Below are 67,263 nucleotides of genomic sequence, written 5' to 3'. Positions count from 1 at the left end.
GACATATGCAACATGATCAAAACGACATGTAACATGACCAAGACGACATGCAACATGATCAAAACGACGTGCAACATGATCAAAACGACATGCAACATGACCAAGACGACATGCACCATGACCAAAGCGACATGCACCATGACCAAAGCGACATGCACCATGACCAAAGCGACATGCACCATGACCAAAACGACATGCACCAAGACCAAAGCGACATGCACCATGACCAAAATGACATATACACTGATCAAAACGACACGCAACATGACCAAAACGACATGCACACTGATCAAATCGGCACGCAACGTGACCAAAACGACACGCAACGTGACCAAGACGACACGCAACGTGACCAAAACGACACGCAACGTGACCAAGACGACACGCAACGTGACCAAGACGACACGCAACGTGACCAAGACGACACGCAACGTGACCAAAGCGACATATACACTGATCAAAACGACATATGTAACATGACCAAAACGACATGTACAATGACCAAGACGACACGCAACGTGACCAAGACGACACGCAACGTGACCAAGACGACACGCAACGTGACCAAGACGACACGCAACGTGACCAAGACGACACGCAACATGACCAAAGCGATACGCAACATGACCAGAATGACACACATGACCAGAACGACACGCACAATGACTAAAATGACATTTTACACGTCTAACACACAAGATCTGTCATCGGGAATTTCATCAAAGGACAACAAAGTGCGAAAAGTGAATTTACTTAAGAGAAAAACAAACTCACTAGAAAGCCACTATAATTACGCGAGAAAGAGGCGTGTGTTTTCACCGGCTAAGAGACAGAAAAAACAACATTTTGATTTCATTTTTCCATCTAAACTCCGGGAGCAAAGCCTCCCCCGTCGGCCTCACCCGTCTCCCCCTTCAGATTCCCCCGTCATTCCCATGGAGGGGGCTGAGGATCGGCAGAGATGGCGTTAAAAGGAAGAAAAAAAATGACAGCGCGACAAATAACCTTCCTCGCTTTCTGCCCACAAATTCGACCAAAGACATAGAGAAAGCCTCTAAACTATGTCCCGCGGCCAAATGAGACACCTGTCCAAACCTCTAAAGACCTTTTGTGTCTTTCACAGATTCTTTGCACTGCGTTCTAATTGGCTGGCCGGCCTGTGTGTTAGCGTGCACGGCATGCCCGGCTGCCGAGAAGGTAAAATAGGCAGGCGGGGGAGCTGAATAGAAATGTGATTGTGTTGCTGTCAAGCGCTCCCACATGAACTCCCCTTTTCTTTCTCCGCCCGGACAGAGAGGAGAAGTGTGAAGGGGGAGGAGGGGGGGAGGAGAAGAAGAAGAAGAAGAAGAGGAAGGGTGAGAGAGAGGAGAGAGAGTGAAAGAGACACACTTCATTTGTCATCCAGCGGCCTGATTGGAGTGGCAAAGCCAATTCACATCTCGAGTGGAGTTCCCATCACACAAACCCCCTATACCAAACCTCCTCCATCACCCGCCTCCCCCCTCCTCACCCCCTGCATCCTGCCAATCAAGCGCAGCCTGTACAAGCTGCCGGTGTTTCGAGCTGAGAGCTTCATCATCATGGATGGGAGCGGTAATGACTCTCTCTCAGGGCTGTAATAGCTGCAGCTAATGGGAAAGGGAGGGAGGGGGAGGCTGGGGAGGAGGTGAGGGTCATGGGGGAGGCTGGATGGATCGGTGGGGGGGGGGGGCTGCAGAAGAGCTGCTGCCGTCACAGAACTTTTTTGGGTGATTTTGGGCGAAGGCTTCACATCACTCAGCGGCTGAAAGCGTCTCGCAGCAGCGTCTGATTGTCCATAAATACGGACGCACATTTTCCTAAAAATCCCCAAACCGGAGCTCGTATTTGTCGAGCAGCGAACAATCATTCTTTGAAAAGGGCACCGAAAGTTAAACTACGGTTCGACTAAAAACAGTCCTACAACAGAGACTGACACCAGCTCCCAACCATGAACAGACTCACCGGGTACCGCCGATTCTGACAAGATTTCTGGTTGGAAAGTTAATCAAAGGACAAAAACAAGGTCTGAGAAGTGAATCAACTGAAGAGAAAAACAAACTCACTACAAACAACTGGTCTGCTTTAGTTTGGTCTGCTTTAGTTTGGTCTGGTCTGGTTTAGTGTGGTCTGGTTTAGTGTGGTCTGGTCTGGTTTAGTTTGGTCTGGTCTGGTTTAGTCTGGTCTGGTTTAGTGTGGTCTGGTTTAGTTTGGTCTGGTTTAGTGTGGTCTGGTTTAGTGTGGTCTGGTCTGGTTTAGTGTGGTCTGGTTTAGTTTGGTGTGGTTTAGTTTGGTCTGGTCTGGTTTAGTTTGGTCTGGTTTAGTGTGGTCTGGTCTGGTTTAGTTTGGTCTGGTCTGGTTTAGTTTGGTCTGGTTTAGTTTGGTCTGGTCTGGTTTAGTGTGGTCTGGTTTAGTTTGGTCTGGTTTAGTGTGGTCTGGTTTAGTGTGGTCTGGTTTAGTTTGGTGTGGTTTAGTGTGGTCTGGTTTAGTTTGATGTGGTTTAGTGTGGTCTGGTCTGGTTTAGTTTGGTCTGGTTTAGTTTGGTCTGGTCTGGTTTAGTTTGGTCTGGTCTGGTTTAGTGTGGTCTGGTTTAGTGTGGTCTGGTTTAGTTTGGTGTGGTTTAGTGTGGTCTGGTTAGTTTGGTCTGGTTTAGTTTGGTCTGGTTTAGTGTGGTCTGGTTTAGTTTGGTCTGGTTTAGTGTGGTCTGGTTTAGTGTGGTCTGGTTTAGTTTGGTCTGGTTTAGTTTGGTCTGGTTTAGTTTGGTCTGGTTTAGTTTGGTCTGGTTTAGTGTGGTCTGGTTTAGTTTGGTGTGGTTTAGTGTGGTCTGGTTTAGTTTGGTCTGGTTTAGTGTGGTCTGGTTTAGTGTGGTCTGGTTTAGTTTGGTCTGGTTTAGTGTGGTCTGGTTTAGTTTGGTGTGGTTTAGTTTGGTGTGGTTTAGTGTGGTCTGGTTTAGTTTGGTGTGGTTTAGTGTGGTCTGGTTTAGTGTGGTCTGGTTTAGTTTGGTCTGGTTTAGTGTGGTCTGGTTTAGTTTGGTCTGGTTTAGTGTGGTCTGGTTTAGTGTGGTCTGGTCTGGTTTAGTTTGGTCTGGTCTGGTTTAGTCTGGTCTGGTTTAGTGTGGTCTGGTTTAGTTTGGTCTGGTTTAGTTTGGTCTGGTTTAGTGTGGTCTGGTCTGGTTTAGTGTGGTCTGGTTTAGTTTGGTGTGGTTTAGTTTAGTCTGGTCTGGTTTAGTTTGGTCTGGTTTGGTCTGGTTTAGTGTGGTCTGGTCTGGTTTAGTTTGGTCTGGTCTGGTTTAGTTTGGTCTGGTCTGGTTTAGTGTGGTCTGGTTTAGTTTGGTGTGGTTTAGTTTGGTCTGATTTAGTGTGGTCTGGTTTCGTTTGGTCTGGTTTAGTGTGGTCTGGTTTAGTGTGGTCTGGTCTGGTTTAGTTTGGTCTGGTCTGGTTTAGTTTGGTGTGGTTTAGTGTGGTCTGGTTTAGTTTGGTCTGGTTTAGTGTGGTCTGGTTTAGTGTGGTCTGGTTTAGTGTGGTCTGGTCTGGTCTGGTTTAGTTTGGTCTGGTCTGGTTTAGTCTGGTCTGGTTTAGTTTGGTCTGGTTTAGTGTGGTCTGGTTTAGTGTGGTCTGGTCTGGTTTAGTTTGGTCTGGTCTAGTCTGGTTTAGTGTGGTCTGGTCTGGTTTAGTGTGGTCTGGTCTGGTTTAGTTTGGTCTGGTCTGGTTTAGTCTGGTCTGGTTTAGTGTGGTCTGGTTTAGTTTGGTGTGGTTTAGTTTGGTGTGGTTTAGTTTGGTCTGGTTTAGTTTGGTCTGGTTTAGTGTGGTCTGGTCTGGTTTAGTGTGGTCTGGTCTGGTTTAGTGTGGTCTGGTCTGGTTTAGTGTGGTCTGGTTTAGTTTGGTGTGGTTTAGTTTAGTCTGGTCTGGTTTAGTTTGGTCTGGTTTGGTCTGATTTAGTGTGGTCTGGTTTCGTTTGGTCTGGTTTAGTGTGGTCTGGTTTAGTGTGGTCTGGTCTGGTTTAGTTTGGTCTGGTCTGGTTTAGTTTGGTGTGGTTTAGTGTGGTCTGGTTTAGTTTGGTCTGGTTTAGTGTGGTCTGGTTTAGTGTGGTCTGGTTTAGTGTGGTCTGGTCTGGTCTGGTTTAGTTTGGTCTGGTCTGGTTTAGTCTGGTCTGGTTTAGTTTGGTCTGGTTTAGTGTGGTCTGGTTTAGTGTGGTCTGGTCTGGTTTAGTTTGGTCTGGTCTAGTCTGGTTTAGTGTGGTCTGGTCTGGTTTAGTGTGGTCTGGTCTGGTTTAGTTTGGTCTGGTCTGGTTTAGTCTGGTCTGGTTTAGTGTGGTCTGGTTTAGTTTGGTGTGGTTTAGTTTGGTGTGGTTTAGTTTGGTCTGGTTTAGTTTGGTCTGGTTTAGTGTGGTCTGGTCTGGTTTAGTGTGGTCTGGTCTGGTTTAGTGTGGTCTGGTCTGGTTTAGTGTGGTCTGGTTTAGTTTGGTGTGGTTTAGTTTAGTCTGGTCTGGTTTAGTTTGGTCTGGTTTGGTCTGGTTTAGTGTGGTCTGGTCTGGTTTAGTTTGGTCTGGTCTGGTTTAGTGTGGTCTGGTTTAGTTTGGTGTGGTTTAGTTTGGTCTGATTTAGTGTGGTCTGGTTTCGTTTGGTCTGGTTTAGTGTGGTCTGGTTTAGTGTGGTCTGGTCTGGTTTAGTTTGGTCTGGTCTGGTTTAGTTTGGTCTGGTTTAGTTTGGTCTGGTTTAGTTTGGTGTGGTTTAGTGTGGTCTGGTTTAGTGTGGTCTGGTTTAGTCTGGTCTGGTTTAGTTTGGTCTGGTCTGGTTTAGTTTGGTCTGGTCTGGTTTAGTTTGGTCTGGTCTGGTTTAGTCTGGTCTGGTTTAGTTTGGTGTGGTTTAGTGTGGTCTGGTTTAGTGTGGTCTGGTTTAGTGTGGTCTGGTCTGGTCTGGTTTAGTTTGGTCTGGTCTGGTCTGGACTGAACCTGAACTCTGTGGTTGAGTTTTCTGTGTAACTTTGGTTTCTGGGCCAGTAGAAGTACTGCGATGTACAAATACTCCACCACAAGTAGAAAAACAACAGAAGAAGTATCAGCTACATGCCACTGCAGTAAAAGTGCTAGTTCTATTTAGTCCACTGGTTCTCAACATGAGGGCCGGGCCCCTACGGAGGTCACTAGGTGTGTAATAGAAAAACTGAGTTTTATCTGCAGTGTAAAGTGCAGTATTTCACCCCCACATGTGAGTAGAACTATGAGGTTAATGTACTGAGTCAGTTATTTAAGGTGAACAGCATGACTAATGTTGATTATTTTCCTCAAACTAAAGTAGAAAATGAAGTTTGAGTGGAACTACTGAGCAGGAGGAGAAATAAAAATAATTCCAGTTGCTTGTTTTTGGCAGTTTTTTCTGCGTCGCTGAACATCAACAGTTCTGTTGGTTTCAGTTCCTGTGAAATGGACCTGAGCTGCCATCGCTGGATTATCCAGAGGTCACGCTTCCTGGAAAACCAACTTCTCTTCTCCTTTTTCTGCTTCTCAGCAACAAATTAACCTGCATCTGCTGCTGTTCTCCGCAGATAGCATCCAAACTGTCTGACAAACCTCCTGGTTGGATTCCCAACCTGGGCACTGGGACCCCTAGAGGATCCGAAGACCGACCAGAGGGTCATCAGACCGACCAGAGGGTCACCAAATGAGTAGTTTAGGATTGAAACAGAGACATAAAGGAGAGCTTCAGGTCTTTCTACAGTTCAGGCTTCTGAAGAGAACCTCCTTGTTGGTTTTGGTCATTTTGCATCTGGTTTTTAAAAATCATTTTCATCTACTTTCAGTCATTGCACGTCTGTCTTTGATGACTTTCTGTCTCCTTGTGTATTATTTACATCTTTTTTCTGCCACTTTACGTCTCCTTTTGATCATTTTCATCTCTTCTTGTTATATTTGTGCCTTTTCATGCGTCTTTGTTGTGATTTTTCATGTCTGTTTAGTCATTTTGAGTGTCTGTTTATTTTGAGTCAGTTTTAATCATTTTGAAATATTCTGTTGTTGGGTTTTGATCATTTTGCATCTGTTTTTAGTCATTTTGCATCTACTTTCAGTCATTTCGCCTCTGTTTTCTCATTTAGAATTTCTCTTTCTGTTTGTTTATATTTTTGGCTGTTTAATGTGTCTTGTCATTGTGAGAGTCTGTGTTCACTTTTCATCTGTTTCTAGTCATTTTTAAACTTTCTGTTGCTGGTATAGCTCATTTTGCATCTGTTTTTATCATTTTCTGTGTTATGTAGGATTTTTTTGCAGCCTTTTCAGTCATTTTGTGTGTCTTTTTGTCACAATTGTGGATATTTCTGGCTTAAAATAATTAAGATATGCTAAGTTGAGACATGAAAACAGTCTTATAGTAACAATAACAGCTTTATTTATATAACACCTTAAAACAGTTTAGAATGTCCTTTATAGACCATAAAAGGAGGAAACTCAGGAAGACAACAGAAACAAAAAAAAGATAAAATACCAGAGAGGTAGTTTACGTGGGGAAATCTTCACAGAATACATCTATATAATAAACACAATAGATACAGATATAATGAAATAATAATATGCAACTATAATACATTTTTATTGATACTGCTTCACTACAAGTCTGTTATAATTTTAGTTATTTTACTCACAATTAATGGACTGATGATGTGAAGATTTATTTTACTTTCATTTTGTTAATATTTTTGCATCATATTTTTTCTATTTTTAAATTTTATTATATTTTTAGTTTTAAAAAAAATGTGTTCTTAATTTGTTTTGTTTTCATAATTTAATGCAAGTCATAGTTTGTGTAAAATGTATTATTTCACTAAGTGCATCTAGTTATTTTTAATTTTGTTACTGTAGATATATTTAATTCCTCATTTGATTTAATTTTTTACATTTATTTTTCCATTGTCAGTGATTTGTTTAATTTAGGTGTTTTTTTAGTTAAATTAGATGCTTTATTTTGCTTTATTTATTTTTTTCTGTTAATATTTATGCATAATTCTTATTTCCTTAGCAATCATTTAATATAAATCGTTTACTAAATTTATTTCATTAAATGCATTTTATTATTTTTAACTTTGTTTTTCTCATTTTATTTATTTTTCTGTTTATTATTAATCATCGTTGGTGATTTGATTAATTTCAGTGTTTTCTAATTAAATTAGATGTTTTAATTGACTTCATTATTTTTTCTTTATTTGTTTTATTTAATTATTGCATGAATTGTTTGTCTCATCTTTATTTTTTAATTCTGTAACTGATGTTTCATAAAGAAGAAAATCATTTGCAGGTGAATTAAAATAAGTTTTGCTCCACACGACTTTTAAAAACTCCTCCACTGGTGACGGACTTCCATGCTGGACTGCAGTAATTTTACGGAGCAGTATTCTGACTTTACAGTACTTTAACTGATGCAGTAGATGGGAGTACTTCTACTTCTGTAACAGATCCTTTAGTGTTTGGTTCTGGTTGTTTTATCAGGTCTGTGAGAGTCTGTTCGGCTGCCCAGAGGGGTGAGGACATGGGTGAGGATGGGGGAGGCGGAGGGGCTCAGTAAAGGTAATGTGAGAAAGCTGGAGGTGACAGCTATTGTGTGAAGGTGTGAACGACAGCGAGAGAAGAGGGACATGAGGAGGACTGAAAAGTGCTCCTTGTCCTGCGAGGAAGAGGAGGAGGACCTTCACCTCCTCCCGCCTGCCTCCCCCTCCTCCTCACCCCTCCTCCTCACCCCAATCCCCCAATTAGACCAACATTAACATCAATTAAGGACCCTCACAGGAACACAGGCTCCATATAATTACCTTAATGGGCGGACGCTTTCTGTCCGTCCCGCTCTCTTTCTGTCTTTCTTTAGACCCTCAATCTCTTAAACAAACTCTGAGGGCCCCGGCAGGGGGGGCCGGGGGCCCCGGCAGGGGGGGTTGAGGGTCCCTGCGCTGCGTGTCGGGCCGGGGGGGTCGCTTCCCGTTGCCTTTTGTGGTGCTGAGTTTATTCTAAAGGCCTCGCATGAATCGGACCTATTGGCCGACAAACAGAGGAGCTGTTCCCACAGAGAGACCAGAGGGGGACAATACAGACCCCCGACTGAGAGGGGGACACCGGGGAAGGAGGACGGGGGAGACAGGGAGGCCCTGAGAGAGGAGGAGGAGGGGAGGAAGAGATAGATAGGAGGGAAGGAAGGAATAGGAGGGAGGAAAGAAGAGAGAGATGAGGACGGGGGAGACAGGGAAGGAGGAAGAGATAGGAGAGAGAGAAAGGAAGGAATTAATAGAAGGAAGGAAAGAAAGAAAGGACGGACAGGAAGAAGGAAGGAAGGAACAAAGGAAAAATGGAAAGAATGAAAGGAAGAAGGAAGGAAGGAGAAAAGGAAAGAAGAACGTAGGAGGGAGGAGAAGGTAGGGACCAGCAGAGAAGGAGCAGGAAGCAGATGATTGAGGAGAAAGATGAAGGTGAAGAGTGAAGGTCAGCGGAGGAAAAGAGATATTGGAAATATCAGAAATATGAGAGGAGGCAAGAGAAGGAAATGAGAGTGAGAGGAAGGAGGAGACAGAGGAGGAAGGGGGTGATAAATGAGAAGAGATACTAAAAATTAAATATGAGGGAAATGGAGAAAATGAAACTAAAGGAGACGAGGAGGAAAAGAAGAGGAGGAAACAGGATTAGAGAAGGAAAGAAGATGAAGAAAGAAAGAACAGACGAAGGCAAGCGAGGAAACAAGAGATGAGGTAAAAGGAGACAAGACAAGGAGAGAAGGAAACGAGGGAAGGACTGATGAAGGAAGAGATGAAACAAGGCAGGAGGAAATAAGAAAAGTCTGTTTTTATCATTTATGGTCATTTTGTCTTCTTGGTAGTTCTGCATCTTTCTGTTTTTCTTCCTCTGTGTTCATCGTTAAAAACTTTGAATCTTCAGCTCACAACTTTATATTTTCAAACTGACTTTTTATTTCTAAACGTTGGTTTCCATCACAGAACTTTGATTTATTCATCTCCAAGTTCATCGTTCACCTCTACCTGGTGGAGTTTTTTTCCACCTCCAGATGGTCGACCCGTCGGCCTCTGGGGGGCGCTATGAGTTCAGGGCCTCTGTGGCCCCTCAGGGCAAACTGGGACCAGTTGGAGGACTGGTTCATCTACTGGTCACACTGGATGTGGAGCTGCTGGTGTTAAAATGGAGCTCCTCTCATGTCTGTCCAGATGTTTACCACCAGCAGCTCCACATCTGCTTGTTTCTGTTTGAACTTTGTAGAAGTAGTTTTTATTTATTCACATCAAAACTCTAAACTCCTCCTGACGCATTTACAAAAGTTGCGACATTTTTAAATTCTACTTTCCTACTAAGAAAGACTCTGGAAGAAGAAATTTCAGACCTCTTTCTGATATTTTACTTTAATTTCATAATATAAAGTTGAGATATGAAGATAAAGTAGATTTATTATCTGAAAGATCTGAGTTTGTCTCACCGTTTTCCATTTTTATCTCAAAAGCTCTACTGTTTTTCTCAAAATGGTGACTTCATCTCAGATTTTTAACGTTTGGTCTTCAAATATTGGCTTTTAATCTCAGTTTTTTACCATTGTCTTTCAAAATTGATTTATCTGAAGTTTGAATTTCTTTCCTAGCATTTTTCATTTATATTTCAAAATTTCTGCTTTTATCAAAAATCGTGGCTTTTTATCTCAGATTTTGGAGAGTTTTGTCTTATGTGAAGTTTTTGCCTTTCTTTTTTAAAAACAGATTTATCTCAAAAGTTTGCATTTCTGAATATTTCATCTTCATCTCAAATTTGTGGTTTTTCTCATCTCAGATTTTTGATGTTTCATCTGACAATTTTAACTTTTATCTGAAAATTTTCCATTTTTCTTTTCCATTTTCAAATTGATTTGTTATAACTTTGTGTTTCTATCTCAGTGTTTTGCATTTTTGTCTTTAAATTAAAATTTTTTACCTCAGAGTTTTTACTTTTCATCTCAGATTTCTGACGTTTCATCTGAGAATTTAGATTTGTACTCTGTTTTTCTGTTGTTTCAAAATCAATCTATTATCTCAAAAGTTGGAGTTTCTGAATGTTTTTATTTTCATCTCAGATTTTTGAAGTTTCATCTGACAGTTTTGTCTTTTTACGTCAAATTTTTGCCTTTTTAAAAAAAATTGATAGGAGACCGTGTCCCTGAGGAAAAGACAGGAGGCAGAGCTGGAGGTAGCAGAACTGAAGATGCTGAGGTTCTCTTTGGGAGTGACCAGGATGGATAGGATCAGGAATGAGTACATCAGAGGGACAGCACATGTTAGAGGCTTTGGAGATAAAGTCAGAGAGGCCAGACTGAGATGGTTCAGACATGTCCAGAGGAGAGAGAGTGAATATATTGGTAGAAGGATGCTGAGTTTCCCACTGCCAGGCAGGAGGCCTAGAGGAAGACCAAAGAGGAGGTTTATGGATGTGGTTAAAGAGGACATGAAGGTAGTTGGTGTGAGAGAAGAGGATGCAGCAGACAGGGTTAGATGGAGGCAATTGAAGGGAAAAGCCGAAAGGAAATGAAGAAGATCTCAGATGTTTGCATTACTATCTCAAAGTATTTCATTTTGTATCTCAAATTTGTGGCTTTTCATCTCAGAGTTTTTGACGCTTCATCTTAGAATTTAGACTTAATTTTACCTTTCTATTTCTAATTGATATTTTTATCTCAAAAGTTTAAATTTGTACCTCTGAATATTTCATTTTTATCTCTAAATTGTTGCTTTTCATCTCAAATTTTTGACTTTTCATTGTAGAGTTTTGATTAATCTCACATTTTTTTACCTTGAAATTTCGAAATCTCAAAATTTTGAATTCCTATCTCAGCGTTCTTCATTTTTACCTCTAAATTTTAAATTTTATCTCAAAATTGTGGCTTTTCATCTCTGATTTTTGACATTTCATCTGAGAATTTTGAGATGAGCTCAAATTTTTTGTCTTTCTGTTTCAAAATTAAGGCTTGTTTTGTTTGTTAAATATGAAATAAAACGGAGATATGAGAAAGGTTTGATATTTCCTCTTCCAGAGTCTTAACATGAGAGAACCTTCAGACCAGACCCTACCTGGACTGTAATAAAAGCTGTATTTGTGTTTATATCGTGTTATTTTCTGTCGGTCTTCTCTTTGTGCTGCGATGTGTGAACGTAAACAGAAAGTCTTTCCTCAGCTGCTCCGGTTCCTGGATCCTCTGGCAGGGAAACGTTAATTAATCAGACTGATTTCATGCAGCAGCGGCTCGGTGATTTGAAAAGATTGTGGTGCGTTCGAGGAGTTTACAAGGAGTTTCTGACGGCGAAAGTGTGGAAATTTTTCCCTCCAAATTGCAAAGTAGAGAGGCGTGCTGCAGCATTGATCGCATTTCCATTTTACACTCCAATCATTGCAGCTGAGATGTTCGGGAGGCGGAGGCGCCGCTGGGACGAGGGGAAGTTTAGAATGAAAGTTCATGTTTCTGAACTCTGACTGCAGCTTCCTCCAACCTCCAACCAGCCTGTCAAAGAGCCTCTATAGAGACCAACACACCCTTAGTTACGCCTGTTAGAACCTCTTTGTTGGCATTTTATAGCCCTCTGTGGCCACAAGGCGCCTTGTGGTGGTATTTTGGAGTGTCTTTGTCATCCTGTTGTACTCCTTCATGGTCATTTTACACATTTGGTGTTGATTCTGTCTCCTGTCATGGTTGTTTTGCATCTTTTGTGGTAATTTTTTGGTGTCTTTCTAGTCGTATAGTTTCCTTTCATGGTCAGTTAGTGTGTCTTTCATGGTCGTTTAGCATCTCTGTGTTGTCATTTTGTCTCCCTTCGTGGTCATTGGACATCTTTTTGGTCATTATTGTTTTTTTGACATCTGTCATTATAGATTGATAGATTTTGAACATTTTGTGTTCTGTCATGGTTGTTTTGCATCATTTTGTGGTGTCTTTGTGTTCATGTCATTCTACGTCTTTTATGGTCCTTATGTGCCACCATAGATAGACTTTACACATTTTGTGTTCTTTCACGGTTGTTTTGCATCTTTTGTGTTAATTTTTTCCCGTCTTTCAGGTTGTATAGTCTCCTTTGATGGTCATTTTTTGTGTCTTTCTGCTCACTTTACGTCCTTGTGTTGTCATTTTGTCTCTTCATGATCGTTCTTCCTTTTATGGTCATATTGTGTTTTACGTCTGTCCAACCCGGTCTCACGGGGATTCGTGAAACTGTCACGTAAGTTTTAGTTTCGGTTTCGTGCGCACCAACACGATTTCGTCATGTTTTTCGTGCCGCTCACCACGAAATGTTTTTCGCTGTGGTAATCACATCTGAAAGTGGTTTATACCGGCGGATTCATGACGATCTAAGCTGTCCATCGGCGTATACTGCTTGTGTGATTGCATTTGCGGCCGCCGGCCGCCGGACATTCTTGAAATTCCTATGCAAATTGGTAAGTGTACCACCGGCTTATGGTTAGGTTATGGTTAGGGTTATGTTTAGGGACGATGTCATGCAAAATATAGCGTTGGATTCGCCGCGGTTTTACATTAAAAATATAATACACACATTCTTTTGAAATACGTTCTGAGTGGCACGAAAAGTCCGCCGTTTAAAATACATTGGTGTGCATTTCGTGGTGAGCGGCACGAAAAACATGACGAAATCGTGTTGGTGCGCACGAAACCGAAACAAAAATTTACGTGACAGTTTCACGAATCCTCGTGAGATCGGGCTGGTCTGTCATAGGTATTTTGAGCACTTTTTGTGGTCATTTCGTGTTCTGTCATGTTGTTTTTCATCTTTTGTGTTCATTTTTTGCCATCTCTCTAGTCATATAGTCTCCTTTCATGGTTGTTTTGTTTTTTTTAAATAATTTTGTGTGTCTTTCTCCTCATTTTGCCTCCCTTCGTGATCATTCTACATCTTGTGGTCATAATGTGTTGGTTTTACGTCTCTATCATCATATATAGGTAGATTTTGAACATTTTATGTCCTGTCATGGTTGTTTTGCATCTTTTATTTTAGTTTTTTGCCATCTCTCCAGTCTTATAGTCTCCTTTCATGGTCATTTTGTATTTTTTTGGTCATATTGTGTGTCTTTCTGCTCATTTTGCCTCCTTATGTCGTCAGTTCTTGTACTGTCCCGTAGCTCTTCTGCGTCTCTTGTGGTCATTCAGTGCCCGTTTGTGTTCATATTTTGTGACCTTTGTGCATTTTGTGAACGTTTACCATCACTTTTATGGTTGTTTTTTGTCTGACTGCAGTCATTTGACTGACTGTCGATCTAGAAATACTTCCAGAGGCTCTAAACCGAGGCTTCATGACACTTTGGGCCTTTGCTTGTCGCCTGTCAGTAATCCGTCCACCTAACTCTGAATATCTGGAAGTTTAAAACAGTTTTTTTTCCCGTTTCACACCGAAGTTTTGCAGAGATTTATGTGGTGAAGTAAAAGGACTCTGCTGGCAGGTTGGAAGGTAGCAGAAAGCTTCGGGAAGCTTCGGATAATGGTGCAAAAAATAAACACCGGCGCGCTCCTTTAAAGAACAAAGCTCGCTATTGCTGCAGTCTGGCAATCCCAAACTGCAAAGTGACAGTGAGAGGCCCCAGCCGAGGAGAAGCATGAGTGTGCAGCTGAAAACAAGGTGACATTTGTTAGTGATTGGCTGATTGACGGCGACGAGTTTATTGTTGAGCCGCCAGCTGGACTCACGGCTCCCTCTGAAAACTTGGCTCACGCCGAGACAGCTGTATTGGAAAAGGCAGGTTGTGCCAACTGCGGTAATATCTGTGTTCTCGGTGGAGTTCCATTGAGGACGTGTTTGTGTGAATTCGTGCCCTACACCCCCGTCTGCAGGCTGCACTCTGAGCCTTTCTGCTCCGAACAGCGGCCAAACTCGCAGGCGGCTCGCTGCTGCTGAGGCGCAACACTGAGCATCTTTGTTAATAAAAAAACAACCGCCACGATCACGGCGACTGTTACCTTTTATTGTGGCCGCTGGGAGTCCTCGTGTTGAAGCGTGTGCTGCTGAAAACACGGAAAACCAGCGAACAGCAGCCTCCCAACACACCCCGGTTCTTCCACATGAATCATTTGTTTGTGACGGCGGCTGGAAGTGAATTAGCCCCCCGGATCGGACAGTTTGTGCTGTTTATTTCATCAGTGTTTTCTCCACTGGATCGTTAGTCATAAACTAAACTCTTAACGACACTGAAAGGAGGTGTATTATGCTCATTTCCAAAAAATTCCAATGCGACTAGAAACGGTCCAAAAAGACTAAGAATTGGACTCAAAATGTTTCCAAAATGACAAAACTTGCCCAAAATTACTTTATAAATGACTCAAAGTTGGTCCAAAATTATTTCAATTTGTCCAAAATGGTCAAAAAAAAATTCAAAACGACTAAAATTGGTCCAAAGTTACTCAAAATTTGGTCCAAAATGACAAAAAATGGTCTAAAACGACTCAGAACTGGTTCAAAGTTATTAAACGTTTTTCCAAAGTGGCAACACCTGTCCAGAATTTAAGAATTATCAAAAATGACTCAAAATTGGTCCAAAATGATTCACATTTGTCCAGAATGCCAAAAACGTCCAAAATGACAAAGAATTAGTTCAAAATTACTCAATATTTGTCCAAAATGACTTTAAAAATGGTTCAGAATTGCTCAAAATTGGTCCAAAATTATTCAAAATTTGTCCGAAATGACTAAAAAATTAATCCAAATCACTAAGAGTTGGTTCATCACCTGTCAAAATTAACTGAGCTGACTTTAAACCTGTCCAGAATTACTGTAAAAATGGTTAAAAAGGACTCGTTTGGTGGTAAAGAAGAGGTTCCATCAGGCTGGACTTAGAACCATCAGGAACCTGAGGACTGATGAAGGAACCAGTCAGAGAGACGACACATTTAGAGGAACTGAACGTATAGTCTGGATCCACGGATTAGTTACAGATTTCTGTATCATTACCAGACAGCAGCATGCTGTCACTGTAACCATGACAACCAGTGAACACTAGGGCTGGCCTGAATACTGGTTTCTGGCCTCCGAATATTCGGGCCCTATTAAAGACGAATATCCGAATATTCGTTCCGCCCCGTAATGTCCGATGGGGGGGGGGCGCCGACAGCTTGTGACACAGACGGCCCGAAAATTCAGATCCTTTTTCATTTTTAGAAAGTTTTGGCCAACATTTCCTGATGACAGATTGAACCCAGTGTAAACCGACCTTCGTTGCCTTCGTTTTGTCTTCAGCATCTTGTCTTGTGTTTATGCAACGAAGTGAAGCACGATGTCAGAGTCAGCAGCCACCCGGCCATTAGGGTGGTGGAAAGAAACACGAATGGAGGAGCCGAAGAACACGGCGGGATGAGCCGAAGTGGACCGAAGGTGCAGGGAAGAGACGAGCTCTGAATATTTTCGTCTGGGGGGAGGAGGGGGTGATCACATAGACATGTGTATATGTTTATGTGATCACATGATGAGATGAGCCGATGTGGGCAGAAGGCGGAGGGAAGACAGTAACGCAGCATATTCTTTCCGCCCGGTAACGTCCGGGGGGGGGGGGTGAATATTCGGATACCAAATTAATATCCGGATAGTGCCGTAGCGAACGAATATCCGGATATTCGGGATATTCGGGTCCAGCCCTAGTGAACACTACATCAGCTGATTGTGATCCTACTACAGATCCACCTCTGAGGACTTATCAGGACTTATCCAGCAGAAATGATCCAAGGACTGAGCGCTGAGGGCTGTTCTTCGGTTTTCTGTAGTTTGTGTTGTTTCGCCTTCTTTTTTGTCCTTTTCTTGCACTTCTTTGCAACATTTTGTTTGTCTTTATGGTCATTTTTTGTCTACACAGCATATATATAAAATATATGTTTTGTCATTTTGTGTGGTGTTCATGTCTGTTAGTGGTCATGTTGTCTCCTCATCCTGTAGATGTTCTTCTATCTCCATGTCTCCAGTCTTTCCCTCTCTCCTCTGCTCATCATCAGTAGAAGATGTTCCTCCATGCTGATGGATCTCCACCAACCTGCTTCTCTGTTCTCTGTTTCTGAGCCATGCTGACTTCATTTATTCATCCAGTAGCTCTGGTTTTCCACTCTGTCTTGTGATTTTGATTATTTTTCCAGCTGGAGCAGCACATCACACGTGATGCGTTTACATGATGTCAGAAATCCAACGTTTCTTTCTGCTTTGACAGTTTGTGGTTCTGATAAATGATGCACTGTTCAGGATAAAAAGCCTTTAGACCCGGCAGCTCGCTCTGGTGTTCAGACGGTTAAATCCCGATGCTTTAATTTCATTTGTCGTCTGACTCTCCTTAACTTTTGTCCAGTTGGTTAACAGTGGAGTAATTTCGTTTAGCATCAGCAGCATCTTGTTTCAGAAGTGAGCTGCATCCCGTTCAAACAGCTGGACGCTTTCAAAATGCATTTTCATGAAGAGAAAGACGTCTTTCCCGCTCACCGTCTGACACTTTAAATGCCTCCATGGTTATTATGTATGAGGCTGGCGTTGGATGTTAAACTGAGCTCTGTGAGGCTAGGTTAGCTCGGGTTATGCAGCCGTGCAACCTGCTGCTGGCGGCGATTCAAAAACCCAAATTACTCGGGTGTTACACTGTAAATCTCGGCAGCACATTTGCACCTTTTATTTTTCCGCCGCTGAAGGTGATGATTTAAGCTGTCATGTTGGCGAGCAGTTTAACAATGGTTTTATAATAATATTTCAGAACACTCAAAAAACATCCTGCACCGGGCCCGTAAAGTGCTTCCAGTGTTTGTGCCTTTTGTGTGCGGCTCAGCGAAGGTAACGATTTAATCTGACATATTTCGGAGCAGCAGAATAATAATATTTCAGCGTGGTCTTTCTTAATCGTGGGGCAGAACAAAAGGCTGCAGGCCATTCATCCGGCTGACGGCTTACTTTGACACCGGCTGCTCCCGGCTCAGCAGGACTCCACCGAAGGAGTCGCCGGGTTTAGACGAGCTGCTGCTCAAGCGCTCTGACAGGAAGGCATTAGCCGGCCCTGCAGCTGGCGGAGGTCACGGGTTCGGTTCCTCCGGTTCTGTTCCAGAGCAGAATCCTGTCAGCTCCTCACCTCTCTGATGAGGAGGTCATGAAGAGGTTCATCCTCCTCAGAGCAGGAATGTTGGTTTGATGGTGTGTGATGCCTGTTACACCGTAGTCCCACTGTCAGACCATTCTGTGGTGGAGAATGGTCTGCTGTACCTCACTGTCATTCTGTTATGGGGGAAGCTGTGGAAAAGGAAAAAAAGGTTGTTTTGAATGATTTGGTATTTGTCCAAAATCGCTCAAAACCTGTTTGAAATTGCTGAAACCTTTCTAAGACGGCTAAAACTTTACCAGAACATCTGTAAACCTAGTCAGGCTTTTGTCTGCTGCACCTCTCCATCATTCTGCTGCATAAAAAGTAAAAAAATTACTCTAAACCTGTTCAGAATGACTAAAACATGACCAGAATAACAAAACTATCTTCAAAATGGCAAACAAAATGTACACCATGGCTCAATCCTCTCTGTGGTGGAGAATGGTCTGCTGCACCTCATTCTGTGAAAAATATGTTTTGCTGTTTAAAAATAAGGCTTTAGTGTTAAAGAACTGTTGAATGTGAGCCTCCTTCACGCTGACATAAATGAAGCTGTAGGTTACTACTCAAAGGAGAGCAGCAGTGTCTACCTGCAGCACATTAATGAGACGTCCAGGTGACTTTAGTTCCTTTCTGTCGTCCTACTGGCTCCAAACAAACCTGTGTTGGTGTTTTCAACATCATTGTGAATTTCAGTGAGCTGACGACACATTACAGCTCCATGTAGAAAGGTCCATAACAGCCCCTTATGGTAGAGGACGTCCTTTAGGATTAGTACGGTTCTGTCTTATGTTATCACTGATCTCATCTCGTCTGGTTTGGTCTCATCTTATCTTGTCTCATTTTATTTTCTCATCTTCATCAGGTCTCGTCTGGTCTCGTCTTATCTCAGTAAACGGTGATAGAAGTATAGGTTTTCTGTTCCTTTACCAGCGTTAAATGTCTAATAAACTAAACTGTAGGTTTATGAAGGAGGTGAAGTAAAGAGATGGGAAGCAGCTTCATGTGTTACAACTCTGAGGTTCAGTTTAAAAATTGAGAAATGGAGCGTTTGTTCAGCAGAGGAGGAGGAAAATGATGTTTTTGTGCAGAGAAGCGTATTTTGGGGCCTTATGTGTGGATCCAGTCTTTGGTGTTTTCTGCCAGAGAAGCTAATGATTTAAACTTGACATGTCGGCGCAGCTTAATAACAGCAGAATAATAATATTTCATCTCGCTCTTTCATAATAGCGCCGGCGACGGGAGAAAAGCAGAGAGAGCGAGAGCCATTCATGCGGCATGATGGGTAGTTTGACACGGCTGCTTTTCTGCTCAGCATGATGTTTTCCACTGGCACACACATCTGTACGACAAAGTCCTGGGAGAGGCTAGCGAATGCTAACGCCCGCTAACACACACTCAGCGCCGGCTGTCAGCTCGGAGCGTTTAGGGTTCGTTCTGCCGACACAAACCCTCCATCTGCTCTGACAGCGGCAGGCTATTATTAACACGCAGCAACACACTCAGGTGTACGTGAGGCTGACAGCCCGGTTATTAACCCGCGGCCCGCCAGAACCTCGCATCCACCCAGCAGGACGCTCCTCCTCAGCTGCAACAACACCACGCTGTACAGCCGCCGGCCCAGCGAGCAGCATCACCGAGGAACACGTCTGTAAACACGCCGCAAAAACACCAAAACAAAAGGAAAAGGATCAACACATCCGCTTACTTAAATATCCCAACGTAAACTCCAGAACCAGAGGTTGGGTTTACTGGGAGTCATGGGAGCTCTGTTGCTAGGCGACAACAACGAAGATTCAAGTTTAGATGTTAAGGAGGGAAACAGGAAGTAGGTAAAACAGAAACAGTAAATGTGGAGCTCAAACTGTTTACTGTGGAAGATGAAGCAGAAAGACTAGAAATTCAAACTGATATAGAGCAACTTTAATGAAGAGCAATTTAAACTGATATAGAGCAACTTTAACTAATGTAGAGCAACTCTAATTAAAATAGAGCAACTTTAACTCGTACACTACCGTTCTACAGTTTCAAGTCACTTAGAATCATTTGGTCCTTGAGTCATTTCTGACCTTCCCTGAAAATTTCGTCCACATCTGTTGGTCTGTTTTAGAGTTAAGTTGCTAACAGACAGACAGATGTTTTAGTTCTAGTTCTGCTTCCTTTGTTCTTAGTTCACCTGATTTTTGTTTTCTAGTCCATAATTTACTTAATTTGTGCCTTTTTAAATCATATTTTTTACAGTTGTACATACATTTATATAATTTTCTGTCTCATTTTCAGCTTTTTGTGTCTCGTTTTCTGACTCATTTGTCTAACTTTTTGTCCCATTTGAATTGTTTTTCTGTTACTTTCTTTGTTCTATCATTTTGTGTCTCGTTTGAGTCTCATTTTAAATAGTTTTTGTGTCATTTTTGTGTAGTTTGTGTCATCCTGTGGCTTGTTTGTGGTGTTTTGTGGTGTTTTTTGTTGCTTTTTTTCCTTGCTTTTGTCAGTTTTGTCTCATTTTGTATAATTTTAAGTCCTGTTTGTGTCGTTTTGTCGTGTTTTTTGTTGCTTTTTTCCTTGCTTTTGTCTTAGTTGTATAATTTTGCGTCCTGTTTGTGTTGTTTTGTTTTTTGAGTCTCATTTTCATTGTTTTGTGTTATTTTTGTGTAATTTGTCATTTTGCAGCTTTTTGTGTTCCAGTTCCTTTAGATTTTTGCTTTCTGGCTCTTCATTAGTTTTTGTCTTTAAGTCTTATCTTGTACATTACATTCTAGATTTCTGTTATATTTCTAAGTGTTTGTTTAATGTCTGCTGATGAATGCAGAGACCGTGGGGGGGTTTAGATCCTCGGTTTGTCAGGTCCATGTAGAAGAACTGACTGACTGTTTGTAGTTCTTCAACCTGACGATGAACACATGAAACATAGCCAGTTTGTCCGTTTGGTCGCATTTAGACGATCTTGGATTCGTTTCTTTCCTTCCGTTTGTGTTGAATTAAACCTCAGAGTGTTTTAAACCCTCTAATCTCTGACAGCCTCAACCCAAATATAAACGGACTTTCTTCTTTCTCCATTGAGGGAGAGCTGGAGCTTAATTAACGTTATTTCTTCCCTCTGCAGTCGTTAGATGTAATTCTCTGTTCTTTATTGTCCTGCGCTGAGGCTGAACTCGTTCTCCAGCCCATAAATCCAGCAGAGGACTGATTAGAGCCGAGTGTCCGCCAGATTAACCAGAACGTGGTTTTAAACTGCTCACAGTTACAGGAGTTCTAACATCTGTCACACAGCTAGAGATGAACCACTGATGCTTTCTTACACTGTTATAGATCATTATTATTGATACGTTCAGCATGTCTACAGCTACGACCTCTGTTCTGTTTGAGCCATTCTGCATTTATTTATTCATACAGTAGCTTTGGTTTTACTCACATTTTCATCTTTTGTGTGTCATTCTTGTCATTTTGTGCCTCGTTTTTGTCATTTTGTGCTTTGTTTTTGTCAGTTCTTGTTGCGATTTTGTCTTGTTCTTGTGATTTTCCCCTCGTGTTGACGTTTCTATGTCTTGTTCTTGTGATTTTCCCCTCATGTTGACGTTTCTGTGTCTTGTTCTTGTGATTTTCCCCTCGTGTTGACGTTTCTATGTCTTGTTCTTGTGATTTTCCCCTCATGTTGACGTTTCTGTGTCTTGTTCTTGTGATTTTCCCCTCGTGTTGACGTTTCTATGTCTTGTTCTTGTGATTTTCCCCTCATGTTGACGTTTCTATGTCTTGTTCTTGTGATTTTCCCCTCATGTTGACGTTTCTGTGTCTTGTTCTTGTGATTTTCCCCTCGTGTTGACGTTTCTATGTCTTGTTCTTGTGATTTTCCCCTCATGTTGACGTTTCTATGTCTTGTTCTTGTGATTTTCCCCTCATGTTGACGTTTCTGTGTCTTGTTCTTGTGATTTTCCCCTCGTGTTGACGTTTCTATGTCTTGTTCTTGTGATTTTCCCCTCATGTTGACGTTTCTGTGTCTTGTTCTTGTGATTTTCCCCTCGTGTTGACGTTTCTATGTCTTGTTCTTGTGATTTTCCCCTCGTGTTGACGTTTCTATGTCTTGTTCTTGTGATTTTCCCCTCATGTTGACGTTTCTGTGTCTTGTTCTTGTGATTTTCCCCTCGTGTTGACGTTTCTATGTCTTGTTCTTGTGATTTTCCCCTCATGTTGACGTTTCTGTGTCTTGTTCTTGTGATTTTCCCCTCGTGTTGACGTTTCTGTGTCTTGTTCTTGTGATTTTCCCCTCGTGTTGACGTTTCTGTGTCTTGTTCTTGTGATTTTCCCCTCGTGTTGACGTTTCTGTGTCTTGTTCTTGTGATTTTCCCCTCGTGTTGACGTTTCTGTGTCTTGTTCTTGTGATTTTCCCCTCGTGTTGACGTTTCTGTGTCTTGTTCTTGTGATTTTCCCCTCGTGTTGACGTTTCTATGTCTTGTTCTTGTGATTTTCCCCTCGTGTTGACGTTTCTATGTCTTGTTCTTGTGATTTTCCCCTCGTGTTGACGTTTCTATGTCTTGTTCTTGTGATTTTCCCCTCGTGTTGACGTTTCTGTGTCTTGTTCTTGTGATTTTCCCCTCGTGTTGACGTTTCTGTGTCTTGTTCTTGTGATTTTCCCCTCGTGTTGACGTTTCTGTGTCTTGTTCTTGTGATTTTCCCCTCGTGTTGACGTTTCTGTGTCTTGTTCTTGTGATTTTCCCCTCGTGTTGACGTTTCTGTGTCTTGTTCTTGTGATTTTCCCCTCGTGTTGACGTTTCTGTGTCTTGTTCTTGTGATTTTCCCCTCGTGTTGACGTTTCTGTGTCTTGTTCTTGTGATTTTCCCCTCGTGTTGACGTTTCTGTGTCTTGTTCTTGTGATTTTCCCCTCGTGTTGACGTTTCTGTGTCTTGTTCTTGTGATTTTCCCCTCGTGTTGACGTTTCTGTGTCTTGTTCTTGTGATTTTCCCCTCGTGTTGACGTTTCTGTGTCTTGTTCTTGTGATTTTCCCCTCGTGTTGACGTTTCTGTGTCTTGTTCTTGTGATTTTCCCCTCGTGTTGACGTTTCTGTGTCTTGTTCTTGTGATTTTCCCCTCGTGTTGACGTTTCTGTGTCTTGTTCTTGTGATTTTCCCCTCGTGTTGACGTTTCTGTGTCTTGTTCTTGTGATTTTCCCCTCGTGTTGACGTTTCTATGTCTTGTTCTTGTGATTTTCCCCTCGTGTTGACGTTTCTGTGTCTTGTTCTTGTGATTTTCCCCTCGTGTTGACGTTTCTGTGTCTTGTTCTTGTGATTTTCCCCTCGTGTTGACGTTTCTATGTCTTGTTCTTGTGATTTTCCCCTCGTGTTGACGTTTCTATGTCTTGTTCTTGTGATTTTCCCCTCGTGTTGACGTTTCTGTGTCTTGTTCTTGTGATTTTCCCCTCGTGTTGACGTTTCTGTGTCTTGTTCTTGTGATTTTCCCCTCGTGTTGACGTTTCTGTGTCTTGTTCTTGTGATTTTCCCCTCGTGTTGACGTTTCTATGTCTTGTTCTTGTGATTTTCCCCTCGTGTTGACGTTTCTGTGTCTTGTTCTTGTGATTTTCCCCTCGTGTTGACGTTTCTGTGTCTTGTTCTTGTGATTTTCCCCTCGTGTTGACGTTTCTATGTCTTGTTCTTGTGATTTTCCCCTCGTGTTGACGTTTCTATGTCTTGTTCTTGTGATTTTCCCCTCGTGTTGACGTTTCTATGTCTTGTTCTTGTGATTTTCCCCTCGTGTTGACGTTTCTGTGTCTTGTTCTTGTGATTTTCCCCTCGTGTTGACGTTTCTGTGTCTTGTTCTTGTGATTTTCCCCTCGTGTTGACGTTTCTGTGTCTTGTTCTTGTGATTTTCCCCTCGTGTTGACGTTTCTGTGTCTTGTTCTTGTGATTTTCCCCTCGTGTTGACGTTTCTATGTCTTGTTCTTGTGATTTTCCCCTCGTGTTGACGTTTCTATGTCTTGTTCTTGTGATTTTCCCCTCGTGTTGACGTTTCTATGTCTTGTTCTTGTGATTTTCCCCTCGTGTTGACGTTTCTATGTCTTGTTCTTGTGATTTTCCCCTCATGTTGACGTTTCTATGTCTTGTTCTTGTTGGTTTGTGTCTCTTTGGTCACGGCCTGCATAAACCTTCACTCTGCTCCTCTGTTTACGGTTTTTGAGCCATGCCACATTTATTTTAAAGCGGTGTTTTGGCTTTTTTGTGTCTCTTTGTGGTCCTGTTGTCTCCTCATGCTGTAGATGTTGTCAGTTATTTGGACGAAGCGGTTCTTCTCTCGGTCCAACCTGTAGCAGTTGAGCTCAGAGTGGAGCAATAATCCGGGTTTTGTTGCCGTTATCTGCTGGCTGGGAGGAAATCCGTGGCGGTGAGAGAGCCTGGATAACAGCTCACATGAAAACAGCTCCCCAGTGACAGATCTTACCTGGATGCTGATAGCAGAGCCGCAGAGCAGCTTAACCACTTAGCAGCAGATTAGTGGAACCATCAGGTAACCCAGGACTGGATCATCCACAAAGGGCTGCAGTGTTCAGGAGGCCTCCTCCATCCTGATCCAGGAAACCCACACCGATGAGGAAATCGCTTTTATCAGTGATCGATTTCACACACAACACAAATAGTTTGCCTCTAAATCCCCGGTTTCACAACCAGCGCCTGCAGGGAGGGTTCAGGTGAGGTTGTTTCAACACTCAGCTCATAAATCTGCACAGATAGATCCTCCACTGAGTCACAGTTTCTGTTTTAACAGCCGAGATAACGACGGACGGTTTGGAGGAGAAGTTCATCATGTGGGGAAATATTCTAGAAGATGGATGTGAGATAAAAAGAACTGAGATTAGAAGCTCCGTGTTCTCATTCAGAGCTCAGAATGCAGCCTTTAAAAAGTCTGATTAACGTAAAACATTTAATATCTCGTCTTTGAAACGTCTAATTAACATTTACAGCATATTTAGTATCTCTAAAACCTCCAGCATTTAACAAGTATAAACCAGGTTAATCAGCTGTTGATCAATAACTGAAACCTTCTTGTCTTTTTTAATCTCAGTTTTTGTTGTTTTGTGTCGTTTTGTCTTGTTTTTTGGTGCTTTTTCCGTTGTTTTTCGGCATTTTCTGTCTTGTTTGTGTCTCATTTTGTTGCTTGTTTGTGTTGTTTTGTCTCATTTCTTGTCGTGTTGTGTCCTGTTTTTGCTGGTTATGGCTTTGTGTGTATCGCTTGTGTCATTTAGTTTAATTTTGTGTTGCTTTTTTTCTTGTTTTTGTCATTTTCTGTCTTGTTTTTGTATTTATGCATTTCATTTTTGTCATAAGGCGTCCCATCGTTGTCATTCTGTGTTTTGTGTTTGTCATGTTGAACACATTCTGAGTAGTTCTCCATGTCTCCAGACTTTTCCTCTCCTCTGCTCATCAGTAGATGTTCCTCCAGGCTGAATGGATCTCCAACAACCTGCTCCTCTGTTCTGTTTCTGCTGCTTTATTTGATTGGTCTCTCTGAGGAAACACTGCCTGCAGTTCAACATGAAACTCTCTGAATGTTTCCCTGTTTTTGTCTAAATCTAAAAACCTTGTTCCGCTCCTATAAACCTGCTTTTTCAAACCTATTTCCTGCTGTACGTTCTCCTGAGAACAATCTGTTTCTGCTGTTTCTCTGCGTCACAGACAGAGTTCAGACGTTCCTCCGTCTCCATCTGTTTACCGGAGATGCTCTTAAAGGGCCGGAGCGTCTGAATGAAGCAGGAATGCTGGAGATATTTCCACCTCCTGGTCTATCAATAAAGGTGTTGTTGGGAGCAGACAGATGAAAAGATGAACACAATCTGTCGCTCTCCATCCCTCCTCCCTACGTCCATACCTCCTTTATGCTCCTTGTGCTTCATTTTCTCTCATAGTTTCACTCTTTTTACGTCTTTTTATGTTCACTTGGACTAAACGACGGTCTTTTTTTCCCCTCTTTTTATGGTTATTTTAGTCAGATTTTGGTTGTTTTTGTCTTTTTAAGTTCTGAGGCTCAGAAATGATGGAAAAGTCCATTAAAAAGTGATAAATCTGGACCCAGAAACAGGAACTGGACAGATTTCAAGAATTCAGATCAATTTAAAATCTTTTTTAGCCAATTTCTGAGTAATTTTGGACAAACTTTGAATAGTTTCAGAACATTTTGAGTCAATTTGGTCAAATTTCAGTCATTCTGCACAAATGCTAGGTCATTTTGGACACTTTTTAAGTTATTGTGGACAAATTTTGAGTCATTTTAGATGATTTTTGAGTAATTGTGGACAGTTGCGAACAATTTTATAAATAACTTCGAGCAAACTGAGTCACTTCAGAACATTTTTGAGTCACTGTGGTCAAATTTCACTCATTCTGAACAGATTTTCAGTGATTTTTTTTCAATTTTTTTTACAGTTTTCATGTCATTTTTGACAAACTGAACTTCACTTGAACCCTTGAATTTCCATCTGGATTCATTGTTTTGATTTTTCATATGTTTTTACGGCAAATTTGAGTCTTTGTGGTCGTTTCTACCCATTTTGTGGTGACTTTCTTTTTGTGAGAACTGTCCTTTTTCTGTTAATTTGAGCCCATTTTATAGTAATTTTGCATCCTGTTGTGTCTTTTTGTGACAATTTCACTTCATTTTGTGAAAATTTTAGTCCATTTTATATTATTTTCTGTCTTTTTGTGGTAATCTTGAGTCCTTTTACATCTTTTTGTGACAATTTCTGCCCATATTTTGGTGATTTTGAATCTTTTTTTGGTAATTTTGCGCCCTTTGGTGTCTTTTTGTGACAATTTCTTCTCATTGTAAGGCAAATTCAGGTTTGTAGTAATTTGGGCCCTTTTTGTGTTGACTTTGTGTCTTTTTGTGACAATTGCCCCTCTTTTTGTGTTAATTTTAGGTCATTTTGGAGTTATTTTGCATATTTTTGTGGTAATTTTTCACCTGTTTGTGGTGATTTTGTACGTTTTTTATGGCAAATTTGAGTCTTTGTGGTCATTTCTGCCATTTTTGTGTTGATTTTGTGTCTTTTTGTGACAATTATCTCTCATTTTGTGGTAGTTTTAGCCCATGTTATAGTAATTTTGTGTCTTTTTTTCTAATTTTAGCACATTTTGCAGTGATTGTGCATCTTTTTGTGGTATTTCTAGCCCATTTTGCGTTGCTTTTCCATCTTTTTGTGGTAATTTTACGTCCTTTTTGTCTTTTTATGGTAATTTTAGCCCATTTTATTGTGAATTTGTGTTTTTTATGGTAATTTAAGCACATTTTGTAGTGATTTTGCATCTTTTTGTGTCATTTTGTTGCAGTTCTAGCCCGTTTTGTGTTGCTTTTCCATCTTTTTGTGGTGATTTTGCATCGTTTTGTCTTTTTGTGTTGATTTTATGTCTTCTTTTGTAATTTTTGCCCATTTTATTGTGATTTTGCGTATTTTTGTGCTAATCTTAGCTAATTTTGTGGTAATTTTACATCCTTTCGTGTCTCTTTGTGTTAATTTTGCATCCTTTCCTGTCTTTTTGTGTTAATTTTGCATCCTTTCCTGTCTTTTTGTGTTAATTTTGCATCCTTTCGTGTCTTTTTGTGGTAATTTTACATCCTATCGTGTCTCTTTGTGTTAATTTTGCATCCTTTCCTGTCTTTTTGTGTTAATTTTGCATCCTTTCCTGTCTTTTTGTGGTAATTTTACATCCTATCATGTCTCTTTGTGGTAATTTTGCATCCTTTCCTGTCTTTTGGTGTTAGCTTTGCATCCTGTTGTGTCTTTTTGTGGTGATTTTGCATCCTTTCCTGTCTCTTTGTGGGAATTTTGCATCCTATCGTGTCTTTTTGTGGGAATTTTGCATCTTTTCCTGTCTGTTTGTGTTAGCTTTGCATCCTGTTGTGTCTTTTTGTGTTAATTTTGCATCCTTTCCTGTCTTTTTGTGGTGATTTTGCATCATTTCGTGTCTTTTTGTGGTAATTTTGCATCATTTCGTGTCTTTTTGTGTTAATTTTGCATCCTTTCCTTTGTTTTTGTGTTAATTTTGCATCCTTTCGTGTCTTTTTGTAGTAATTTTGCATCCTGTCGTGTCCTGATGAAGCTGTGAGGGTCAGAAGGTGTAAATCTGCAGAATAAAGTTGCTGCAGAAGAAGAACCAGCCGACTGTTGGGAGTGATTTATATCCTCTAATAAATCCGTGTCTCTGTGACTCTGCAGTATTTAGTCGGTTACATATGAATAAAAAATACTGTTTTTAAGAAAACAAACTGGAGGAAATATTTGCCATAAACAAACAAACAACAGAAAACAAATTTCCGTCTCTCGGTGTTTCGGGTCGGATAGTTGGATTTTTGCTCTTTTCGCCTCCCCCCTCCTCCCCCCATCCTCTCCCCTCCTCCCCCGTCGCCTCCACCTGAGCCCGGCTGTCAATCAAAGCGAGGGGGGGTGGAGGAGACAGATGGAGGTGAAGATGAAGGCGACACTCAGTCTGCCAGCGTCTATACGGGTCTATATATACCCAGCAGAATATACATCCCTCTAAACATGGAGGACGCCTGCAGATGGAGGCGGAGAGGTCACGTCTGGCCCGCCGCCGCCGCCGGGTACACGGAGAAAGTTTACCGAGAAACAAACAACCAGAGAGGTTCAGTTCATCACCTGGTTCTTCTCAGGTGTTCGTCATTTAATCTGGTTAGCGCACCAGGCTTCATCTGATGGTCCTCCCAGCGTGACATCACACCTTGAACTCGTCCATCCAGTCGGTCTGGTCCACAGTTTATCCCTGAACACAGGTCAGAAGTCACAGCGCTGGTCCTTCCCTTTACAGCTTCAGAAGGTTCAGATGGACTGGTGATGTCTGGATTCACCTGTAGCATCAGTGCAGGTAGACCTCCCAACATGAGCCACTCTCCAGACACGTTCAGGTGTCTGTTTTCACCTTTTTTCTGAATTATCTCTGAAGGTCTCTGCAGACGCCGAGGCCAAACAGTTCTGCCTTAAAGGTTGGGGAGCTGGGTACACGATGGGGTGGAAATCTTTGCATTATAAAACCATTATTGATGCATCTTTAATTAATGTAGAGCGTTGTTATGGGACGGTGTGTCAGGGCTCCGATGTCTGCAGCAGTACACAGATAACGAGGTTCTGGTCCAGTTTATTTAAGCCGGAGTGTTTCCACATGTCTGCTTTTAACCCTCATGTCCTCCTGTGACCCGGTTTAAAGCTTGAAAATGTGGAAGAGAAATATATTTTCACAGTGAAACTTCTGACGTCCACATTTTCAACATTTTTGGGAAATCTTTGAAGATTTTTTGGTGGAAAAAAAAGATGTTAAAAATGTTTCTTCAAGAACATTCACATTAAAATGAACCAAAATCCAGTTAAATTCTCTGGACTTTGGTTGATTTTTATGTGAATGTTCTCAAAGAAAATATTAGACGTTTTACTGATTATGTATGGAATCACTTTAGATATTTTTAGGATTGTTTTGAAAATTTTTACAAATTTTGGAAAATATTTACAAGGATTTTCTAGCCAAATTTGGGGGATTTTTTTGAAGTAAAATTTTTAAGGAATTGTTTAAATTTTCTTCCTGAAGGTTTTGCAAATTTTTAGTATTTTTTCAGACAAGGAAACAATATTTTTTGGTGCCTGTAAATGAAGGCAACAGGAGGGTTGATCCTTATCAGGGTCATAGGGGGTGGAGTCTATCCCAGCTGACAGAAGGTTCACCTGGACAGGTAGCAGTCTATCACAGGCAGCAGTCTGTCGCAGGCAGCAGTCTGTCGCAGGCAGCAGTCTGTCGCAGGCAGCAGTCTGTCGCAGGCAGCAGTCTGTCGCAGGCAGCAGTCTGTCGCAGGCAGCAGTCTGTCGCAGGCAGCAGTCTGTCACAGGCAGCAGTCTGTCACAGGCAGCAGTCTATCACAGGCAGCAGTCTGTCACAGGCAGCAGTCTGTCACAGGCAGCAGTCTGTCACAGGTAGCAGTCTGTCACAGGCAGCAGTCTGTCACAGGTAGCAGTCTGTCACAGGCAGCAGTCTGTCACAGGCAGCAGTCTGTCGCAGGCAGCAGTCTGTCACATGTAGCAGTCTATCCCAGCTGACAGAAGGTTCACCTAGACAGGCAGCAGTCTATCACAGGCAGCAGTCTGTCGCAGGCAGCAGTCTGTCACAGGCAGCAGTCTGTCGCAGGCAGCAGTCTGTCACAGGCAGCAGTCTATCCCAGTTGACAGAAGGTTCACCTAGACAGGCAGCAGTCTATCACAGGCAGCAGTCTGTCACAGGCAGCAGTCTGTCACAGGCAGCAGTCTATCACAGGTAGCAGTCTGTCACAGGTAGCAGTCTGTCACAGGCAGCAGTCTGTCACAGGCAGCAGTCTGTCACAGGCAGCAGTCTGTCACAGGCAGCAGTCTATCCCAGCTGACAGAAGGTTCACCTGGACAGGTAGCAGTCTATCACAGGCAGCAGTCTATCACAGGCAGCAGTCTGTCACAGGCAGCAGTCTGTCACAGGCAGCAGTCTATCACAGGCAGCAGTCTGTCACAGGCAGCAGTCTGTCACAGGTAGCAGTCTATCCCAGCTGACAGAAGGTTCACCTGGACAGGCAGCAGTCTGTCACAGGCAGCAGTCTGTCGCAGGCAGCAGTCTGTCACAGGCAGCTGTCTATCACAGGCAGCAGTCTGTCACAGGCAGCTGTCTATCACAGGCAGCAGTCTGTCACAGGCAGCAGTCTGTCACAGGCAGCAGTCTGTCACAGGCAGCAGTCTATCACAGGCAGCAGTCTGTCACAGGCAGCAGTCTATCACAGGCAGCAGTCTATCACAGGCAGCAGTCTGTCACAGGCAGCAGTCTGTCACAGGTAGCAGTCTGTCACAGGTAGCAGTCTATCCCAGCTGACAGAAGGTTCACCTGGACAGGTAGCAGTCTGTCACAGGCAGCAGTCTATCACAGGCAGCAGTCTATCACAGGCAGCAGTCTGTCACAGGCAGCAGTCTGTCACAGGTAGCAGTCTATCCCAGCTGACAGAAGGTTCACCTGGACAGGTAGCAGTCTATCACAGGCAGCAGTCTGTCACAGGCAGCAGTCTGTCACAGGCAGCAGTCTATCACAGGTAGCAGTCTGTCACAGGTAGCAGTCTATCCCAGCTGACAGAAGGTTCACCTGGACAGGTAGCAGTCTATCACAGGCAGCAGTCTGTCACAGGCAGCAGTCTGTCACAGGCAGCAGTCTGTCACAGGTAGCAGTCTGTCACAGGCAGCAGTCTGTCACAGGCAGCAGTCTGTCACAGGCAGCAGTCTATCCCAGCTGACAGAAGGTTCACCTGGACAGGTAGCAGTCTATCACAGGCAGCAGTCTATCACAGGCAGCAGTCTATCACAGGCAGCAGTCTGTCACAGGCAGCAGTCTGTCACAGGCAGCAGTCTGTCACAGGCAGCAGTCTATCACAGGCAGCAGTCTGTCACAGGTAGCAGTCTGTCACAGGCAGCAGTCTATCCCAGCTGACAGAAGGTTCACCTGGACAGGCAGCAGTCTGTCACAGGCAGCAGTCTATCACAGGCAGCAGTCTATCACAGGCAGCAGTCTATCACAGGCAGCAGTCTGTCACAGGCAGCAGTCTGTCACAGGCAGCAGTCTGTCACAGGTAGCAGTCTATCCCAGCTGACAGAAGGTTCACCTGGACAGGTAGCAGTCTATCACAGGCAGCAGTCTATCACAGGCAGCAGTCTATCACAGGCAGCAGTCTATCACAGGCAGCAGTCTGTCACAGGCAGCAGTCTGTCACAGGCAGCAGTCTGTCACAGGCAGCAGTCTGTCACAGGTAGCAGTCTATCCCAGCTGACAGAAGGTTCACCTGGACAGGTAGCAGTCTATCACAGGCAGCAGTCTATCACAGGCAGCAGTCTGTCACAGGCAGCAGTCTGTCACAGGCAGCAGTCTATCACAGGCAGCAGTCTGTCACAGGCAGCAGTCTGTCACAGGCAGCAGTCTGTCACAGGCAGCAGTCTGTCACAGGCAGCAGTCTGTCACAGGCAGCAGTCTGTCACAGGCAGCAGTCTGTCACAGGCAGAAGTCTATCACAGGCAGAAGTCTATCACAGGCAGAAGTCTGTCACAGGTAGCAGTCTATCCCAGCTGACAGAAGGTTCACCTGGACAGGTAGCAGTCTATCACAGGCAGCAGTCTATCACAGGCAGCAGTCTGTCACAGGCAGCAGTCTGTCACAGGCAGCAGTCTGTCACAGGCAGCAGTCTGTCACAGGCAGCAGTCTATCACAGGCAGCAGTCTGTCACAGGCAGCAGTCTGTCACAGGCAGCAGTCTGTCACAGGCAGCAGTCTGTCACAGGCAGCAGTCTGTCACAGGCAGCAGTCTATCACAGGTAGCAGTCTGTCACAGGCAGCAGTCTGTCACAGGCAGCAGTCTGTCACAGGCAGCAGTCTATCACAGGTAGCAGTCTCTCACAGGCAGCAGTCTCTCACAGGCAGCAGTCTCTCACAGGCAGCAGTCTCTCACAGGCAGCAGTCTGTCACAGGTAGCAGTCTATCACAGGCAGCAGTCTGTCACAGGTAGCAGTCTCTCACAGGCAGCAGTCTGTCACAGGTAGCAGTCTGTCACAGGCGGCAGTCTGTCACAGGCAGCAGTCTATCACAGGCAGCAGTCTGTCACAGGTAGCAGTCTCTCACAGGCAGCAGTCTGTCACAGGTGGCAGTCTCTCACAGGCGGCAGTCTGTCACAGGCGGCAGTCTCTCACAGGCGGCAGTCTGTCACAGGCGGCAGTCTGTCACAGGCGGCAGTCTGTCACAGGCAGCAGTCTGTCACAGGTAGCAGTCTCTCACAGGCAGCAGTCTGTCACAGGTAGCAGTCTCTCACAGGCGGCAGTCTGTCACAGGCGGCAGTCTGTCACAGGCGGCAGTCTGTCACAGGCGGCAGTCTCTCACAGGCGGCAGTCTGTCACAGGCGGCAGTCTGTCACAGGCGGCAGTCTGTCACAGGCGGCAGTCTGTCACAGGGCTGCACATGGAGACCCTGGGATGCAAACCGGGGATCTTCTTGCTGTGAGGCGACAGAGCTAACCACGATCCACTGTGCAGCCCCTAAATTTTACTCTCAGATGTTAATATTAAAAGGCTAATGATTTGACTTAATGTTCATGATTCTTGCATTTTATCTAAAATATTTCACTTTTTCTTTCATTTGTTTTGCTTTTAGTCATGATTCTGCTTAATGTGACTTTAAATGTAAACATTTCGACAGTTAATCTCCAACATTTGACTTCTGCCTCAGAGTTTCTGACTTTTTTCTTTTTGCTCATTGCTGTCATCAATCAGACATTAAAGGAGGATTTTATCTGATCAGTGATCATTAATCATCTAGAAACTGGTCAGTGTGACACCAGCTGTTCTACAGATGTTTCACAACATTTATCCATCACACACACACACACACACTTTCTCTGATATCTCCAGTCTTATCTGTCTCCTCCCTTCTTCTCTCTGAGCTGCTGTAACTTTAAACACACACTACAGATGTCTCAGATAAATAAGAAAACAGATCATAAAGCAGTTCAGTGTTGTAGTTTAGAACTGGTCCTAGATCAACTGGATCTGTCTCTGTCCTCTGTTTATTAAATCCGTCCCTCTCCATCCTGTCCTACAGTTTTATCTCCTGGTGCTCTTCAGTGGTTTGTTTCCATCCAGAGTTAACAGCTGATGCTGACATGAATCTGCTGTTTAATCTGGAGAAACTTTGAGTTGATGTCTTTGTGATTATTATGGGCTGCTTTGGCTGATTGTGTGTCGCTCTGTGGTTGTTTTGTGTCTCTTTATGGTCGTTCTGTGTCTCTTTGTGGTAGTTTTGTGTCTCTTTGTGGTTGTTTTGTGTCTGTTTTTTTGTGTCTCTTTGTGGTTTTGTGTCTTTTTGTTGTTTTGTGTCTCTTTGTGGGTTTTTTATGTCTCTTTGTGGTAGTTTTGTGTCTCTTTGTGGTTGTTTTGTCTCTTTGTGGTAGTTTTGTGTCTCTTTGTGGTTGTTTTGTGTCTCTTTGTGGTTGTTTTGTGTCTTTGTTGTATTTTTGTGTCTCTTTGTGGTTGTTTTGTCTCTTTGTGGTAGTTTTGTGTCTCTTTGTGGTTGTTTTGTGTCTCTTTGTGGTTGTTTTGTCTCTTTGTGGTAGTTTTGTGTCTCTTTGTGGTTGTTTTGTGTCTCTGTGGTTTTTTTATGTCTCTTTGTGGTTGTTTTGTGTCTCTTTGTGGTTGTTTTGTGTCTCTTTGTGGTTGTTTTGTCTCTTTGTGGTAGTTTTGTGTCTCTTTGTGGTTGTTTTGTGTCTCTTTGTGGTTGTTTTGTGTCTTTGTTGTATTTTTGTGTCTCTTTATGGTAGTTTTGTAGTTCCTCGTCAGTTTCTTCTTCTTTGTCTGATACAAACTTTTTGGACATGTTTGGACAGACTCAGCTGAGCTTTTTGTTGTTTCTTTTTTAAGTCTTAGTTGGCCTTGGACCAGCCTTCACCAACTCCACTGATGGTTTTCGTTCCACAGACGGATCTTCAGCAGGTTCCTCCTGACGAGGCTCACCTGCTGGCTGGAACCCGTCCAGGTGAGGCCATCATGAAGCTCCAGATCAAACGTCTGAAACATTCTTCAGTCTGATTCTTACTGTAAAACAAACATGAGAACTGAGCCGGTTCTGAGGAACCCTGAGGTCCAGATGGAGAACACGGAGCAGCTGGTGTGTGTGTACGTTAACCTGAGAGTGTGTGTTTATTCTGCCGGACACATTTCATCACACACACACACACACTCTGAGAAAATAAACTGTGGGAGCGTTTAATGGTCCTGAGCTCCAGCTGGACCTCCACCTCTGTGAGGACCTTCAGGGAGGTTTGGCTTCCTGTCAGCAGGTCCTCACTCAGATAGAAGAATCTCTCTGCTGAACTTGGCCGACCTCAGGCTCCATCCGTCTTCTTTTTTCCTTTATTTTCTCTGCAGCTGCTCCTCAGTTCTCCACCAGAACAAACATCTGGACCTTCAGGAGTTCACCTTCAGACGGTTCCTCTAAAGGTTCTTCTGTTCATCAGGTCCTTTAACCCGTTTCACTGCAGCATCCTTCAGAGACCACCTGACAAACTTGTTTTAGAGAAGTTTACAGGACATCGTAATAATAAGTCTATCAGAACCATCTCCAATAATCAGGAGGTGATCCATTTTAAAGGTGAGTATTTGCTTGTTTTGTCGTCAGATGAAGGTTGTCAACAAACATTTTCCGTCATGTGTGTATATTAGCCTCCTGACGCAAACATACACACACAGCGCAGACACACACAAATGCAGACACACACCACGGAAACACAACTCGGGGCGAAACGGCGCCAAAACCAAAGTTCTCACTTCTGCTGCAGGACAAGCTGGGATCACAGTGTGTGTGTGACGACGTCTGATCTTATCACCTCTGCCTCGTACACACACTGCACCTCAGGGCCACACACACACACACACACACACACACACACACACTGGGAGAGCACAGATGGCCTCACATTGATGTCTGCTGCCAAACAGATGGACCTGGCTGGATTCTCTCAACGACAGACACACAAACAAACACACACGCATTACTACACACTGATGCATCTGCACACACACACTGTTCACACTCGCACACAGACCTCCTCATTAAGGACTCACACACTCTGACGTACACACTCCGCTCACACACACAGTGGCTGCTGTCCAATGCTTGTTGCCCTCAGTCTGTCCTCACACACACATACACACACTCTCACACACACACTCTCACACACACACACACACACACACACACACACACACACACACATACACACACACACACTCTCTCTCTCGGTGGCCGTCGTCCAATCACGGTGCCCTCAGCGTGTCTGTGTGAGGCTTAGATGTGAAGTCTAATTAACAGAACAGCATCAATATTGATGAGGGCCATTTTATCGTCTATTCCCATTCTATCCCAGTCTATTACCAGTCTATTCCCATTCTATCCCAGTCTATTCCCATTCTATCCCAGTCTATTACCAGTCTATTCCCATTCTATCCCAGTCTATTCCCATTCTATCACAGTCTATTCCCATTCTATCCCAGTCTATTCCCAGTCTATCCCAGTCTATTCCCATTCTATCCCAGTCTATTCCCATTCTATCCCAGTCTATTCTCATTCTATCCCAGTCTATTCCCAGTCTATCCCAGTCTAGTCCCATTTTAGTCCCAGTCTTTTCCCAGTCTATTCCCAGCCTAGTCCCAGCCTATTCCCAGCCTATTCCCAGTCTAGTCCCAGTCTAGTCCCAGTCTAGTCCCAGTCTATTCCCATTCTATCCCAGTCTATTCCCATTCTATCCCAGTCTATTCCCAGTCTATCCCAGTCTAGTCCCATTTTAGTCCCAGTCTTTTCCCAGTCTATTCCCAGCCTAGTCCCAGCCTATTCCCAGTCTAGTCCCAGTCTAGTCCTAGTCTAGTCCCAGTCTGTTCCCAATCTAGCCCCAGTCTAGTCCCAATCTATTCCCAGTCTAGTTCCAATCTATTCCTAGTCTAGTCCCATTGTAGTCCCAGTTATTCCATTTTAGCCCCAGTCTAGTCCTAGTCTAGTCCCAGTCTAGCCCCAGTCTATTCCCATTCTGTCCCAGTCTATTCCCATCCTAGTCCAATTCTGTTCCCATCCTAGTCCCATTCTAGTCCCATTCTAGTCCCAGTCTATTCCCATTCTATTCCCATTCTATTCCCAGTCTAGTCCCATTTTAGTCCCAGTCTATTCCCAGTCTAGTCCCAATCTATTCCCAGTCTAGTCCGATTCTAGTCCGTCATTCCCATTTTAGCCCCAGTCTATTCCCAGTCTAGTCCCAGTCTAGTCCTAGTCTATTCCCAGTTATTCCCATTTTAGCCTCAGTCTAGTCCCAGTCTAGTCCTAGTCTAGTCCATTCTAGTCCCAGTCTAGTCCTAGTCTATTCCCAGTTATTCCCATTTTAGCCTCAGTCTAGTCCCAGTCTAGTCCTAGTCTAGTCCATTCTAGTCCCAGTCTAGTCCTAGTCTATTCCCAGTCCATTCCCAGTCTAGCCCTAGTCTAGTCTCTTTATAGGACGGACTTGAGTCATTTTCAAGTCATTTTAGGCAGTTTATTGAGTCATTTCAGACGAGTTTCAGGACACTTTAGAAAGATTTGTTGTGAAGTATTTTAGGACACGGTTCTTTCATGTTGGACAATTTAGTGCTAATTTTGGGTCATTTTGAACAACTCTTTGTTACGCTGAGTAAACAAGGTCATTTCAGACGGGTTTGTAGTTTATAAAAACTGATATTTCTTTATTTTTGTCTTCTAGAAGTTTTGAGGCATTCTGGACGAGTTTTTAGATCATTTCAGGAAATTTCTGAGTCATTTTGAATAAGTTTTTTTTAATATTAGACAGCTTGTCAGTCATTTACAGTCAGTTGTAGCTGATCTTAGGTTTAGAGTCATTTTTAGAGTTTCAGGTCACTTTGGACAAGTTTGTGGTAATTTTGGACCATTTTCAAGTGTTTCTGGACAGGCTTTTGTCACGTTGGGCAATTTGTGAGTCATAATTGAGTGTGTGTGTGTGTGTGTGTGTGTGTGTGTGTGTGTGTTAGCGTCCACCTCCAATCTGTTAAAAAAGCAAACGTTGCTAATTCCTACTCGTTCTCTGTTACTTCGGATCAGCCCCTCGAGACGAGAAACACTGATGGATGGACGGAGAGTGTGTGTGTGTGTGTCTGTGTGTGTCTGTGTGTGTTTTTTCTGAGTGTGTGTGATGTGCTGATGGATTCTGGGAAACCCTCTGGATCTCAGACTCAACAGCAGCTCAACACCTCTTCAGCCCAAACATCTGATCTGGGAGCAGTTGGTTTGTTTTAGTCGGAGGTGTCGCCCAGACGGGTGGAGTTAGATGTCCGGTCGATCTGAGGTTAGACGTGTAAAAAATATATTACAGTAGTAAATATAATAAAATATTAAAGAGATCTAAAAACTAGACAGAAATAATTAAAACAAAAAATAAAATACAATAAATAAAGAAATAAAAATAAAAAGTGAAATAAAAACTAGAAAAAAACTTTTGTAGACAAATAAAAAATCTAAATAAAATAATAAAATGTTAAATTTAATTTAAAACCAGATAAAATTAAATTCGAACAAAACATGAAAATACAATAAAATAAAAATGGCCGAAAAGATAAAGCAAGAAATGAGAAAAAAAAGAAAAAATACAGTTTAAAGACATGCAAAAATACATTAACATAATAAAATATTAAATAATAAAGCAAAATATTAGAGATGCAAAGAAAGATAAAAATAAATTAAAATAAAACACAAAATACAACAAAAAATAAAAATGATTCAAGAGACAAACATAAAAGCAAAATAAAAACTAGAAAAAATGAATTCATAGACATGTAAAAATATTAGAATAATGTAATAAAATATTAAAGAGGCGTAAACACTGAAAAAATATAAATTAAAAGAAAATAGAATACAATGAAAAATAAAATGATAAAGACAAACATGAAAATAAAATAAAAACTAGAAAAAATTAGACAACCACAAAATACTTTAAAATAATAAAAGCAATATTAAATTTAGACCGTTTAAAAGTAATTAACATGAAATTCAAACCAAACACATGAAAATAAAGAAATAAATTTAAATAAAATACTACAAACTAATAATTTTTTTTTAGAAAACAACAAAATATAAAATAATACTTAAAAACAGGGGGGCTCCTTCTGAAGTCACTGTCATCTCCACAGTCTTGAGCGTGTTCAGCTCCAGGTTGTTCCGACCACACCAGAGGACCAGCTGTTCCACTTCTCGTCTGTACGCAGACTCATCACCGTCCTGGATGAGGCCGATGACAGTTGTGTCGTCTGCAAACTTTAAGAGCTTCACGCTTGGGTCACCTGAGGTGCAGTCGTTGGTGTAGAGGGAGAAGAGCAGTGGGGAGAGCACACACCCCTGGGGGGCGCCAGTGCTGATTGTCCGGGTGCTGGATGTGATGCTCCCCAATCTCACCTGCTTTTTGGACACACATTTGTCCTTTTGGGGAATTTACAAGTTGTTTTGTGTAATTTTGGATCATTTTAAGACAGTTATTGCTCATCTTAGACAGGTTTTGAGACCTTGTAGAAAAGTTTCAGGTCACTTTGGACAAATTTGTAGTAATTTTAGAGCATTTTCAAGTATTTTAGGGCACAATTTTGTCATGTTGGGCAATTTGTGAGTCATTTTGAACAATTTTTTTGTTGTAAGTCATTTTTAAACAGTTGCAGCTCATTTGTGACAGATTTTGAGACATTTTAGACAAGTTTGAGGTCACTTTGGACAGATTTGTAGTATTTTGGACCTTTTTCAAGCATTTTTGGACATGCTTTTGTCATGTTGAGCAATTTCTGAGTCATTTCACACAAGTCTTGAGTCATACCGAGTCTGTGTGTGTGTTTTAGTGTAGATGTGTGCGTGTGTGTGGCTAATTGCAGCGTGTTGATTGACGTGTTGTGCCTGGAGAAAGACGAGCTGCAGGATTCGCTTTCAGCCGGTGGAGGTGTGTGTTTGTTTCGTCCTCCAGGTCAGCGTCGGTCGTAAATCCTCAGAAACCTCCAGAGTTTAGTCTGCCGCCGCCTCTGATTACTCTCTGGACGTAATTATTTAAACGGAGAGCAGCAGATGTGTTTGGACTGAACTGGAAACAGCAGAACAGAACAAACAGTTTGGAGTTCAGATTCAGAGCGTCCTCACAGAGACACACATTAATAAAACTGGTCTGGAATCAGAGATAACAGGAATAATCAGCTCCAGATTAAAATCAGATCCGTTCACAGCGTGGACTGTAAATGTTTGTGATGGTGAAGTTACACATTTATGACACAGAGAAGTGGTTTTAATAAACTAAAATCAGTAAATCTAGACTCCATTTTCTGAAGCTACAAGCAGAAAATACAGAAAAACTGGAACACACAACAGAAGAACTGAAAATTAACATGCAGCAGCTAATGTAAAGCTAGCGGCTACATGTTAGCACACAGCTGTGATCAACTGTTAGCTATTTATTACTTTTATCTAACAGTTGATCCTATGTGGCTGTTACTGTTAGCTAACTTTAGTTATTCAGCTAAAGCTATCCGTTTATTTCTTAGTCATTGTAGACTTCTTTTAGCTAACTCCTAAACCAGTAGTTTAGCTATTTTTATAGCTTTTAGATAACCACTCAGTCCATTATGTTTAGCTAACGATTGATTATGCAGACTGCTCACTTTGGATTAATTGATTTCTTTATTTTCCTGTGGTGTGGGTTTACCAGACGCTAATATACCAGCGTAGCAGCAAAACACACTTTATTCGTCCCAGCATGTTTCCTCGTGTCCAGACCTGGCAAAGAAACTCTGCTATGAAACGGATCCCCTTCTAAACCATAACTAAAGTTCTTTATGGTCGTCCAACCAACAGAAATCATCGTAACCAGAGGACATCATACTGTAAAGTTCCTCCTTTATGCCTTCATTTGCAGATTCTGTCCTCTGGAGGAACTTCTGAACCATAAAACTCCCCTAAAGGTTTGAAAGACATGTGATCTTTAAAAAAAAAAAAAAAATCACCCGAATGACGACATTTAACATCCAGAAACTGTCACAACAGGAAGAAAAGTTAGATTTATCTTTGGAAAAACAACAATCACAGGATAAAATGAGAATATTTCTTTACAATCATTTTATTCTACAAGTCTCAGTCAAAAATCTGCCATAAAACAAAGTGTTTGCATTAAATAGATCCTACAAAAAAGGAGAAATGTGACGGGACCAAAAGAAAACCACCCAGAATCATGTATTCTGTATTTTATTTTCTAGTCGTGGACGTTCTCCCTGTAAAGTCAGAAATAAGTGGAATGAAGATTTTAGAGGCCGGAACACGACGTCATGTTTGGATTTATTTTCAGATGGACGGTTTCTGAATCACGATAAAAAGGTTTAAAGGATCGAAGCCAAACGTCTATTTACACCTTCGCTGAGTAAATTTAACTTCCTGCTGAAAAACAACCAGAAACAGTCCAAGGCTGGCGGCCAAATCCTTCTTCTTCCTCATCCCCTCCCCTCAGATCAGAGTATCTTTAGCAGCTTCTTCTGATGGATCCGTGTGAGGAGCTGCTGGAGGTTAAATGCCCAAAAAATATCAAGAAAGGAAGTATGTGGAAAAAATGAAGGAAAGAAGGAATAAATCAGCAAAAACCCAGTCTGTAAATATTTAAAATTATGACACAGCTGGTGTTCAATTAGTAAAGATAATTTTAAAAAATGTAGAGAAAATATTAGAACATATTCAATTAAAGTTTATATATTTATATAAGAATATATATATTCTTTTAATAGGCCCACAGGTCCCAAATCATCAAACAGCATGTAGAAAAAAAAACACTTACATCCTAATTTTAATACATTTAGGGCTTTAAACTGGTGCTGATTTCTGTCTTTCTTCAAACTTCAACTTTCTCTAACAACAAACCAGAAACATAGATTTGAATTCATTTCTTTTTCTTTCATTTTTTGGGCCGAAATTAAATGAGATCAGAGGACAAAAAAAATTATCTAGATTTTGTCCAAAATTACGCGAAATCTGACAACTATTGTCCAAAGTGTCTTTAAAAAACACTCAAAAGTGCCCAAAATGAGTTCAGATGTGTTTCAGATATTAATATCTTTCACAAAACTATTCAAAAAATGTCAAAAATAGCATAAAATGATCCTATATGACTGGAAATCTGTCTAAAAGGACTAAAATTTAGTAAAGATTCAAAATGTGTCCAAAATATTTTCATGATGACAGAAATTCACTCCAAATGTCCTGAAAACAGCAAAAAAGGACTCAGAAGTGTCCAAAATTATTTTAAATCGGTTTCAGTGGTCAAAAGCTTTCCCAAAACGACTCAAAAATGTAAAAAAAAAAGTAAAATTGTCATAAATGAGTGATGATCTAACTAAAATGCCTCAAATTTTATCTGAAATGATTCAAAATGTGTTCAAAATGTGTTCATAATGACTCAAAATGACAGAAAATCACTCAAAATGTCCTGAAAACCATAAATAAGGCTCATAAGTGTCCAAAGTGATTTGAAATTAGTTTAAAATATCAAAATCTTTTCCTTCTGTTTCCCAAATATCTGCCTTTCATGAGATGAGAAAAGTTTTCAGGGTTTTTTTAAGAGGTTGGAGGATTTTTCTCTGAGCTGCTGAAGAGCCTCCTTTGAAGATGAAGATGGAGACGAGGGTCGTGGTGTTGGGATGGAGACGAGGGTCGTGGTGTTGGGATGGAGACGAGGGTCGTGGTGTTGGGATGGAGACGAGGGTCGTGGTGTTGGGATGGAGACGAGGGTCGTGGTGTTGGGATGGAGACGAGGGTCGTGGTGTTGGGATGGAGACGAGGGTCGTGGTGTTTGGATGGAGACGAGGGTCGTGGTGTTGGGATGGAGACGAGGGTCGTGGTGTTTGGATGGAGACGAGGGTCGTGGTGTTCGTGGTGTTCAGATGGAGACGAGGGTCGTGGTGTTGGGATGGAGACGAGGGTCGTGGTGTTGGGATGGAGACGAGGGTCGTGGTGTTGGGATGGAGACGAGGGTCGTGGTGTTGGGATGGAGACGAGGGTCGTGGTGTTGGGATGGAGACGAGGGTCGTGGTGTTGGGATGGAGACGAGGGTCGTGGTGTTCGATGGAGACGAGGGTCGTGGTGTTGGGATGGAGACGAGGGTCGTGGTGTTGGGATGGAGACGAGGGTCGTGGTGTTTGGATGGAGACGAGGGTCGTGGTGTTGGGATGGAGACGAGGGTCGTGGTGTTGGGATGGAGACGAGGGTCGTGGTGTTGGGATGGAGACGAGGGTCGTGGTGTTGGGATGGAGACGAGGGTCGTGGTGTTGGGATGGAGACGAGGGTCGTGGTGTTGGGATGGAGACGAGGGTCGTGGTGTTGGGATGGAGACGAGGGTCGTGGTGTTCGTGGTGTTTGGATGGAGAAGAGGGTCGTGGTGTTGGGATGGAGACGAGGGTCGTGGTGTTGGGATGGAGACGAGGGTCGTGGTGTTGGGATGGAGACGAGGGTCGTGGTGTTGGGATGGAGACGAGGGTCGTGGTGTTCGTGGTGTTGGGATGGAGACGAGGGTCGTGGTGTTCGGATGGAGACGAGGGTCGTGGTGTTCGTGGTGTTCAGATGGAGACGAGGGTCGTGGTGTTGGGATGGAGACGAGGGTCGTGGTGTTGGGATGGAGACGAGGGTCGTGGTGTTTGGATGGAGAAGAGGGTCGTGGTGTTGGGATGGAGACGAGGGTCGTGGTGTTGGGATGGAGACGAGGGTCGTGGTGTTGGGATGGAGACGACGGTCGTGGTGTTGGGATGGAGACGAGGGTCGTGGTGTTTGGATGGAGACGAGGGTCGTGGTGTTCGTGGTGTTGGGATGGAGACGAGGGTCGTGGTGTTCGGATGGAGATGAGGGTCGTGGTGTTCGTGGTGTTCAGATGGAGACGAGGGTCGTGGTGTTGGGATGGAGACGAGGGTCGTGGTGTTGGGATGGAGACGAGGGTCGTGGTGTTGGGATGGAGACGAGGGTCGTGGTGTTCAGATGGAGATGAGGGTCGTGTTCAGATGGAGATGAGGGTCGTGGTGTTCGGATGGAGACGAGGGTCGTGGTGTTCGTGGTGTTCAGATGGAGACGAGGGTCGTGGTGTTCGGATGGAGATGAGGGTCGTGGTGTTTGGATGGAGATGAGGGTCGTGGTGTTTGGATGGAGATGAGGGTCGTGGTGTTCGGATGGAGACAAGGGTCGTGGTGTTTGGATGGAGACGAGGGTCGTGGTGTTCGGATGGAGACGAGGGTCGTGGTGTTTGGATGGAGACGAGGGTCGTGGTGTTGGGATGGAGACGAGGGTCGTGGTGTTGGGATGGAGACGAGGGTCGTGGTGTTGGGATGGAGACGAGGGTCGTGGTGTTGGGATGGAGACGAGGGTCGTGGTGTTGGGATGGAGACGAGGGTCGTGGTGTTTGGATGGAGATGAGGGTCGTGGTGTTTGGATGGAGATGAGGGTCGTGGTGTTCGGATGGAGACAAGGGTCGTGGTGTTTGGATGGAGACGAGGGTCGTGGTGTTCGGATGGAGACGAGGGTCGTGGTGTTTGGATGGAGACGAGGGTCGTGGTGTTGGGATGGAGACGAGGGTCGTGGTGTTGGGATGGAGACGAGGGTCGTGGTGTTGGGATGGAGATGAGGGTCGTGGTGTTCGGATGGAGACAAGGGTCGTGGTGTTGGGATGGAGACGAGGGTCGTGGTGTTTGGATGGAGATGAGGGTCGTGGTGTTCGGATGGAGACGAGGGTCGTGGTGTTTGGATGGAGACGAGGGTCGTGGTGTTGGGATGGAGACGAGGGTCGTGGTGTTGGGATGGAGACGAGGGTCGTGGTGTTGGGATGGAGACGAGGGTCGTGGTGTTGGGATGGAGACGAGGGTCGTGGTGTTCGGATGGAGACGAGGGTCGTGGTGTTGGGATGGAGACGAGGGTCGTGGTGTTCGGATGGAGACGAGGGTCGTGGTGTTGGGATGGAGACGAGGGTCGTGGTGTTGGGATGGAGACGAGGGTCGTGGTGTTGGGATGGAGACGAGGGTCGTGGTGTTGGGATGGAGACGAGGGTCGTGGTGTTGGGATGGAGACGAGGGTCGTGGTGTTGGGATGGAGACGAGGGTCGTGGTGTTGGGATGGAGACGAGGGTCGTGGTGTTGGGATGGAGACGAGGGTCGTGGTGTTGGGATGGAGACGAGGGTCGTGGTGTTGGGATGGAGACGAGGGTCGTGGTGTTGGGATGGAGACGAGGGTCGTGGTGTTGGGATGGAGACGAGGGTCGTGGTGTTCGTGGTGTTTGGATGGAGAAGAGGGTCGTGGTGTTGGGATGGAGACGAGGGTCGTGGTGTTGGGATGGAGACGAGGGTCGTGGTGTTGGGATGGAGACGAGGGTCGTGGTGTTGGGATGGAGACGAGGGTCGTGGTGTTGGGATGGAGACGAGGGTCGTGGTGTTCGTGGTGTTGGGATGGAGACGAGGGTCGTGGTGTTCGGATGGAGACGAGGGTCGTGGTGTTCGTGGTGTTCAGATGGAGACGAGGGTCGTGGTGTTGGGATGGAGACGAGGGTCGTGGTGTTGGGATGGAGACGAGGGTCGTGGTGTTTGGATGGAGAAGAGGGTCGTGGTGTTGGGATGGAGACGAGGGTCGTGGTGTTGGGATGGAGACGAGGGTCGTGGTGTTGGGATGGAGACGAGGGTCGTGGTGTTGGGATGGAGACGACGGTCGTGGTGTTGGGATGGAGACGAGGGTCGTGGTGTTTGGATGGAGACGAGGGTCGTGGTGTTCGTGGTGTTGGGATGGAGACGAGGGTCGTGGTGTTCGGATGGAGATGAGGGTCGTGGTGTTCGTGGTGTTCAGATGGAGACGAGGGTCGTGGTGTTGGGATGGAGACGAGGGTCGTGGTGTTGGGATGGAGACGAGGGTCGTGGTGTTGGGATGGAGACGAGGGTCGTGGTGTTCAGATGGAGATGAGGGTCGTGTTCAGATGGAGATGAGGGTCGTGGTGTTCGGATGGAGACGAGGGTCGTGGTGTTCGTGGTGTTCAGATGGAGACGAGGGTCGTGGTGTTCGGATGGAGATGAGGGTCGTGGTGTTTGGATGGAGATGAGGGTCGTGGTGTTTGGATGGAGATGAGGGTCGTGGTGTTCGGATGGAGACAAGGGTCGTGGTGTTTGGATGGAGACGAGGGTCGTGGTGTTCGGATGGAGACAAGGGTCGTGGTGTTCGGATGGAGACGAGGGTCGTGGTGTTTGGATGGAGATGAGGGTCGTGGTGTTCGGATGGAGACGAGGGTCGTGGTGTTTGGATGGAGACGAGGGTCGTGGTGTTGGGATGGAGACGAGGGTCGTGGTGTTGGGATGGAGACGAGGGTCGTGGTGTTGGGATGGAGACGAGGGTCGTGGTGTTGGGATGGAGACGAGGGTCGTGGTGTTGGGATGGAGACGAGGGTCGTGGTGTTGGGATGGAGACGAGGGTCGTGGTGTTGGGATGGAGACGAGGGTCGTGGTGTTCGGATGGAGACGAGGGTCGTGGTGTTGGGATGGAGACGAGGGTCGTGGTGTTCGGATGGAGACGAGGGTCGTGGTGTTGGGATGGAGACGAGGGTCGTGGTGTTGGGATGGAGACGAGGGTCGTGGTGTTGGGATGGAGACGAGGGTCGTGGTGTTGGGATGGAGACGAGGGTCGTGGTGTTGGGATGGAGACGAGGGTCGTGGTGTTGGGATGGAGACGAGGGTCGTGGTGTTGGGATGGAGACGAGGGTCGTGGTGTTGGGATGGAGACGAGGGTCGTGGTGTTGGGATGGAGACGAGGGTCGTGGTGTTGGGATGGAGACGAGGGTCGTGGTGTTGGGATGGAGACGAGGGTCGTGGTGTTGGGATGGAGACGAGGGTCGTGGTGTTGGGATGGAGACGAGGGTCGTGGTGTTGGGATGGAGACGAGGGTCGTGGTGTTGGGATGGAGACGAGGGTCGTGGTGTTGGGATGGAGACGAGGGTCGTGGTGTTGGGATGGAGACGAGGGTCGTGGTGTTCGGATGGAGACGAGGGTCGTGGTGTTCGGATGGAGACGAGGGTCGTGGCATTTGTGTCACTCGAGTGTTTTTCCTGCGTCTCTGAAAGGAGAGCTCGTCAGACGCTGACAGCTTGGCCTCGGGGTCGCCGCCTCGCTCCGCTGTTTCTCTTTGGGCCGCAGGACGCTGCTTTGTCCGCCACCACAAAAGCCGAGGAGACGCCCGGCGGGTTGTGGATTTAACCCCCGAACACCCGCTCAGCCCAGGTGGAGCTGCACATAATGAGGCAGCGGGTGGCTTTACAGCCAGTCAGGACTCTCAGCTGATCAGTCAGCTGTAGGAGAGCTCAACAGAAAAATAAAGTTTACAGGGACGAGGGGGAACGGGAGGACAACACAGAGCTGGAAACAGGAAAGAAAAGGACCACAAGGTGTAAAACAACCACATGGAGACCTTTAAAAACTGTCAAAATGTTAAAAAACAGACTTAAAGTCACTGCATAGAGACAGAGAGGAGTAAACCAAAACGAGACAAACAATCAAAGATTTATGTAAAGTGACCAAATAGGCATAAGAGACACATAAAATACACAAAATGTGATCTAAAGTGAGCAAATGCAGATTTTAAACAATTACAAAGGGACCTAGCAGAGACATAAAGCTGATGTAAAATAGCTAAATATAGACTTAAAATAACCCAAAGATACTTAAATGACTAGAAATATGCATAAAACTGCCATAAAGTGACATGAAATGGCCAAATATAGACCTAAAATGACCATAAAATGGTGTATAACAACCACAAAGTGATGTAGAATGACCACATGGAGACCTAAAATCAACAGGAAGTGTCGGGTTGGGGTCCAGCTTGTGCTGTTTGTTTCCATCGTGTTCAGAATAATCATTCTGCAGTGATCTGATCCCAGATGGACGTCGTTACTCCACATTAGCAGCTCACCTGCAGACTCAAACCTCCTCCTGAACTCTGATGGACACAAAGACAAACTCATTTCCTCACCTTCCTCCCCCAGACCTTCCTCCTGTCGGCCAATCAGAGGCGGCGGCCGGCTGCCAGCAGAGACGCACAAAGCTGCTAATTAGAGGACGGCGATCAGCGGGTCAGTGGCACAGCAGGACACGCAAACACACCACCAGCAGACACACAAACACCTCCTAACACCAACACACTGTGACCTGCTGAGTCTCTGCTTCCTGTTTGGGGAGAAACGGGAAGAAAAGGTGGAATCTGCCGTTAATCTGAGCTGCAGGTCGGCGGAGGTTAAACTCTCCTCCAACTCTTTTCTTCTTCTGTCACTTCAAACTGTCGCAGCTCCACAGAACGACATTAAGTCGCCTCGTTTCTGCCTGTAGTCAGAACACACTGCAGTCAGAGGTGACGTTAAACAGACATCAAACAACCACTGAGACATGAAACAACCAAAACTAATGTGAAAAATATAGACCTAAAAGAACCACAGAGACTTAAAATGACCAAAAACAGGTATAAAACAACCCAAAAGTGATGTACAATGGAGACCTAAAATGAACAGAAGGTGATTTAAAAATGACCAAATAGACATAAAATTAGTATAAACATACTAAGAATCAATTCAATTCAATTCAATTCAATTTTATTTATATAGCGTCAATTACAGTCAACTCGTCTCAAGACGCTTTACAGAACCCAAATGCCTGACCCCCAGAGCAGCCCAAAGGCGACAGTGGCAGGAAAACACCCTTTTAAAAGGGAAGAAACCTCGAGCAGAACCCGGCTCTATATAGGGGGGACCCATCTGCCTGCTGGCCGGGCGGGTTGAGAAGGACAGAAGAGGGCAAGGGGGAGGGATGGGAGAAGAGGGAGGGGTGGGAAAGCAAGGAAAACACAACACACATTTGGATACATGTATGACAGGATATGTGACACAGACAAAGTATAAGCTAACATTGAAAACTGACTCATAATTTACTCTGATGATGTACGGCTCTGACATTAAACATACTCCATATATAGCTAGCAGTAAAATTCAAACAGTATGTAAGTTAGCATAACAGTATAGTGAAGGCGATGCAGAGTTGACTGGTGGAAAAGGGGAGTTGGAAGCAGAGGGCTGGAGGAAGGTCAGCAGCAGCATCCCACAGTGGACATGGTGGAGACTGGACCAGCTGGTGGAACATCAACCACAGATCTGAAGCATCCAGCTCTGGGACCAGGGACACTCGGAGAAATAGCACAGGGGGAAACAGAGTGAATGTACTGCAATAACGGTATACATATTAAATGTAAAGGTAGATAGAGAAGGGCTCAGTGCGTCAAGAAAAGTCCCCCAGCAGCCTATAGGCCTATAGCAGCATGACTAGAGGCAGAACGAAGGGACGTCCAAGAAGGAGTCAGCTGTGCAAATGAAGACACAAGCCGAACCCCTGTGGGTCACCCAGTCAGCCCCAACTATAAGATTTGTCAAAAAGGAACGTTTTAAGCCTGGTCTTAAAAATAGAGAGGGTATCTGCCTCCAGAACCCAAACTGGGAGCAGGTTCCACAGGAGAGGAGCTGATAACTGAAGGCTCTGCCTCCCATTCTACTTTTAGAAATTCTAGGAACAACAAGTAAGCCTGCAGCTTGAGAGCCAAGAGTTCTACTAGGATAATAAGGTACTATCAGATCTTTAAGATATGATGGAGATTGGTTATTAAGAGCTTTATATGTCAGAAGAAGGATTTTAAATTCTATTCTGGATTTAACAGGAAGCCAGTGAAGAGAAGCAAGTATAGGGGAAATATGATCTCTTTTGCTAACTCCTGTCAGTACTCTCGCAGCAGCGTATCACCATAAAGAGATGTAAAATAGCCAAATATATAGACCTAAAACAACCACAGACATTTCAAATTACTAAAGACATCGAACAACCAGAGAGTGAAGTAAAAAGGCCACAAAGAGACTGAAATGAACAAAAACTCACATAAAGTGAGCAAAGTGATGTAAATTTACAGCATTAGATGAATTTTTATCGTCTTAAATTGAGTCAAATGTGTTTAGTTGGACATTTATGGGACGTTTGTTGGATTTATTCTGTTTCTGCTCCAGTGTAGTTTTTACCTGTCCAACATTATTAAGTCCCTGTTCTTTAGAAATTAAACTGGTTGAAGTAGTTTAGTTAAAGTCACAACTCCTAAGTGACACGCTGAACTATTAAAATCACAAATCAAACATTCAAACGTCAGAATTTTATTTCTGTGTGAAAAAATTACAATCAAATTAAAGTGATTTTTTTTATTTCCTTCAGCTGAGAGACAGAAAATCGAAAACATTCATTTTTTTAGTTCAAGAGTAAAATGGAAGAAAAAAATCACTTTGACAGACTGTGATTTCACACACACACACACACACACTGTAACACACACTGTAACACTCCGTCAGCGAACGGCAGCAATCGGCAAATCTGTCACTTTTCACCGCAGGTAGAGAAATAATACAGACTGATTAATTTAAATGAGACACTTTATGGAGGAGGAGGAGGAGGAGGAGGAAGATCAGAAGCTTTGATTTCTGTCAGTTATTGATAATTAATCAGGCTTTTATTTTGACAGCTACAGTGTCATTTCCTCCCTTTAACGTGAATCTAAATATAAAACTTAAAATCTCATAATAATACATTTGATATTTCTTAAAGCTGGACCCTTGGATTTAAAATGTGACTTTAATATTTTTTCCCTTGAAAGTCGGTATTTTTATTTACTTGGTTTTATTTTTTTAAGAAATTCTTCATTTTTTAAATTCTACTTGCCTGATATTAAAAATCATTTTAAAGTGAATTCTTTTTATATTTTTCAGACCTTTATTTTTTCATTTTTATTTATGATATTTTTATTTCAGTTTATTGGGTTTTATTTTATTTACTCTTTATTTTAATTTTTAAAAATTTCTTCTGGCTTGATATTAAAACATATTTTACAGTTGCCTCTTTTCCTGAAAGCTGAATATTTTTATTTAGTTCATGACTTTTACTTTTATTTTATTAATTGAGAAATTTATTCTTATTTCTTTTATATATTGAATTTTTTTACATTAATATTAGTTTGAATTCCAAAAATATAATTTATTATTATTTACTGAGCACCATTATAGCACTGTTACATTGCAGTGCTATTATATTTAATTTTAGATTTATTTAATTTTTTCATTTTTATCACCATTATTATTATGTCTTCTTTCTCATATTTTTTCTAACTTTTTAAAAAAATTGTTTTTTTGTCAATTTTTTTGCTGATACATTTTTAACTACATTTTTTCACCCCTTTAAGGATAACAAATTCTATTATTATCATAAATATCCTGGTGTGCATCAGTCAGCTTATTTTACGCTTTCCATCGTTTTTATCAGGTTGTGAAACACTTTAAATCCCTCTGACCTCGGCTATAATTAGCACGTTAGCCTGCATGCTAGCACGTGTTGGTTGGTTGTCATGGCGATGTTTAGCATGCTAACATTAGCATTTATAAACTCAACACATCATTCTGAGACAAGGATCTAACAGCAGTAATCTACCGTGGCCCTGAGAGCTCTAAACTTACATGTAGCGGAAACAGCGGCGCTAAAAGACGGAGGAGAAACCGTTAAAGAGACTCCAGCTCGGTCTGCTGGATCTAACAGGAAGTCTGGAGGCTTCATGCAGAGTCTCCACACTCTCTAGGTAAATTAGTGGCGCTGCGAACGGTAATTTACAGCCAGACAAAGACGTGTTAAACTCGCTCTAATTACCAACAGAAACGCTGCAGCAGGAAGCCTCGAAGAACTGATGTTAATCTGTTAAAAAATAAGAGTTTAGTTCCAGAAGACTTTAATCTGTTAGCAGAGAAACTAAGTTTACTGAGGTGGAGATGCACAGAGATGATTTTAGATTGAATCAGGTGGAAGTAGTGGTTAGCACTTTGGCCTTGTAGCAAGAAGATCCCCAGTTCAAATCCCGGCCTGGGATCTTTCTGCATGGAGTTTGCATGTTCTCCCTGTGCATGTGTGGGTTTTCTCCGGGTACTCCGGCTTCCTCCCACAGTCCAAAAACATGCTGAGGTTAATTGGTTACTCTAAATTGTCCGTAGGTGTGATTGTGTGTCTGTATATGTAGCCCTGTGACAGACTGGTGACCTGTCCAGGGTGTCCCCTGCCTTCACCCGAGTCAGCTGGGATAGACTCCAGCACCCCCCATGACCCTAGTGAGGATAAAGCGGTGTATAGAGGATGGATGGATGGAATTATGTTGAATTTAGGCCAAGGTAATTCTAATTAAGTCTGGTTTAGTTGGACGTTTGTGGTGCTGAGATGCAAAAAGTTGAGTTTTATTGGACTTTGAGTTATCATGAGTTGAAGATCAGTGAAATCTAATTTATGTTTGTTTACTTTGATGTTTGTGGAGTTTAGATTAACAGACATTACTCTTGATTTATTGAGTTTAAGCTGAGTTAATAATATTTAAATCTGTTTTAGTTGGACATTTGTTGAGTTCAGATGCACAGAGTTGAATTTTAACCGACTTTAGTTGAGTTACGATGAGTTTAAGTCAATTGGAATAATTTATGTGGAGCTGAGATGCAGAGTTCTAATTTAACCTTATTTTAATTGAGTTTATTTCAGATAAATATTTTGGGTTTGAGTTGACTTCAGTTTATTTTATCTAAGTTGAAAATAATTTGAGCTTGAGTTGACTTTAGTTAAATTACATTAAGTTTAAGCCAAATTAATTCTAATTTAGTCTGGTTTAGTTTGAATTTTGTGGATTTAAGATGCAAAGTTGAGTTTTAATTGGCTTTAGTTGACTTTTTTACAGCTTAGTTCAGTTTAATTTGGACTAAATTGATTATATTTTGAGTTTGGGTTGACTTTATTTGGTAAACTTTGAAGCTGACCAGAGTTTTAGGGACATTATTCCTGACGATGCGTTCAGGAGCATCTGGAAGTTTTAATTTCTTTGAAGTTGGGGAAGCTTCAGTCTCCAGGTCGCTTGCAGGTCAAACCTTTGTTGGCTTTAAGACTTCTGACCGTTCGTCCGACTCATCCATTGATGTGAAGTGTGAGGTCAGCTGACTTACAGGAAGTGATGATGTCACCACAGTGGCGGAGGTTAATCCTCCCGTTGACCCTGAAGGGTCTTCCGACAGTCTGAAGCTGAAACCTGCAGCTTTGACCCTCTTCAGCAGCACTCGAGCTCGAGGTCGAGCCACCGACAGACTCAAGGGTCTCTGAGGGTCTCTGAGGGTCTCTGAGGGTTTCTGAGAGTCTCTGAGAGTCTCTGAGGGTCATGTGACCTCAGCTGGCTGCTGTTTAACACCGACAGGAAACATCTTCACTGACTGGTCAAAGTGAGAAATCAGCACATCTACATACTTTATTTATTTTGTATTGAACAATAAACAAAGTCACCACAGAAAGACACTAAACAACCAAATTAGCCACAAAAAATATATTTATTAAATAAAAATATATAAAATGACAACAGAAGGTCTCAAAATTACCACAAAAATACACAAAAATTATCAGAAGAAAACACAAAAATGACCCAACAAGACACTAAATTTACACAAAAAGATGCTAAAAGACTATAAAAAATGCAGCTTGATCACAGAAAGTTAAAATTGCCATAAAAACACTTAGAGACACACCAATTGACCACAAAAAGACACTACATTACCACAAAAAGACACTAAACTAGCACAAAAGACGCAAAATTATCACAAAAAGACACTAAATTATAAGAACAAAACACAAAAACGACCACAAGACACTAAATTAATAGAAGATGCTAAAAGACCACAGAAGGACACTATGTTAACATAAATGAAGAACCTCCTTAATGCCGTTCTGATGCCTAACATGAGATAGTGAGACCAGAGATCAGTCAGATATTTTATGGTAATCTGTGGTTTTAGAAGTTCAGGGTAACAAAGATGAAGGTTCTCTGTTGAAGGTTCTGTTCTGTTAGAACATGATGAATCTCCTTGAGGTCATCCTTGTGATCTACATGTAAGCTAGTCTGTGGTTCTAGAACATGAAGGTCTATGACCGTCTGTGGTTCTAGAACATGAAGGTCTATGACCGTCTGTGGTTGTAGAACATGAAGGTCTATGACAGTCTGTGGTTGTAGAACATGAAGGTCTATGACCGTCTGTGGTTGTAGAACATGAAGGTCTATGACAGTCTGTGGTTGTAGAACATGAAGGTCTATGACCGTCTGTGGTTGTAGAACATGAAGGTCTATGACAGTCTGTGGTTGTAGAACATGAAGGTCTATGACAGTCTGTGGTTGTAGAACATGAAGGTCTATGACCGTCTGTGGTTGTAGAACATGAAGGTCTATGACAGTCTGTGGTTGTAGAATATGAAGGTCTATGACAGTCTGTGGTTGTAGAACATGAAGGTCTATGACAGTCTGTGGTTGTAGAATATGAAGGTCTATGACAGTCTGTGGTTGTAGAACATGAAGGTCTATGACAGTCTGTGGTTGTAGAACATGAAGGTCTATGACCGTCTGTGGTTGTAGAACATGAAGGTCTATGACCGTCTGTGGTTGTAGAACATGAAGGTCTATGACAGTCTGTGGTTGTAGAACATGAAGGTCTATGACCGTCTGTGGTTGTAGAACATGAAGGTCTATGACCGTCTGTGGTTGTAGAACATGAAGGTCTATGGCAGTCTGTGGTTGTAGAACATGAAGGTCTATGACCGTCTGTGGTTGTAGAACATGAAGGTCTATGACAGTCTGTGGTTGTAGAACATGAAGGTCTATGACAGTCTGTGGTTGTAGAACATGAAGGTCTATGACCGTCTGTGGTTGTAGAACATGAAGGTCTATGACAGTCTGTGGTTGTAGAACATGAAGGTCTATGACCGTCTGTGGTTGTAGAACATGAAGGTCTATGACCGTCTGTGGTTGTAGAACATGAAGGTCTATGACAGTCTGTGGTTGTAGAACATGAAGGTCTATGGCAGTCTGTGGTTGTAGAACATGAAGGTCTATGGCAGTCTGTGGTTGTAGAACATGAAGGTCTATGTATCGGAGTATCGGTCGGTCATCATGGACTTTGTGGACTGGTGTGAGCCCAATCACCTGTGCCTCAACACCAGTAAGACGAAGGAGATGGTGGTCGACTTCAGGAGAAGGACACTCCCACATCCACCAGTGAACATCCAGGGGCAGGATATTGAAACAGTGGACAGTTTCAAGTACCTGGGTGTTCACCTCAACAATAAACTGGACTGGTCCCACAACACCGATGCTCTGTACAAGAAGGGCCAGAGTCGCCTCCACCTTCTGAGGAGGCTGAGGTCCTTCGGAGTGTGCAGACCTCTACTAAGGACTTTCTATGACACCGTGGTAGCCTCTGCTTTCCTCTACGCTGTCGTCTGCTGGGCCCCGGGCAGCACAGAGCGGGACATGAAGAGACTGAACAAGCTGACCAAGAGGGCCAGCTCTGTCCTGGGCTGCCCACTGGACTCTGTGATGGATGTGGGCGAGAGGAGGATGTTGACCAAGCTCTCATCCATCATGGACAACAGCTCCCACCCACTGCACCGGACTGTAGTGGAGCTGAGCAGCTCCTTTAGCACGAGACTCAGACACCCTCAGTGCAAGAAGGAGCGCTACCGCAGGTCCTTCATCCCCACTGCCATCAGACTGTAGAACACTACTGTGTAGTTGTTATTATGTGCAATATTTATTATCTTGTTCTTGCACTTTCGTGACTTTTTGCACTCCTCTTTTTTTTGTTCCTAAGAGCTCTGTAACATTAAATTTCTCCTTTGTGAGATCAATAAAGTCTATCTTATCTTATCTTAACATGAAGGTCTATGGCAGTCTGTGGTTCTAGAACATGAAGGTCTATGACCGTCTGTGTTTCCAGAACATGAAGATGACTTCCTAACTCTGCGGTTGATTCTGCGGCTGCAGGTTTGTCGTGTTTCTGTTGCTCCTGGATGTTCTTCTCGGTGTCTCCATCCCGTCTCCTCTGATTGGATCAGCCGGATCGAGTGTCACCGCCGAGGAACCAGTTATCCGCTGACACTGACCTTCCTCCTCCTCCTCCTCGTCCTCCTCCTCACGGCGTCTTGGTCTCCACAGCTGTCGGAGTATTAGCCATCCACCGCTAACCGCCCCCTCCCCCTCTGCCTCCATTAAAAATGAATGTGAAGGGGCTTTTAAAGTGGTGGGGGAGGCAGGGGGAGCTGCTGTTTCACAGAAAATATTGTTATTGATCTCATCCCGTCGTTTTAGATGTAAACCGATCCGGCCTCAGATTTTTCTCCAAGTGTCTCGTTGTGGCGTCCATCATGGCAGAATCCGATCCCTCGTTAGCAGTCCTGGACCTGATGGAGTGGGGAGGGGGAGGCGCTCCATCCCACGAGAGCTCATCAGGCTGTTGTCGCGGCGACGAGGACGATGGAGTCGAGTTATGAAAATGAAGTGGGCGTAATTGATTGGCTCTGTAAAGTTTTTATTCCTGCTTATTGATTCTCAGGCAGCGAACAATATTGATACCAGCAGAGGAACAACTCGATATGAAGTGAAACATAAACACAGCGGCACCGAGGGGAGGAGGAGGAGGGAGGAAACCGAGGAGGAAGGGACAGGACAGGAGGACAGAGAGAGGAGGTAGAAGAGGAGGACGGATGTTAGGATGAGGACAAATCTGAGAGGAAGAGGTGATTAAATAGAACGCGAAGCAGAGAAAGTTACAGCAACACAACAGAGAAGCACTAATACCGACCACAGAGACACAAAAAGTCACCAAATGGACAATAAAAACACACAAATACACACAAAATCACCACAAGGACAAAAGGACTATAAAAAGACAAAAATGGCCACAAATACACACAAACAGACACAAAATGACCACAGAAACACAACAAAACTAAATATTACAATGAAATAAGAAAACAGCCAAAAAGATGCAAAGTGACGCTAAAATCTGAGTGGAAAAGGTGATAAAGTAGAAAATGAAGCAGAGAAAGTCCCAACACGACAAAGAAGCAAGAAAACAGCAAGAAAAACATCCGTAGAGGACACAAACCGACCAGAGACACACAAAAAGACAGAAACATTCTATACAATGACACAAAGTGACCAGAAAAACATATAACATGCAAACATACTTTGTAGAGTTAAAATGAGACAAAGTAACAAAAGCATCACCATGAGACACACTAAATGAACACAGAGCACACGAAAAGACACAAAAGAAGGAAACTAGACACAAAATAAACAAAATGATTAGAAAACACGCAAAACAGCCGCAAAAAACAGATTCAGTGACCTCAAAGAGAAACAATGACCACAAAACAAAACTGAAGTACCCAACAAAAGAAACAAAGTAGCAACAAAAAGAAACTTTGTCCACAAAAACACTCAGAATGAAAGAAAATGGTCAAATAAAGAAAGAAAATAGTTACAAAAAGATAAGGAGTTATTATGAGAAAGTTCATGAGAAACAAAATGACAAGAAAACGAAACAATGCAGCAACAAAAACAAACTAAATACCACAAAAAGCGACAAAATAACCACAAAAGAAATAAAATGACCACAAAATAAATTTTATTAAACACAAAGAAACATCAATAATCATAAAAAGAAACAAAATAGTAACTAAAAGAAACTTTATGATAACAAAGTGGCCACAAAGAAACAAAACAGGAGCAAAAACATAACGAGCCATTCTGTGAAAATTCATGAGCAACAAAATGACCAGAAAAAGAAACATTCGATTTGTTTTTATTGTCGATTAGAAGCATTTATTGATGTGTAGACAGTAAATAAATCAATATTTAAGATCTGAGAGGAGGAAAACTTTACTTCCTGGGAGTCTCCACATCTCCTCCATCCTCCTCATCCTCCTCTGGTACCTTCATCCTCCTCACCTCCTGATCTTCATCTTCTTCATCCTGATCTTCATCCTCTGACCTCTGACCTCCCTGATGTTCTCCAGTTTGTTTTACTGCTGACTTCACTGATGGTCGCCATGACGACGAGGCACAACAAACACTCAGAGACGTGAAAGTGAGTTGTCTACGAGGAGGAGGAGGAGGAGACGGAGGAAGAGGAGGCTGTAAAGCGAGACGTAACGTGAGAGACTGAGGTGTGAGTTAATGTGTCTATTTATCCATCAGAGGCAGCGTGAGGCCATTACAGATCTGGAAGCTTCGGTTTCACGGCGCTCTGCTCGGCCAAACGGCGGTGGGTTTGATGGTTTTAGTGCCTCTCCGCTCGATGCAAATCTCATCAGCGCGTTTTAGACACGAACGCTGGGAAGCGACAAACAGAAACCGGAGAGAGGCCGCATTAACGCCGGCCGGCCGGCCGCGGCTCCTTCAAGAAAAGAAAAAGGAAACCAGAGGCTGAAAATATGGAGTCGGGTTTCAGCCGTTTGGAAAATATCCTCAATTTGATCAAAAATTTATAATGTGACTGAGAGAGCAGCTTGGGTTTCCTGCTGCTGCGCATTATACAGCTCCTTTAATGTGGTTAACACACTTTAACACTCTCTGCATGTGTGTGTCTGCAACATGACTCTGCACCAGCATGGAGTTAGACCAGGAGATACACATCTACACAAACAGACACAAAACGACAACAATCCACTTCAGACTGACCGGAAAACCCTCAAAACGACAACAACCCAGTTCAAAACAATTTTAAAAAAGCCGTAAAACGACAACAATTTAGTTTAAAATGACCGGAAAGCCCTCAAAACGAGAACAGTCTGATTCAAAACAATGAAAAAAACTCCTCAAAGCGACAACAATTTAGTTTAAAATGACCGGAAAGCCCTCAAAACCACAACAACACACTTCAGACCGACCGGAAAACCTGCAAAACGAGAACAATCCGATTCAAAACGATCAGAAAAACAAACAAATAACCGCAGCTAAAGGTAAAGGCGGGAAAAAGGGATCCAGTGGACACACAGCTTTAGTTTGAAATGGTTATAAAAACATACATCTCTAACAATTTACTTAGAAGTCACCACAAAAATACACAAAATCCAACAGTTTAGTTCAAAATGACCACCAAAAAACTGAACATTACACAAAGAGACCGCAAAAAGATACAAATTTGGTACAGAATGACCACAAGAACACCCATAATGACAACTATTGAGTTCAAAATTACCACAAAAATGCATAAAATTACAATAACTTGGAATTTATGTATATAAATACCTAAAATAATGATAGAATGGTACAAATGTATCACAGAAGCACAAAAAATGACCACAAATAGCTACAAAATGACAACATGACTCAAAAACACTGCACACAAATGACCACAATTACCCAAAGTGGCAAAATCTGATGCAAAATGAAAACACAAACATTACAAAACAGCCAAAAAATGACAAGAATTATCTCCAAAAATATAGAAAATGGTACAAAGTAACACAGAATTGCCACAAATTTTGTAAAATGACCAAAAAACACCCCAACAGAATCACCTAAAATGGCGTAATCTGGCACAAAATGATGCAAAATGAAAACTAAAACACCACAAAGACTTGCAGTGACAACAAAATGGTACAAAACAAACAAAAAATGTCTCCAAAAACACACAAAACGATCTTAAAAACACAAAATGGCCATAAAACACCATATAATGACTTTAAGTATGACATTAAACACATAGCATAACAACAAAATCACACAGCATGAACACAAACATCCCATAAAGTGACCACAGACAGACGCACACTCACTGAGCCTCCTCCATAAAGTTCAGATTTAATCGTTTAAGGAGATTTTATCGCTGAGCTTCTGCAGGCTTCTTCACAAACTCTCACACAGCCGGCTCCACGGACTCAACAGCTGCAGCTCGTCGCCACGACAACCTGACATCATCACCACGGCGATAATCAATCAGTTCATCAATTAATCAGTGGACATATTTGGTGTTTACAGTCGAGGTAGTGACGACGGCTGCTGGAGCTGTGTGTCGACAACGACATCAGTCAGCACATATTACACACACACACACACACACACACACACACACACACACACACACATACACACACACACACACGTTTGTTTTTCTATACCGGTGGGGACTTACCATTGACTCCCATTCATATCTAACTCCTAACCCTTACCCTAACCCTAACCTTAACCATCACCAAATCAATGCCTAACCCTAAACAAACGTTTTTGCACTTTTACATTTTTTATTAACAACAATATGGCCAAGAAAACGGTGTTGCCACCCGTGGGGACCTCATTTTAGGTCCCCACCGTAAGACAAGTCCCCACCTTTATAGCAAATAGTCAGGTCAAAGTCCCCACTGGAATAGCAGAAACAAGTACACACACACACACACACACACACAGATGTGTGTGTGTGTCTGCAGTCCGCTGTGGATCGACGACGGAGCTTCATGTTTTAGAGATGTGGTGTGTTAATAAGAGATGAGTGTTTACTGCACAGCCTAAGTGTCTTCTACCAAAACACACACACACACACACACACACACACACACACACACACACACACACACACACACACTCAGACACAAACACACACCCAGACGTCTGACGCTGTTTGCAGTTGTTTGCGTGCTGTGTTCAGGGAATGTTGGACCGCAGAGATCTGTGATGTAAAACAACAACAGTTACACAAAGGAGCAAAACGTGGCCAGAAGATATGCACAGAATTCTACGAACAGACAGACACACAAAATAGGCACAAAGTCAAATAACGTAACAAAAGGATGATGAAGTGAGATAACATATGTAACAAGTTTAGTAAAGCAACAATAATAACACACAAATGACAAAGATTTTGTTAAAAGTGACCAGAAAAGCACACAAGACGACTACAACTTGGTTCAATATTAGCACAAAAAAACTTAAAATGACAACTTACTTTAAAGTGACCAGAAAAACACACAATCTGACAATTTAAAAAGTTAAAAGTTACAGAAAGCAACAATAAAGTAACACAAAATAATCACACGGGTGGAAAAACACAACAATGTTCCACAAAATTAGTATATTGTCACAAAACACAGCAACAAGAGGACCACAGGGTGAGACATCCATCCAACAGGCAGCAGATGAAGCAGGTCATTCCAGATGTTCCTCCTCCCAGCAACACCTGATCCCGAGGCGTTCCCTGCCCAGATAAGATATATAATCCCTCCAAGGGTTCTGGTTCTACCCTGGGGTCTCCACCACTGAACCACCATTCCACGACTAGGATGGAATCCACTTTGTTCCTCTTGAATCTGAGGTTCAACAGTCGGTCGGAGCCTCTCTTCCAGCATCCCAGAGTAAACTTTCCTGGGGAGGCAAAGAAGTGTGATACCCCGGTAGTTGGAACTCCCTCTCTGGTTCTCCTCCTTGAAGATGTGAACCACCACCCCGGTCTGCCGCTCCACAGGTACCATACCTGATGCCCATCTGACATTGTAGAGACGTGTCAGCCAAGACAGTCCAACAATGTCCAGAGCCGTCTGCATCTGGGAGGTTCTTGTCCACACCTGGAGCCACCAAAGAGCTTCTTAACTGCCTCATCAACATCTGCTTTCATCTGTTCCCAGTTCACCCTCACTGCAGGTCTGGGTTTACCAGGTCTGTCCATCAGATCCAACTCACCACCAGGTGGTGATCAGCTGACAGCTCTGCTCCTCACTCAAGACATACAGCGGCAGGTCTGATGATACGACTATGAAGTCCATCCTGGACCTTTGACCTAAGGTGTTCTGGTACCAGGTAAGAGAACCTTCTGCTCCAACATGGTGTTTGTTATGACCAGTCTATGACGAGCACAGAAGTCCAACAACCAAACACCACTCAGGTTCAGATCAGACCGTTCCTCCATTGTTGCCCACATGAGAGTTGGAGTCTCCCAAGAGAACTATGGAGTCCCCAGGTGGTCCCCCTTCCAGGAACCACCCAGAGACTCCAAGAAGGCCGAATACTCTGAACTGCTGTTGGTGCATAAGAACAGATAACAGGCAGAGTTTATCCTCTGAGAGGAGACCCTCTGGTTCTCTGGGAAGAACTCCAGCAAAGCGGCACTCAGCTGGGGGCTTGTGTTACAAAATACAACAACAAAATGACTATAATATGGGCTCAGCTGACTACAGAGTCATTAAAACAACCACAAAATAATGTTGTCATAATAACAGCGACACAAACCGTCTTTTCTTTGGGTTTTGTGCAGAAACTGATTTTTAAAGCTCTGATCTGGATGGAAGCTGCTCCACAAATCAAGTTTGATTAGCTGATTGGATTTTTGTGTTTCTGACTGAACTCAGATCTCCCATCTTTTTGCTGCCTTTGAATGCAGCAGCAGATGATGTGTTGTGTACGTGGTGACACACACAGACACACACAGGCGTGGGTGAAGCAGTAATGTGGTTGCAGCCTGGTTAGGATCGATTTCCTGCCCGCTTGCTTTAATAAATGTCTTCCCAAGTCGTTAAAGGAAGTGAACGCATCGACCGTCTCAGTTCATCATCAGGATTTATTCATGGAGGACCTTAGAGGAGCTTCAGTCTGCTGGTCTTTCTGCTGATCTTCATCCAAACGTCTGTGACAATCCGTTGATCAGGGAAAAACCGCAAAACTACAACAAACCGTCAGACTCCCAGTCAGTAGGAGTCAGTCACAACAGGATGCTTCTTTAAGGTTCTCAGCAGATCTTCTTCAGTGGCTCTCAAACATCGACACAAACACAACATGACAGGAAACAGAGTGAAGTAAAAATATGTAGTACATAAAAAATATCGTGAAAGAAGGTGAAACGTGCTACAAAACAGCCACAAAATTACCACAAAATAAATGTCCACTCAGTAATGAAAACAACCTTAACCCTTTAAGCTTCAGTCAATTCCAGCCGTTTTCAGTACAAAAAATCGCTAATATTCTATTTTTAAATAAAAAAAATTACGAAAAATACGGGGAATATTGGACGTGCATCGGGAGGTGAATTTCCTTGAAAACGACCGATTCGGGGATTTTATACGACTTCAGGACATGTTTTGGACAAAATAGTTTACTGGCTTGTGTCATCTGGATGTAAAAGGTTGGATTATGGCCGTTTTTTGTGGAATCTCTTTTTTGTGTGTAATAATAAACCCGGAAATGTGAGTCGCGCTGTGTACGTTGAAGCCGTGTATAGAGAACGGATGGATGAATATTTGTTTTTGTCGGACAAATGTGTTTTTCTCACCCGCTGTGGTAATCCAGCCCGATCTCACGGGGATTCGTGAAACTGTCACGTAAGTTTTAGTTTCGGTTTCGTGCGCACCAACACGATTTCGTCATGTTTTTCGTGCCGCTCACCACGAAATGCGCACCAATGTATTTTAAACGGCGGACTTTTCGTGCCACTCAGAACGTATTTCAAAAGAATATGTATATTATATTTTTAATGTAAAACCGTGGCGAATCCAACGCTATATTTTGCATGACATCGTCCCTAAACATAACCCTAAACATAACCATAACCATAACCTAACCATAAGCCGGTGGTACACTTACCAATTTGCATAGGAATTTCAAGAATGGCCGGCGGCCGCAAACGTGATCACACAAGCAGTATACGCCGATGGACAGCTTAGATCGTCATGAATCCGCCGGTATAAACCACTTTCAGATGTGATTACCACAGCGAAAAACATTTCGTGGTGAGCGGCACGAAAAACATGACGAAATCGTGTTGGTGCGCACGAAACCGAAACTAAAACTTACGTGACAGTTTCACGAATCCCCGTGAGACCGGGTTGGGTAATCACATCTGAAAGTGGTTTATACCGGCGGATTCACGAGAATCTAAGCTTTCCATCGGCGTATAGTGTTTGTATAATCGTGTTTGCACCCGTCGGACATTCTTGAAATTCCTATGCAAATTAGTAGGTGTACCGCCGGCGGTACACTGAAGCTTACCAAATGACATGAAAAGGAAAACGCAAAATGACACCAAGCACAGTCGCACAAAATGACAAAACAAGCACAAAGTCACACAAAACAAGCACAAAGTCGCACAAAATGACACAAAACAACCACAAAGTTGCACAAAATTAGCACAAAACAACCACAAAGTTGCACAAAATGACACAAAACAACCACAAAGTTGCACAAAATGAGCACAAGATAACACAAAATTGCACAAAATGACACAAAACAACCACAAAGTTGCACAAAATGAGCACAAAACAACCACAAAGTCACACAAAATGACACAAAACAACCACAAAGTTGCACAATATGACACAAAACAACCACAAAGTTGCACAAAACGAGCACAAGATAAACACAAAATTGCACAGAATGATACAAAACAACCACAAAGTTGCACAAAACAAGCACAAGATAAACACAAAATTGCACAGAATGATACAAAACAACCACAAAGTTGCACACTGTGACAGCACACTGAAGTTGCAGCAGCATGTTGTGTGTCTCGGCTGCAGACAGGAAGTTGTGGTGTTGTTTTGTTGCTCATATCGAAGCTTAGTGTGTGACTGAAGGTTGGAAATAAAAAAACAGCTTCGTGGTGACACACACCATCTGGGAGCAGCTGAAGGAGTGTGTGTGTGTGCGCCTTGCTGCACTTTCAGAGGGCATGCTGACAGCTTCAGTCTTCATCAGGAGGAAGTGTGTGTCTGTGTGCGGTGTAATGTGTGTGTGTGTGTGAAGTTTAAGTGTGTGGCAAGTCGCTCAGTGATCCTTAAAAATCTCCTCATGTAAAGTGATAGTGTACTTTCTGTGTGTGTGTGTGTGTGCGTGTAAGTTAAGCCTGTGTGACCTCTGACCTCCAGTCCAACCAGATGCTACATTACAGCGTTTTTAATATTCATGTTTTATCTCTTCGCTGCTCTTTATTGTTGCATTATTGATGCACACAGTGCAACACAACAGGTCAGAGTGACTAAACACAACCAGTGTGAGGTGAAACTAAAACAGTAAAAAATGTGCATTAAACAGTTTTCATTAATGTTGAACCTTTAAACCTCCAGACGTCTGCTGCTCCACAATATTATTATTATTATTATTATTATATAGGAGATTATATAAACTATTATATGGAAGATCATTATATAAAATATTGCATAGAAGACTGTTGTATAAGATCTAAAATATGTAAAACATTATATAGGTGATTATTATATAAATAATTATATAGATAATTATATAAAAGATGGTAAAATATCATATAGAAGATTATTATCAAGAATATTATATAAAAATAGGAAATTATTTTAGAAATTATGATGCAGAATATTGTATAATTATATAGGTGATTATTCTACAAAATATGTAGGAGATTTTAAAAATATGTAGCTCTTTATATAAAATATTGCATCAAAGGTTATTATATAGATTATTATATAAATAGTATATGAAAGATCAGATATTACATATAGATTACTATTTGAATATTATATACAAAATATAGAATATTGTTATATAGAAAGTTATATAAAAATATAGAATATTGTTATATAGAAAGTTATATAAAAATATAGAATATTATTATATAGAAAGTTATATAAAAATATAGAATATTGTTATATAGAAAGTTACATAAAATATAGAAGATTGCCTAAAATATTATGTAGAATTATAGATAAATATTAAGGATGTTACGATGTCGATTATTATATAGAAAATTATTTAAATATATAGAATATTATATAGACCGTTATTATAAAATATTGTGTGGAATATTAAATATAATATGTAATAATAATAGAATACATCTGGTCCTCGGTTTCTGGCGTCCTCGACTTACAGCGTTTCATCGGTACATCAGAACTGGTTACGTGGAACTAGTTGAGTGGATGCTATCAAACATCTTTGTTTCCATTCTCTGGTTGTACTCCACCTTGGATTGTGCTGCATTCACTAACTTTTTACCTTCATTATGGCTCCCAGTGTAAGTCAGACTCTTCTGATGCTGGAAGAAAAGGAAAGCCGTCTCCATGGAAGTGAAATTAGACAGAATAAAACGCTCAGGTTGTAAAAACAGGTCAACATGTTCTGTTATCTTCTAGTAAAATGATTCATACATGCATCAAAGTCGTTGGTATTCATGACTTTATGAAGAACTGATGGATATCATGATACACGGAACGGATTTGTTTACGTTTCTGTCAGAGTTGTTGTTTTGCATCTCATTGTTGTTCTGTGTCTTTGGTTGTTTTGCATCTTGTTTTTTGTGTCTCGTTTTGTGTCTGATTGTTGTTGTTTTGTCTCGTTTTGTGTGTCGTCGTTGTTTGTGTCTGACTGTGGTCTTTTGTGTGTCCTACTGCGGTTCCTGACCTCTACATCCAATCAGACGTTGGAGGAACAGGTCTGAGGATCCAGAACCAGGTCTTCCTCCACAGTGACACCAGGTTTGTTGTATGTTTGTTTGTTTGTTTGTTTGCTTGCTGACTCTCCAGCCTGCTTTTCTGTGAGTCGATCGTCACACACACAAACACTCTGTCATCTCTGCCCTCCGTCACTGTTGTTCCCGTAATTGTCGCCTAGCAACAGGTTGGTGCCCTCTGTTATTATGTTTACCGGAGATGTTTGTGGTAAACAGGGGGAGGAGGGGGAGGGGGACGGAGGACACAGGAAGTGAGGAGACGTTAGGAGGTGAAGCGAGCGGCGAAGCGACCCGTCGCTAAAATCTATCATTATCCCAAACAGAGCGCTGGGCGGCCGGCCGGCCACGCCCCCGCCTGACTCCCAGGACTCACTCTCCCATAATTCCTCTGACCCCGGCCGGGGCTAAGTAGCATTTGCCAACCAGTTTGTGATAATTACCACTTTGAAATGCCAGTGCTGCCACAGGGCGAGCCGGGCGCCACGCTAGGGCAGTGAGCTAGCGTATGCTAATGGCTAAACAACATGATAAGCCGATCGGGGTGAAGCAGAGGCTGCAGTAAATAATTAGCGGTTAGCTTCTGACGGTTAGCTTCTGACGGTTAGCTCGTGACGGCGGCTCGCTGGATTACTGCAGAGGTGCTCATATTAGCCATTAGCTTCCACAGGAAAGACCTTTAGAGCTGGTAATTAGCAGCTAGCAGTTAGCATTTTTATATCCAGGAGGCTGCAGGTTTGTGACATGTTAGCAACGAGGACGAATTTAGAGACAATGGACCCCGAATGAAGACTCTTTATCTCGTTTGGAGTTTATCTGGTTGTTTTGCATCTCTCTCAGGTCGTTTTATGGCTGTTTATTTTTTTGTGTCTCTTTGTGGTTGTTTTTTGTCTGTTTGAGGTTGTTTTTTGTCTCTTTGTGTTCGTTTTATGTCTCTGATATTATTTTGTGTCATTTCATGTCTGTTTTTTTCTCTTTGTAATCATCTTGTGGGTTTTTGTTGTTTCTAATTGTTTTTTGTTTCTCTCCAAGGTCATTTTGTGCGTTTCTGTTGCTGCTTTTTGTCTCTGTGCGTAAATATATTTGACTTGACCCAGAGGAAAGACATTAAAATGTGAAACTGCAATTTATCAGGTAGACGATTTGTAGTAAATTACCTGTGACACACACACACACACACACACACACACACACACACACACACACACACACACACACACACACACACTGTAACAGGTGAGGAGAGCAGAGGTAGGAACTCATCACTATCAACTGTGCAGGTGTTTGTCTTTTGCTCAAACTGTGGTTACCGTGGCAACAGCAGCCGGGTGAGATGAGCCGCGTGTCCGAGCGCTGCAATGCATCCTGGGTAGACATTAGTGAGATAGCAGGTCTCCAGGAACACAAAGGTACAGTTTCCTCTGATCGCACGGAAACTAAAAATATTCTCATGAGTCACTTTCACAGTTGGTGGTTGTTTTATGTGGCTTTGTGGTTGTTTTATGTGGCTTTGTGGTTGTTTTATGTCTTTTTGTGGTTGTTTTGTGTCTTTTTGTGGTTATGTGTGTCTTTGGGGTGGTTTGTGTGTCTTTGGGGGTGTTTTGTCTCTTTGTGGTGATTTTGTACCTCGTTGTTGTTGTTTTGTGTCACTGTTGTAGTTTCGGTCTTTCTGTGGATGTTTTGTGTATCTCTGTCGTTTTGTGTGTTTGTAGTCCATCCTCTGCAGATAAATCTGTATCTCTGTCTCATTTTAACCCTGGCTCCTCCTGAATCTTGTTTTGGGTTTTCTACCCAATCACAGCGAGGCCTCACCTGTGTGATCTGTTCATCGTCACCTGGACGAGTTCTGCAGCATCACAATGCCGTCCTCGGTCTGTGTGTGTCTGTGTGCATTCAGACCTGTCCAGGTGACGCATGTTCCAGGTCATGCCTAAAAAATCAAGAGAAACTCACTCTTGGTGTCATGTGTGTGCGAGTGTGCAGCAGCTTTGTGTGGTTGTTGTGCGTCTGTCCCCGTCAGATAAACATTAAGTGTGTTTGTGTGCGCTGTGAGTCACTGTGTGTGTCCTCTCCATATTTATTTGATGCTGCTCCATATTTGTCGGTGTGCAGGCGTGCATGTGTGTGAATGTGAGTCACTGCAGTGTGTGTGTGTGTGAGAAGTGTGAATTGAACAGAGCTGTGACCAGATGGGCTCCACAGATCAG

At 43.0% G+C, this 67,263-nt stretch overlaps 1 long non-coding RNA gene across 1 annotated transcript; it reads left to right on the top strand.

Moving 5' to 3' along the window:
- Nucleotides 1-8,154: 8,154 nt before the first annotated feature.
- On the top strand, nt 8,155-34,478 carry LOC127534673 (uncharacterized). The gene is made up of 3 exons (XR_007942931.1): nt 8,155-8,738; nt 33,558-33,672; nt 34,065-34,478. It is a non-coding gene; the product is annotated as an uncharacterized LOC127534673 (long non-coding RNA).
- Nucleotides 34,479-67,263: the final 32,785 nt, after the last annotated feature.

The sequence above is a fragment of the Acanthochromis polyacanthus genome, chromosome 1 (genome assembly GCF_021347895.1).
Source record: "Acanthochromis polyacanthus isolate Apoly-LR-REF ecotype Palm Island chromosome 1, KAUST_Apoly_ChrSc, whole genome shotgun sequence".
Classification (NCBI taxonomy): domain Eukaryota; kingdom Metazoa; phylum Chordata; class Actinopteri; family Pomacentridae; genus Acanthochromis; species Acanthochromis polyacanthus.
The sequence above is the reverse complement of the archived record's forward strand: the minus strand, read 5'-3'. Positions and strand labels throughout refer to the sequence as shown.